The sequence below is a fragment of the Triturus cristatus genome, chromosome 2_2, assembly GCF_964204655.1.
Source record: "Triturus cristatus chromosome 2_2, aTriCri1.1, whole genome shotgun sequence".
Lineage (NCBI taxonomy): Eukaryota > Metazoa > Chordata > Amphibia > Caudata > Salamandridae > Triturus > Triturus cristatus.
Genome location: NC_140582.1, coordinates 824,540,333 through 824,612,421, shown reverse-complemented (window position 1 = coordinate 824,612,421; position 72,089 = coordinate 824,540,333).

Genomic DNA, 72,089 nt, shown 5'->3' with positions numbered 1-72,089 from the left:
ACAGATGGTTGTTATTACCCCCATCTGCCCCCGGGGGGGCAGAAAGTCCTCTAGACACCAGGAATCTTTTTAATTATAAAAGCGGGATGGGGGATGCCCACAGAGTGCAAAACCATGCCCCTACCCACAATTATAAAACAGAGGTCTTTCTGCCCCCCCGGGGGCAGATGGTGGTACTAGCCCCCGATCTGCCCTGCCCAAAAGGGCATAAAACTCACTAGGCATCAGAGATTTTTTGTTTTGAATGTGTACCGGTGAGGGCTGCTCAAAATGGAAATGCCAATGCCCCATTACAGAAAAAAGGACAGTCTTTCTGCCCTCCCTAGAGGGCAGATGGGGATTATTACCCGCATCTGAGCACGGGGGGGGAGCAGAAAGCTGGTGGTGTGTGTGGATGGCGTTTGGCTGGTGGGGTGGCTTGTGTGGATCCGCCAGCATTTTTAATTACCCAGAATCCCTTATAAACCTCAAATTTAGCTAACACTTTCCTCACATTTCGGTGTGGAAAATGTGTTGGATCACTGCGCTGGCGCAAACTTCCCACCACCCAGTGTTTGCCTCGGTCTCCAGAAAAAAATGATACCTCACTTGTGTGGGTGTCCAAAGCAGAGAACCTAAAAACGTATAAAATTAAAAACTGAGGGGGATCCAAAGTGGGTTCAGAAGGGCAGTTTTTTCCCCATATGTTTTTAGACTGACACTGCTTTGGGCACCCAAACAAGTGAGGTATAATTTTTATCGGGAGACTGAGGGGAATGCTGGGTTGTGGAAAATTTGTGTTGGTGCATGATCTACCAACCTCCCCACACAAAAATGTGAGGCTAACATTTTCTTACTCAGAATTCCCTCCAAACCTCAAATTTAGCTAAAAAATGACATTTTCCTCACATTTCTGTGTGGGAAAGTTGTGGGATCACCAGGCTGACACAAATTTCCTACCACCCAGTATTCCCCCAGGTATCCCGATAAAAATGGTGCCTCACTTGTGTGGGAGGGCGAAGTACCCGTGACAAGGAAGGGCGGAAAAATGTGTTGTGGAGACATCAAAATTATGTATCACAAAATGACCTAGTTTTGCAAGAGGGGCACCTGCGTCTTTGGTCCCGGGCTAGGCGGCCGTCTAGGGAAATCTACCAAACCTAGATATTTCTCAAAACTAGACACACAGGAGAGTTCAGGGAGGTGTGGCTTGTGTGGATCCCCCAGCACTGTCTTATCCAGAATCCCCTGTAAACCTCAAATTCTTCTAAAAAAAATCTAATTTTCCTCACATTTCTGTCTGTATTACCAGTGCCTGCACATATTTTCTACCACCCAGCGTTCCCCTTGGTCTCCTGAGTAAAATTATACCTCACTTGTGTGGGTGGGCCAAGGGCCTGCAACTGGGAAAGGCCAAAAACGTTGAGATTGAAGGGATAGCACAGTGAGCTCTAAACGCTATATTTGTTATATATATGTTTTAGGCGATTCTGCATTGGACACCAATACAAGTGAGGTATCATTTTTATTGGGAGACCATGAGGAATGCTGGGTGGTAGAAAAATAGTGCTGGTACATTGATCCCATGCAGAAATGCAAATAAAATGAGATTTTAAGCCAAATTTGAGGTTTGCAGAGGATCCTGGGTAAGAAAACGTAAGCCACACTCCCTGAACTCCCTCAGGTGTCTAGTTTCTGAAATGTCTCAGATTGGTAGGTTTCCCTAGATGGCCACCTAGCCCGGAACCAAAAACGCAGGTGCCCCCCCTTGCAAAACCAGGTCAATTTGTGATACATAATTCTGATGTCTTCACAATATGTTTAGGGCCCTTCCTTGTCGGAGGAATTTCATCCACCCACACAAGTGGGGTACCATTTTTATTAGCATACTTGGGGGAATACTGGGTGGTAAGAAATTTGTGTCGGCCTGGCGATCCCACAACTTTACTACACAGAAATGCGAGAAAAATTTGATTTTGTAAGCTAAATTTGAGGTTAGCACAAGATTCTGGGTAAAAAAACATTGGGGGATCCACAAAAACCGCACCTCCCTAGATTCCTCCAGATGTCTAGTTTTCAGAAATGTCTCGGTTTGGTAGTTTACCCTAGGTGACCTCCTAGAATGGGTCCAAACACTCAGGTGACCCCCCTTGCAAAACCAGGTAGTTTTGTGATAGATAATTCTGTTGCCTCCACAATATGTTTTGGGCCCTTCCGTGTTGCAGGTAGTTGGCCCACCCACACAACTGGGGTTCCATTTTTATTGGCAGATGTGAGGGAATGCTGGGTGGGTGGAAGTTTGTGGCTCCCTGCAGATTCCAGAACTTGCATCACAAAATTGTGAGGAAAATGTTTTTTTTTTTTTACAAAGTTTGAGGTTTGCAAGGGATTCTGGGTAACAAAACCCCGGTGAGACCTTCCTGCACATAAACAATCATAGGCAATGTGCTGTTCAAATGTGTGCTGCACAAGACCGCACACATGGAAACAGCAAAAATGGGGAGAAATAAAGCATTTCTCCTGTTTAAGACCAGGTTTTCCCTGGTCCTAATTTTGGCGTTGCCTTCTATTTACGCTTCCCTTGTAAATAGGATGCAGCGTCCAAATCAATGGGTGTCACGGTGGAATGCCCACAGAACACCCATTGCCCTCCTCTTTCATGCTAAATACAGCGTGAAAGGTTGCCTTGTTTATAAGGCAGCTTTAAGCCACGTTAAGTGGCTTAATGCTGCCTTGTAAATAAGGCGAAGCCCCTATCGCCATCACAACGTTGTGGTGGTGATAGGGGCATGTAAATATGCCCCTATGTTTCATTAAATATTTTAAAAATTAATCACTCTGATTCTAATGATTGGATTTAATTAATTTTGGTGTAATTTCATTTATTAAAATGTACTCTATTTTTCTAAATTACTGTGGAATTTTTCTTGCGTTTTCACTTTATTACTGTTTGTGTGCTGCATAAATTCTTCACACATTGGCTCTAGGTTAAGCCTGACATATGTTGTGCGAAGCTACTAGAGTTAAGAACAAATTAATTTAGTGACTTTTGTAGTTCACCCTGACAAGGATTGTGATTCTTGCTTGAGCAGTGCTTCCACTAATCAACTCCCATAAATCAGTTTCTTACAATATCTAACAGTAGTCTATGTACACTCCAAACTATTATGACACATTGCATGTACCAAATAAAAACACACACACACACACACACAAACACACGCGTACACACACACACACACAAAATACAGTACACAACTGTAGCTGATGACCAGCAGGACAATGTCTCGCAGCAAACAAAGAAGAGGGAGAAGCCGAGGCTCTGTGCACACATTTCCAGTAGTAATGTTTTCAGCATGTGTATTATTTTCCTCAGGCGATGCCTATTTACCCAATCTTTTCAATTTGTAGTTGTAAATTGCTCTCCTGCACTCATGCACCGCTGCGCCACATATATTATCTCACGCCCCCTGAGTCTTCTCTCCAGGCGGGGAGCCCATGCACCCAACCATAACCGTTGTCCAAAACAAAGGAACAAGGTTATCTGGCTTCACCTGCTTTTACCTGCCTTCTCGCATTACTTGTCTTACCTGCTTCATTTGAGTCCCGCTGACCAGGACCCACTCTATAAGCCTCCCTGCAACTCTTCTCAACAGCAGCATGAAGAATGTGAATGCTGGCACGGGGGAAGGCCGCATCAAAGTACCAGTTTCTGCTCATCATTTGCAGTTGTAACCGGTCGAACCCTACAAGCCTGGAACTTCGTTGTGTCTTGGCCTGGATTGGCGAGGATGTTCCAGTGAGACAAGTTCCAGCGATACCAGTGACATCACTTATATCTATCAGGTGGAGAGATAAGGATCGGGCACTGAGCGCAGCGGTGGTAGGTACCGCATGCAGAGTGTGATCCTGGGCTCCCGCGGCCCATCTAGGGGTGCAGCTTATGGGTGGCCTGGTGTGTTCCTGCTCGGTCGACCATTCCACTAGTCCTTTCGTTTTTTTTTTTCCTCATCCCACTGCCCTAGAAGTGTTTTGGAACTGTCCCAGAATTGGCTCGGAACTGCCCTAGAACTGCCACAGAATCCTAGTGACTTGGTACTCGCAGTTCACAGTTGACAGCTTCAGTCATAGCCATAGCTAAGAGTTCTCTGTTGCTGCAGCGACCACTGCTTTAATGTAGAATAATTGGCCACATTGTGGCAAAAGAGACAAAAGAAAAGCTGAGGCCAAATGTTCTTCTCTCCTGGACTGGATTGTGAGTGTGATTAAGAAGAGCCCGAATTGATGGAAGATGCCATCTAGATGCTTGCATTCTGGCCGGTTAATTGCATCTACAGGGCCAGGTGCAGAGACTTCTTCTGGACCAATTGGAAGCGTATCCGCTTGCCCTAGTTCTCTTAAATTACATAAAACTATCAAGAGTAGGAAGCCACAAGATCAATCAATCAATCAATCAATCAGACATTTGTAAAGTGCACTACATACCTGTGAGGGTCTCAAGGCGCTGTGGAGGAGGGGGGCTGCTACTGACCGAACAGCCAGGTCTTGAGCTTCCTCCTGAAGGTCAGCAGGTCTTGGGTCTGTCGAAGGCTTTGTGGGAGGGTGTTCCATGTCTTGGCGGCGAGGTGGGAGAAGGATCTCCCGCCGGTGTTTGTTCTTCGGATGTGTGGGACAGTGGCGAGTGAGAGGTCGGCAGAGCGTAGCTGGCGGTTGGGGATGTAGAAGGAGAGCCATCTGTTGAGGTAGGCTGGGCCGGTCTTGTGGAGTGCCTAGTGTGTGTGGATGAGGAGCTTGAAGGATATTCTCTTGCTGACGGGGAGCCAGTGCAGGTCCCTCAGGTGGAGGGTGATGTGGGCGTGGCATGGAACATCGAGGATCAGTCGTGCCGAGGCATTTTGGATGCGCTGTAGTCGCTTGATGAGCTTGGTCGGGGCTCCCGCGTAGAGGGCATTTCTGTAGTCGAGTCTGCTGCTGACGAGGGCCTGGGAGACAGTATTTCTTGTATCTGTAAGGATCCATCTGTAGATCTTGCGGAACATGTGGAGGGTGTTGAAGCAGGAGGAGGAGACGGCGTTGACCTGCTTGATCATTGAGACCATTGAGTCGAGGATGATTCCCAGGCTGCATGCGTGGTCGGTGGGTGTCGGGGCTGCTCCCAGTGCCGTCGGCCACCAGGAGTCGTCCCAGGCTGAAGGGTTGGAGCCGAGGATGAGGACCTCCGTATGGTCCGAGTTCAGCTTCAGACGGCTGGACTTCATCCAGTCGGCGACTGCCTTCATTTCTTCGTGGAGGTTGGCTTTGGCGGTGATGGGGTCCTTGGTGAAGGAGAGGATCAGTTGAGTGTCCTCGGCACTGCAGAATATGATGAGGTCGTGCTGTCGGGCGACGTGTGCTAGCGGGGCCATGTAAATGTTGAACAGTTGTGGGCTGAGGGAGGAACCCTGGTGTACGCCGCAGATGATCTTGGAGGCTTCGGACCGGAATGGGGGGAGGTGGACGCTCTGGGTTCTGCCGTAGAGGAAGGAGGTGGTCCACTCCAGAGCCTTGTCTCGGACCCCTGCGGCGTGGAGGTGTGCGCGTAGTGTGCGGTGGCAGACGGTGTTGAAGGTGGCGGAGAGGTCTAGGAGGACGAGTGCTGCGGTCTCGCCGTTGTCCAGCAGGGTCCTGATGTCGTCGGTGGTGGCGATGAGGGTGGTCTCGGTGCTGTGGTTGCTGCGGAATCCTGACTGGGAAGGGTCCAGGATTCTGTTTTCATCAAGGTATCGGGTTAGCTGTCTGTTGACGATTTTCTCGATGACCTTGGCCGGGAAGGGGAGCAGAGAGATGGGCCGGAAGTTCTTGAGGTCTCTTGGTTCAGCCTTGGGTTTTTTCAGTAGGGCGTTGATCTCTGCATGTTTCCAGCTCTCTGGGAAGGTCGCGGTCTCGAGGGAGAGAGTGATGATGTTGCGCAGGTGGGGTGTGATGGAGCGGCTTGCTTTGTTGAAGACGTGCGGAAAAGGGATCTGACAGAGAGCCGGAGTGGATTGTGATCATGGTCTTGATGGTGTCATCGATGTTCACGCTGGCCCAGGCTTGCAGGGGATCGTGGTCGATGGTATGCGGAGGGTCTGTTGTGTTGCTGTCTATCGGGTCAGTCCGGGTGTTGAAGCTGTCGAGGATGTCTGCTAGCTTGCGATGGAAGAAGGTGGCGAGGGAGTCGCACAGGGCTTGTGATGGTAGGATGTCGTTGGTGTTGGAGCTGGGGTTGGAGAGTTCCTTCACAATGTTGAAGAGCTCCTTGCTATTGTGTGCATTGTTGTCGAGGCGGTCTTTGAATGAGGTTCTCTTGGTGGCCTTGATGAGGTGGTGGTAGTTGCAGATGGCGTCCTGCGCGGTTGTCTGGAGCTGTGCCATTTCATCTCTAGTTTCCGGCAGGCTTGTTTGGAGGCTAGGAGTTCTGGGGTGAACCAGCTGGCCCTCTTGCTGGTGTCTCTGTGGGGGGGTTTCTTCAGTGGGGCGAGGGTGTTGGTGCAGACTTTGATCCAGCGTCTGAGGCTGTGGGCAGCGTCGTCGGTGTTGGAGGGTTCGGTGGGTGGGCTGAGAGCGAGGTTCGCATGTAGTTGGTCTTTGGTGATTTTGCTCCAGCAGCGGCGGGGAATCTGTTGGGTGTGGTGGTGTGCGGTGGGTTTCTGGAAGGTGAAGTGTATGCAGCGGTGGTCGGTCTATAGGAGTTCGGTGCTGTGGCTGATGGAGATGTGCGGGCTTGAGGAGAAGATGGGGTCGAGCGTGTGGCCGTGCGGAGTGGATGGACGTTGTGACGAGTTGTTTTAGTCCGAGGTTGGCGAGGTTATCGATCAGGGTTTTAGAGTTGTTGTCGTTGTTCTCAAGGTGAAAGTTCAGGTCTCCGAGTAGGATGTAGTGGGTGGAGGTCAGGGCGTGCGTGCTGATGAAGTCGGCGATGGAGTCGCTGAACTGGGGGAAGGGTCCGTGGGGGTCAGTAGACGAGGGTCCCTCTGAGGGTGGAGTTGGAGTCTGTGTGGATCTGGAAGTGCATGTGTTCGGCGGTGCTGAGCGCAACGTCTGAGTTAGTTGAAACCCTGATGGAGTTCTTGTGGACGATGGCGATTCCTCCTCCGACTCCGTTGGTGCGGTCTCTGCGGGTGATCTTGTAGCCGTCTGGGATGGCTATGGCGATGTCGGTTGCAGAGGAGTCGTTCAACCAGGTCTCTGTCAGGAAGGCGATGTCCGGGGATGTTGTGTCGAGCAGGTCCCAGAGCTCTACGGCGTGTTTGCAAGCGGAGCAGGTGTTCAGTAGGTGGGTGCGGTCTTTCTTGGTGGGTGGTTTGTCAGTTCTGAGGCTGGTGTAGCTGCAGTTCCGGCAGTTGAAAGGACCATGTGTGCATTTCGGGGCGGCCTTGAAGCAGGTTTGGGTCCGTCCGGGGTTGAGGGCGTGGAGTGTGCTGGCATTGTAGCGGTGGCGGTCGTCATGGCAGGAGCTGGGGCCAGGGGTTCTGGCACTGGGCGTGGTCCAGGCACGGACGGGCGCAGATAGTCTTGCCAAGGCGCACCCGCAGCGCACGGCCTTACGGCCGCGCAGCGGCCGGCATATAAGGGGAGGTGGGAGGTGGGAGGTAGGAGCAGCTGGGAGGCAGGAGGCGTGGCAGGAAATAAGCAGTCGGTGAGCAGGGCCGCAAGAGACGCAGTGGCAGGGGCGGAAGGGATGGAGAAGGGAACAGAAGGCAAAAGGGCACCAAATCAAGGGGGAAACGAGTGGCACAGAAGGCAAGAGGGCATAAAAGGGCACAAAATCAAGGGGGAAACGAGTGGCACAGAAGGCAAAAGGGCGAAAAAGGGCACAAAATCAAGGGGGAAATGAGTGGCACAGAAGGCAAGAGGGCATAAAAGGGCACAAAATCAAGGGGTAAATGAGTGGCACAGAAGGCAAAAGGGTGCAAAAGGGCACAAAATCAAGGGGGAAACGAGTGGCACAGAAGGCAAAAGGGCGCAAAAGGGCACAAAATCAAGGGGGAAACGAGTGGCACAGAAGGCAGAGAGGGCACAGAAATACAGGGGTGGTTAGGACACAGAAGGCAAAACGGGCGAAGAGACACGGGGGCAGCGGGGGGAGTCAGACAACAGCAGTCACAGACGCAGCAAGGAAAGTACAGTCAATACAGAAAATACAGTCAATACAGTGAAATACAGGCAATACGCTGAAGTAGCGAAGGAAACAGGCAATGCAAGCAATGAGCGGAGCTGTACGAACCTACGGCCGACCACAGGCCACCTCAAGCTTCATCAGTAGCGGCAGCTAGGGCAGGGATGCACAGGTGGTGCTGTGCGGAGGGGAAGCGACCTACCTGGAAGGGTCAAGGGTCGCTCTCCTCACCGTGCAGTGGCCGGCATTTAAGGGGAGGTGGGAGGGAGGAGCAGCTGGGAGGCGGAAGGCGGGGGCAGTGAATGGGCAGTTGAGGGCGGGGCCGCAGGGGATGCAGCGGCGGGTGCCGGAGTGACAGAGAAGGGAACAGAAGGCAAAAGGGCACCAAATCAAGGGGGAAGCGAGTGGCACAAAAGGCAAAAGGGTGCAAAGGGGCACACAATCAAGGGGGAAACGAGTGGCACAGAAGGCAAAAGGGTGCAAAAGAGCACAAAATCAAGGGGGAAACAAGTGGCACAGAAGGAAAAGAGGGCACAGATATACAGGGGTGGTTAGGACACAGAAGGCAAAATGGGCGGAGAGACATGGGGGCAGCGGGGGGAGTCAGACAGCAGTCACAGACGCAGCAAGGAAAATACAGTCGATACAGAAAATGCAGTCAATACAGTGAAATACAGGCAATATGCTGAAGAAGCAAAGGAAACAGGCAATGCAAGCAATGAGCGGAGCTGAACGAACCTACGGCCGACCACAGGCCACCTCGAGCTTCATCAGTAGCAGCAGCTGGGGCAGGGACGCACAGGCGATGCGTGCGGGGGGGAGCGACCTACCTGGAAGGGTCAAGATCATCTGTCCTTTTTGAAAACTCATCCTACTGTGTTAGCTATGTTCACTAAGGGTTTGAGGAATAAGACATCACGGATTAACGAAGAGGGGATGTCCCCTAGCGTGGCTAATGTGGATGAGTCGAGCACTGATATGGTCATCTGACAGTTATTAGGTCAGCACCAGAGTAAGTTTATTGAGTAGAAATTGGTGGAATCCCTGATTTTAACTCAACCTATCCAACTTATTGAACAACTTCCATTGAATATACTGATTGAAGATATGGAAATGGATATGTCTGTAATAAAAGAAACTGGTAAAAACTGTTGCGTGAATCTGCTGTTTCGCTGAAGCCAATGAGTGTGGTGGCTATATCTGCCACTGCAAATGTGTCAGAGCTAAATTCAGGTTTTTCTTCATCTAGGGGGTTGTCTCAGATGCCCCAGGACAATCACCGTGGTGTTGAATGTAGTTTGGACCCTGGGGATTTAGAGGACATCACTTTGCTGGATATAGCTTTACCCATGGTGAAAAATCAAGAGATGGAGGCTAAGTTAAAATCACCGACCGCTCAAGTGTTAGCATTGGCAATGTCAACAGACTGTCCTGCTGGTTGCCCACGAATGCCAGCTTTGTATAGCAGCACTCCTTCAAGTGTTGGTCTCTCTGGTATATCGGAGACATTGAATTCTGAGGGGACCCTAAGCAAGGTGGCACACAATATATGGCAACTAATGAACGAGGGTGCCAACTGGAATGAGGATGAAAATGAGAATAGGGGAGGGAAGGATAATTTTGAAATTTTAAATGCCTTAGAGAGGATTTTGTCTTCAATTTTAACTTTGTTAAAAAGATGTAGTATTAACTCTGACCATGTGTTGGATGTATTGTCTCAGATTTTGGTAGGTGCGCTGCTCCTCACTTCTACTGGTTGCCACCTAGAAAAGGTGAAAAGTAACAATGATCTGAATACTCAGGCTTCCCAGACTAATATAGTGGTATGGGAAATGGGAATCCAAGTGGGAGCTTGTGGTGGTACAGGAGTTTCCTCGGACGGACAGGGGGACCTTAGCACTGCGCAATATGTGTTGTACTGCCCCTCTAAACCAGTTGTCTGAGCATAAACTCCCATGTGTTGTTGTTGCAAGAGAAAACACAAAGGGCCAAGTTCCTAAAAACTCCTCTTCTATTTATTCAATCTTTAAATAAGGAAACTTAAGCACATTTGGCGGCCCAGCTATTACATCTGTTCCCTCTCTTATTAAACAGTCTAAGGCTGAAACTGTGCTTGATCCCCTCAGGGAGGGTGCCTCCCAACTTGAATATAATGGGTCAAAAACACATAAGGGAAAGAAGAAAAAGTACCGGCGTATAACAAAATGTAAACCCAAAAACTGAGGTTTTTTGAGGCTCTAGTAGAACCTGATAACACTGTTGTGCCCAAAACTGGGAAAGAGTATAAGTCTGCTGCCCTTCATGGTGGTCAGGAAATGGAATGTCCAGATAATAATCCTTCCCATCCCTCCTTAAGTATGATAGAAGTGTCTTCATTGGAAGGGTTTGGACAAAAGGATGGAAATTCGGATTTGAGAATAGCGAGCTATAATGAAGGATTGGGATCTGAACAGCAGAACCAAATGCCAGGGTTAGACTTGGATATTAAAGAGAACATAGCAGTAAAAATAAAAGCTAATAATACCACGTCAGAGGTAGGGCAATTGGTGGATAGAGCTCCTCTAAATTTTTCCCATACTGACTCTCGCCATGGATGGATAGTCCCTATTTTTGGAGGGGAGAATGAAGGTGGGGTGGGTAGTTCTTTTGCATCCTCCTTTACATCCTCTCTTTCACCAGTAGCAAAGATAGTGGAACACGGGGCAGACCAAATGTATAGTGATAAGGCATTAAGAAGGTGTAAGTCAGGACAGGCATCTAAAACCCTGATCTTTGCTTACCTGGTTGACGGAGAACCAGGCCCACTGAATAGAAGCTGTCTTTTGCAGCTTCTGTCTGAAATTGTGGATTTGAGATTGATTGATTACAAGTGAAGATTTTGATCGGGTTTTATTGGGCTATTGGAATCGGCTCCCGAATTCCAAATTTATTTTTAACGCTGGGATAATTGTAATGTTAGTCTTGGTGAATGTTGATCAGCTTAGGAAAAATGGGATTGATGTATCCTTGTATGAGGAGCCAGTAACTCCACAGACCTAATCTGTTGGAAGAGTTCACCAGGCCTTATGTAGAACGACATCGAATAGTAGAGGTCCCATAAACTCGAAAGATATCATCACAATCTCGCTTGGTAGCAAGACAGGGGAAGGGTGATTCATATTGCAGGGCCTGGGGAGCAAAGGGCCACTAAACTTAGTGAGGAAGGTGAATTGGCACAATGGAGATGGGTAGTGGGTACACTGATGCTCTTAAATGAAATAAAAAAAACTCCCTATGCTGCAGAGGTAGCCCCCCTGGGGAAGATCCTGTCCTGGAATGTGGCAGGTGTAGGAAACTCAAGTTTTAAGTTAAGTTCTCTAATGATTTATGATCCAAAAGTAATCTGTCTTCGGGAAACATGGAGTTGCACAGGTTTTAGTTTTGAGAAATATTTTGTCTTTTGCTGTCCAGGAAAACCTTCAGTAAAGGGTCACACAAGTGGGGGTTTAGCTATCCTACTTAGTAATAGTATAAATTAGAACCCTCTGGTCTTTATTCATTCTTCCATACACGGTATGTGTTTAAAATTGACCTTGGACAATGTAACACAAGGTCAGGGTTCATTTCTCTTATTGGCAAATGTATACATTCCTCCTGGTAGGGTAACCGATTCTCTTGTTGACTCAATTTTTTTCTCTAGTGCATAGAATCAGAATTTCTGAAGATTGCACACGTATAATTTTCGTGGGTGATTTTAATGCCAAAATCTCATACTGATTTGAAAGACGCATTGTCCATCCCTGAAATTTTGTTGCCTTCTTATATCCGATCGGATAAGAGAAGATTGAGTCTACTGAACTGTTTGAGAACTAATGATTTAGTTATATTAAATGGGAGATTTCCAGGGGACTCCAATCCATCCCATACTTTCCACGCTGCCCGGGGCAGTCATTAATAGATTATATGGTGGTATCATATCAACTCTTTGCAGCATGTACTCAATTTATAATACTGGGTACTGATCTGAGCGACCACAGTATTTTATCAGTAGATGTTAATTTGGAGTTTAAGTTACTTCATCAATGGAATTCGAGAAATTATACTATTAAGTGTAATAGAACAAATGGGCGAACCTTTTGGGCTAATAAAAATCTGACAAGCCTAGGGAAGTATGTTAAAAATGCAAGCTCTGGCCCTGGTCTGGAAAATCCAATCATTTGGTTTGAGAAGCATCTGGCTCTATTTAGATTATGAGGAGGTGAAAAAATAGGCAATGGTATTGTTAACTCAGCGGTTACTCCATGGAGGGTAATAAAGTTAAATAGGGAATTGAATGCTTTAGTAAGGGACCAATTTGAGCAGGCCTCAATGTCTTGGCAAAGGGAAATTAATATATTAAAAAGTGTAAGAACTAGATTTAAGGCTGCCGAACGCAGCGGGGTGGAGGACTCCAAATGGATTAAACTGAGAGAGGCTGCACGCTCTGGGGATTCAAGTAAATACTGGCCCATAATTGCTGAATTCTGTGAAACTAGAACTAAGGCAGAAGCCATTTTAATATCTGACACAGAATAGACCCAATATATTTCACAGCTATATGCTCTAAACCCTGGGAGGAGATTTGATTTGAGTCAATTCCAGAGCCCTTTCTGTTGAATACTTATGGCCCTCTTTCCTGCAGGGAAATAGAGAGTTTTATTAAAGGGGCACAATACTCTGGTATTAAACGAGTCATGGGCTCATTTCCTTTTCCCAGCGTTTTCTTACTGCTATTCTTACGGAGTTATTCCACCCTCCTGGAGAGGAAGTATTGTGGCCCCACTATATAAAAAGGGCCCTAGGATTTCCCCTGCCTGCTTTAAGCAGATTTCTTTATTGGATGCAACTGGAAAACTGTTTGCCAAGAGCATACTTCTTCACCTTCAGGATTGGGCATTTGGTAATGATCTTGTACCTGCAGAACAAGCGGGATTCTGTAAGCATAGTGGCACTTTAGATAATATCTCTGTTTTACAAACTCTAATTGAAAAATATCCAGTAGTTAAAGGGATGACCCTATATGCAGCCCTTATAGATTTCTCCACGGCCTTGGACTGGGTTGACCGGGGGACATTGTGGAGAAAACTAGCTGAAATGGGTATTCCGGGCCAACTACTAAGATTGATCATCACATTACATTCCTCTACATGGATGCAGGTGTTAATGGGAGGTAACCAGGGCCTGCCAAGTAAAGTGGTAATTCACAATGGGCTGAAGCAATGGTGCCTATTGGCACCTCTCCTTTTTTCTTTGTACATCAATGACCTTCCGAGCCGGGTAGGGCAGTGTAAAGGAGATTCGCCTAAATTAGGCCCTTTGGAATTGTGTTGTCTTCTTTATACAGTTGACGCTATCCTATTGGATTTAACTCCAATAGGCTTGCAAAGGCGACTTAGGGCCAGATGTAGGTGGCCAAATAGCGATCAGTAACGCTGAAATTAGCAGAATTTCAGCGTTAGCGATCGCTAAAAAAGCATGTGAAATGTAGGAGCAGAAACACCGAATCGCTAACTAAGGAATCGGTAAAAATAACGGAAATCAACTACCGAATCCTTATTTAGCGAATATGCCACACCGACTCACTATTTAGCTACTCGCAAAATAAGGAATCGGTAAAAAAAATCGCAAACCTATGTACATAAAATCGCCATTACCGAATCCTTAAGAAATCGCTAATTAAGAGTAGCGAATTACCATGGACTCAAATCAGGTGGTAACCAGGTGCACAGCATATATACAGCCCCAGAATGCATCATCATGAACACAATGGCGGCCCTCTACATCATTGCAAGGCGGTTAAGGATACGAGCTGCAGCACAAAAGATATGGAGGTGACAGGAACGCGTCTACAGATTGCGCATCACCTTATTCTAACTCACAGAGGCTGAAGTCCATGAGAGGTACAGGCTACACCCAAACACCATCCTGGACCTTATACAGGACCTGCACCCATTCCTGGAGCACCAGACACCAAGGGCGCATACAATACCTACTCATGTACAGGTACTCTGTTGCCTACACCTCCTGGTATCTGTCAGTTACCAAGGGGTAATAGCTGCGGCAGGTGGAGTCTCACAGTGTTGCCTGTCACGTTTTCTCAATACATTCCTGGACACCATGTTGCAAAGGATGCCACACTACATCCAATTCCCCAGCACACAGGCAGAACTGCAGAAGACCAAGATGGACTTTTACCAGAAGGCCCAGTTGCCTCACGTCATAAGTTGCATTGACGAGACACATATACCAACCTGCCCCCCTGCTGCGACAGAGTACATCAGCCGCAATCGCAAATGCACACATTCTATAAATGTACAGGTGATATGTGATGCCTCTTCCATCATCACCGACATAGTTGCAAAATTCCCAGGAAGCACGCATGATTCATACATATTCAGGAACAGTGGGATCTATATCCGTCTCGTTGCGGGTGAATTTGGAGAAGGTAAATACATGTGACACCCCTGAAGTATACACCTGTTGCTATGATTGTTGACTGTGAATAACTTACTTTCTTCTCACACTTAGGTGACAACGCCTATGCTGTGCGATCTTTCATCCTGACTCCGTACCTGCACCCATTCACCCCAAGTGAAAGGCGATATAATGTTGCACATAGATCTACGCACAATGTGGTTGAGCGAACATTTGGACTCCTCAAAAGCAGGTTCCGCTGCCTCCACAAAAGTCAAGGTGCACGGCAGTACCGGCCCCTGGTCTGCTGCAAAATCATAGCTGCATGTGCCATGCTGCATAACCTTGCCACTAAGAGGGGGACACCCATGGAAATCAGTGAATCTGAGGAGGAGGATGAGGAGGAGGAAGGTACACAGCCACAGCACAGCGCTGCAGGCAGCGCAGCTGCAGCAGATGGGAGACAGAGACGGTCAGAGATCACACAAAATTATTTCTGAGTAAGCAATGAGACAAAGCCAGTTAATGCAATTGTGTCAGGGTGTTTAATTGACCTTACATCAGGCAATTGTACAGCACACCGTAACACCAATCATGGCCTCACAGTGCCTGATCAACCACAACATGGAATAGTCACTCCCCCATGCAAAATCAATAGTCCCATCATTGTGTCCAATGGGTTACGTCACCCACCACACAATGGAATGTGATGGCAGTGCTTATCTCCTGCGCCCACGCGCACCACTGCTGCGTTCAGCAGGCACACTGTCCTCACCAGTGCTGTGTCCTGCGGCAGAACCATGCCTGACACTGCGCCTCCTGTTCTCTGGCAAGGGGGGTGTTATGCTGCTGAGACTGGTTGCCTCCTCACTCTCAGCCCCATCCCCTGTACCGGCGGCAGCAATTTGTTTTGTCTGAAGCGCCTCTAAAGCACTGGTGACTGTTACCAGGCCCTGAGTGACTTTACGGCTGCACTTTGCCATTTCCAGTTGCATGGCCACTGAGTGACGACTGAGCACATGGGTTGCATTGCACAGCCTGTTGACAGACTTGGTGTACCCTTCAAGTTTCTGCCTGTATCTGCGTCTTGCAGCACGGTCACTATCAATTCTGCTGCATAACAGCCTCACTGCATCCAACATCTCCTTCATGCCCTCTTCCACAGTATTGTTGAGGCAGTATATGGCCTCCTTAATGTTGTCAATCTTCCTGTTGTTTGCCACCATTGTGTTTCCCTGCAGGCACTGCACTTTGAGCATCTGCCCCTCCAGACCAGAGAAGATACTGGACTCATCAGCGTCAGGACTCTGTGTCCTTTGTCGCCTTCTACGAGCACCAGTGTTGCCATCCTCCACAGGGGACTGTGTCAAAGACGCCTGTGTGTCATCGTCCGGCGTGGTCTGTTGTGCTCCCTGGCTGGCATCCTCTGTGCCATCTATCTCCTGGAGGCTAGCCACTGTATACCTCCTTGATCGTGCTGGTGGTGGTGGTGGTGGGGATGGTGGTGTGGTGTCAGCAGGTGATATGATTTCCTCCTCAATTGTGTTTTACTCCCTGGAAGCCTCACAAGTCTCCTCTTCTGCAGCCTGGGGCGATGTTCCGCCTGTGGATACAGAATGTACTATTACTCACTTGTCTGCCAGCATTTTTCCTCCAAATAAATTTCATGACTGACAATCTAGCTGTCTGTCCTCCGTTAGCTCATCTATTGATGTGTGTGACATGCCTATGCTTTTTGGGGACTGACTGATTTGCTAATAGTTGATAGGAACCACATCTCCCATGATGCATTGCTGATTTTAGACAAAACATGTTCTGGAGTGGGAGTCTTGCAGGGGGATTGGGGTTAGGGAGGGGAGACAGCATGCTGTGCATGCATCTTACCTTATCTGTTGGATGCTGTTGCTGAGCTGTCCACATCCCCGATGCCACTGACGCTCTCCGGCTGGAGGGTGGACTCAACCATTTGCTCTAGGGCAGTCGGAGCAGGCGCAGCTGAGGTTCCTCCGCCTGTCTTCCTGGCTTGTTTCAGCTGGTCAGCCACCCTCTCCTTTGCACGTTTCCTCAGATCGTACCATCGCTTCTTTAGGTCATCTGTTGAGCGATGTGTGACACCAATCGCATTGATCTTCTGCTGGATCCCCAGCCCAATCCTCCTTTTTTGTGCCTCAGGGACGTGAAGAGATTTCTTGCCAAAGAGCTGGTCATGATCTTTGACAACCTCCTGTATGAGGATCTTCAACTCCCTCTCACTAAACTTGTGCTTGCGCTTTTTTTCGCCAGCATCCTTTCCCTTCTCCTGTGAGGCCATGGTGCAGTTCCTCTGTGTTAGCTAGGTGGTAGCTGTGCAGCTCCTGGCTCTTGCTCCTGCTCCCTGTCTCTCCAACAGCTTCAGGATCAGTGCAGCTGCATGGGTGTGGCCACATCCTGGTTGTGATGTTATCAGGAGGCATAAGATTGGCTGAATCTGGATTTTGCGATTTTTCAAACTCCCAGAATCGCTAATTACCGAATCAGTATTACCGATTCGGTAATAACGATTCGGTAATGTGGATTCGGTATTTGTAATAGCGATTTTTACCGATTCGGTGATTTTTAACTAATTTTTTCCCACATCGGAAATAGCGAGTTCTTAATAGCGATTCTGTAAAAATCGCTAGTAAGGACTCGGTATTTTGGTTTTACCTACATAGGGCCCTTAATGAGTAGTTCATTTTTCTGATGATCACTTTCTAAAAATAAATATTGTGGAAAGTAAAATTATGGTTTTCAGGTCTCGGAGATGTAAGGTTGGAAAAAATCTAAAATGGTTTCTGGGGAAAATTAAACTTGACGCTGTGAAGCAGTACCCATATTTGGGAAGAATCTTCTTGAGCAAGTGCTCCAGCAGTAACCACATTTTCCAGGGCAGATGTAAAGCAATATCCCAGGCCTCTGCACTTGGTAGGCTATACAAATGTTGTGGGCAAAGGCACTGTGCACATGATTTATCCATTTATAAAATCAAAACCCCGACATCTTTCAGCTGATCATGCGAATCGGTGGATGCACAACAGTGGGACTTATTTGAGAAGGTAGAAGGGCGCTTTTGACGCCAAATCTGTAATTTCAATTGTGCAGCCAGTAAGGCAGCTCTTCGGCTGGCATTTGGGCTTCTCTCAACTCATGTGTTCACCAGGCAGCATGTTTAAGATGGTGTAATGCTTTATTGGAAAATGACGCAAACTCAATTCAGGTTGCGCTAAGGCATGACATTTTTGTCAAGTTAAAGGGGAAAAGCGTTGTTTTCAGAAATTATGAGAAAGCCTTAAATTTATTTGAAATTGGTCGAAGTGGTACTGTATTGAAAACTTTAATTAAAAAAACAAATATATGAAGTCACTCGCAAGAGAGATATATGGCTGTGTGCAGGGCAATCTAGAAACGATATTATAGTGGGGAGTTGCATGTATAAAAATCCCCAACCATATGTTTTATGGAGTACGTAGAGCCATCTTGCTGTTAAGGATGAATCTTCTCCCATTAAGAATCATAACAGGGGCATGGGAGGGATTACCTGGGGAGAATAGACTTTGTGATCTATGCGGAAGTTGGGTGCAAGACCTAAATCATGTTTTATTTGTTTGCCCCCCACTACAACAATTACACCGTCATTTATTTAGACCTGTATTTCTAAAGTTGAACATTACTACTGAAGAGGAGGCCCATTATTGTCTTTTAGCCTCCTCTGAATTAGTATGCTTTAAAGCTTTCAGCTTTTATAAACAATTTCGAAAATGTTTTTAAATAAATGCATAACATAGTCTTCAGCTCCGTTAAACTAAATATACCTGTTCACAAATATGGGCAGCATATTTTGCACATTATAAAACGGAGCATAGGCCAAGATGTACATTGAGCAATACTTGTTCGCCCCCCACTATATGTTTAGTTCTGATTGGTCATATTTGTAGTGTAGTAAACTCTTTTAGATTATAAAAGGATATAAAGGAAGATGTTAGAACATTATTTGGGATATGGTATACTGCAGTGTTCTACTATTTTATAAGTGATTGAGTAATGTTTTTATTTATGTGTACTTGCACTTTATACCTTAGGTGATGTGATTGAATGGACTCATTTTTGTCTTTTCTTAACTAATGTCTTTTAATTCTAATTGTATAATGGAATTAAAATTGTTCTGTTCTCACATGTATTTGATTCTGGTATTAAAATCAGGGTGATTTGATATATTGAAATTTTCTTTTATTTGTACATCTTTTATGTGGAACTCATTGGAGTTCTGAATCATAAATAAAAAAATTACTTGAATAGTTGTAAATTGCATAGTCGGACATCTCATTGTTGGGCACATACATCCTGAAAGTTCTAATATTTATTTTGTGGTCATAGTTTGAGTTGTTCCCTCCTGTTCTGGTAAGAGATTCCCAGTACTAGGCATAGATCTCCCCACGGAGTTGATGAATTGCATGTAGGCAGATATTTACACCCAAGCATCAGTGTAGATCTATGTGCGGGTAATTTCCACTGCTAGAGTTCACTTTCGGAATTTGGTTCCAAGTTGTTACTTTTCTAGAACCCTAAATTTGTTTTCTGTTCTAATCAGTTTTTGGCTGCCGGGCATTGCTTTCCGTTAACATAAGGAGATGCTTTGGTGTTTGTAGAACCCTCTATTGTTCCTATGCACTTTTGTGTCATCATGTGGCACTGTGACAGCTGGGGCAATGAGCTGTATGTTAGTTGGAGATGTTTCCATTTCTCCTCCACAATTTGGCCCAGGCTCATCACAGATGTGTTCTTTGTGTGACCAGATGCAAGTGAAAATGTTAAAAGTGTGGTGTAAACTGGGGGAATTTGTCGTGTGCAATAGGTAAGTTTCTATTAGACTTTCACTACATGTTGTTGACATAACTACCGTATTTGCAATTCTATATTCCCTTTAATATTTATGCATATTTACTCTTTTATTCTTTAAATCTATTGCTCGATCTTTCTGGTCACATACATGAAAGTAAATTACAGAAAGGAGAAAGGAGAAAGGAGAAACGCTGAGGTTGTCCACCCTAAGGCGGTTGCAGGGTGTGAAACCGAGAAAGGATGGAGGACTACAAAAAATGACATGAGACAATATATCAGTAGCTGTTCTCGTTCCCACTAATGGATTGAATGGATATGTTCAGCATCATAAATACTACGCTGCCGTTAAGTGCTATGCATCCCTAAATATTTAAAAACAGCATGTTTATTTTACCAATGCTGCATATCCACATAGGAAGAGTAAACAAGTAAATTGCAGCACAAAACAGAATTTCATAGCTAGAGAAGACTGGGTATATCAATTTTGTAAACATAGTGCTTTTCTCACACGATTATCTTCCTGAAGTCGCGCTCGTTTTCTTTTTCCCCTGTCAGCTGTGCTAACAAGATGGTGTATTTGTATTTTTAGCCATGGCGCCTGCCTGCTCTTCCACAGCTAATTGTAGTGGGCATACCAATTTCAATACAAATAAGAAAAGTATATTGTATATGCTTAAGTCATATTTATGCACTCTGGTTTAAAAATGGAATATTTATCTGCGTTATGGGGACACACTATCAAAATGATTTAGCACTAATGTGAAAGGTGGTCGTAGCTAACCTTTTTAAAAAAAGAACAATTCGTGTTGAAAATGAAGAAGATTTTTAGGATTTTACTGTTATCATGCATTTGTGAGAAGATGGCCGTATGGGGCTGATTCGTGGGTTGGGAGACGGGACCTCGTGGAACTGTTAGTGAGATTGCTTCAAACATGTTACGTCCAGGAACTGCCATAGCGGTGCATTCTTTAGAGGTGCACAACTGAGGGGGGACTGAGGAGACCGGAGGCCCTCCGCGAGGGCTGGGACTGACGGATTGCAGCTCCTTGGACAGTGATTGCTGATGTTCGATGTAAATCCCCTCTGACTGTGACTAGTGTATCCACTGCAGACATGCCAACCCTCCCGATTCAGGCGGGAGACTACCGATTTGAAGGCTAGTCTCCCGCCTCCCGATTACTGCAAGCAAAAACCCGATTCCTCGGAGGTTTCAGCAGACAGGGCTTGGTATTGTGTAACGTGCTAATTCTTCCAGCAATAGTCTGAGTGTCGATGCAGGGGCTCTGGAAGGTGTGATAAACCAACAAAGCCTCATTAACAAGCGAATGGTCTTTTAAAGACCTGTGAAGTGCTCGGGGGCGGCTGTGTGCAAGCTGTCTCAGCCCCAGCTGCCACACAGGGGGATGGGGTGTATGCAGTGCCAGCAACCTGTCAGGCCAGTGCACAACACTTGCATCACCCTCTCTCTGCCTGCCATTGCGCTCCATGCTTCTGAAAGGTAAGAAAAAAACGTGCATTTGCGTTTCAAATGTCCGACCCTGCAGCAGCACACTTCCAAAGCCCATACATGACAGTAACCCGATTCAAGGCCCCATTCGCCCGATTTTTTTTTTTTAATCTCCCACTTTGCTCTTCTGAAATGTTGGCATGTATGCCACTGTGACTGGTCACTGTGACTGTGCCTCGAAGAAGCATGAGGCTAAATGGTGTGTCTACAGGGTGCTATGTGGGACAGATGCAAGGCCTTTCAGTGTTTTGTTCTGACAGAGCTGCCAGGTGCACAAGCAATGCCCAGATACCCAGAGAGAATCCGTTTCCTCTCCGCAAGGGCACCCGTTAGTTCTAGGGGTGGGCGGAATTTGCAAAAGCGACTTTCGCAAATTATCGCGAAAATGTTAAAAATCTCCGCAAACACGCGGAAATATCGCGAAGATGCAGAAGTTTTTTTCCCGCCCGTTCGCGGTATTTTCTGCGTGGTCGCGGCTCGCCAACGTACCCATGCGGTTGCTCGCGGGCGCGGCCACCTTGTTTTCACTTGTCTCGCGGTGCATGATCGCGAGAAGAAAGATGTGATCGCGCGACGCATGAGGTTACTGCGGGCGCGAACTGTCGCGAGACAGTGCAAATTGCTACCAACAATCCAACATCTCGTGGAGAACGCGACCGGATCGGGAAAACTTGTCGGCGAACGCGGGGATTCAGGTAAGGCATTTGCGCGCGCGCGAGAATGTATTATTTTACAGCGCGAGCAAGAACCAAATTATCGCTAAGCTGCGGAATGCGGACATTTTGACATTTTCGCGCTCTCCGTGGAACGCGAAAAAGTCAAATTATCGCAATTTCCGTGAGCGGAACGGAAATTTAGCCCAGGCCTAGTTAGTTCTCATGGCTGGCAGCTATCTAGGATTGGCATTGGCATTTGATAGCTGTAGGGTGCAGGTTATAAAATGCAAATAGGGGTACAAAGATAGTCATTGCCTAGCCACACCCCTTTTCCCCACCCCCAAGTAAAACCGTGGTCTGCTCTACCACTGACACACAATATCCTACCATATTCATTTATATATATATATGTTTTAAATGTGTGCCACCCCTCGATGCATAGGTGCAATACACTTTACAGTGAAGCGAACCGAAAAGGCGGAGTCCTTAGCTACAATGAAAGAAATTGTTGGATTGGGGGCATTTGTGTTGCTGAACAGCAGGCATTGAATGTCTTTGTCATAATAGAGACTTGGTAGATAAAGAATGCATAGTAGATCATGGTGAACAGGGTAGAATTTAGGATACTAGATGACGGAGGAATGGAAGAAGAGATGGGGAACTAGGGTGAATAGGATAGGGTTTTCAGGGGTGGAGGATGGAGGAGAGCGGAGGGGAGTGATGAGAAAGAGGCGAGAGTAAGCAGCAAATGTCTATTTAAGGACATAGTTGGTCATTCAGCAAGTAATGCATTCCCATTATAGACAGATTTTCAATAGAAACATTTTCAGTTCTTTTGCGAAATGATGGTCTTCTTCATATCCTATTTGAGCTGGGATGAGGCTCCATATTGATGGGGTAGCCCAGAGGGGGAATGGAAGATGGCTACATGTTTTCCCTTTGTTACTTCAGGCTGATTACAGCTTTGCACCTTAGATGTTCATTCTCCACTAAAATCTTTGAGGTGGAGCATAGATAATTGGGCTGGGCAGAGTGAAAGGCTTTGAATGTAATACAGTCCAGTTAAAATTTCATTTTTCCCTAAAGGACGGCCAATGCAGTTCTTTGAGTAGAGTAAAGGAGTAATGTATATAATCAAACACAGGACCTTACCCTTATGCCCGATACCAGAACCAGGGTACAGAATTTAAGCAAACAAAAAGGTTCAGTGGGACTCTTTTCTTATACAATAAATGCAACTCTCCCTTTATAACTAAAAAACACTTTATTCTCCACAGTAGGTGTAGTAAAACATATACGCACAATCAAATTAAGTGCAGACAGGTAGGTGCTCAAAAAGTGCAGTGGTGTGCAACATTTACAATGATACATATGTACAAGTCCCATGTCTCCACGATTTCAGGAACACAAAACTGTCCACAGTACATTCAACCGTTCCTGTTTCCAATTAGATTGAGTGACAGACCACCCCTTCTAAAATTGTTGATGTTACGACCCTATAAGCAATTTTCAAGGGTGTTATCAGGACAAAAACATCCAGTATGGCAAAATGACTCCAAGCAGTATACATTGTTCACAGCAACTCGCCTACTAAACATTCCACGCTGTGCCAGAGTTGTTGTGATCATGATACACATATCCTCTTCCTTCAGAACTCAGCGGCTCCATGTACAGATTGCACTCCAAAAACAAGTATTGAACTCTGAAGGACACTTTAAAGTGAAAGAGGTGGCTGTTTGTGGAGGTTTACTGTTGTTTAGGAATGGGGAATGAACTTTACATGTCCAAATAACAACCCCGCTAGGCTTCGGGGGATGGAGGGAAGGAGAAGTAGATTGGCTGTTGTGAAATGCACCCTCTCAGACAGTCATGTAATCACAAGAACATAAGCCATGCAAATTATATGTTTCCAATCAGAATTACCTTAATTGTTGAAAGCACCTACCACCAGTGTATATTTGTACAGTCAGGACCTAGGAATAACAAATGATTGCATGGCAAGCCTCACACACCAACCTAGGTGTCATGCTTGATCATGGGGCCACCACATTCATCAGAAATATTTATAGTGTTGTATGGGTTCCCTGATTGCAAAATTTACTTTCTGGGGTGCAGGATCTAGTTTGTGTGCTACAAATCTCAGGATCCTTCCATAAAATATTTCTTTATTGCTGGAGGGCCAAACAGATAATTAACACAAAGTGATTATGCATAGGAGCTACTATTTCTCCAGCATCAAGTTGGTCAACATGTTTCAGACATAGGGTGCCCCAACACAGGGCCCCTGGCTTTCATCACGACAAGGATCCCTAGTACTACATCGATTTCTCATTCATACAGCATCATGCAGTTGCACTGTCATAAATCATGCAGTAGGTGATCAGTATACTTGTAGTTTTCACATCTTTATTTGGATGTTTCTGGTCCTACAAGATATGAAATAGAAGAAACACAAAAACGAACCAAAAAGATAAGAAGCACGATCGCCTCTTTCTACATTATTTAGTTTTTGGCCACTGCAAAAACACAGATGAAGAATACACAGCAAACAACACAGTAGGTAGTTGTCAGTTGACTAATGTCTCAAATTGTTGAGCCTAAGCACCATATTCACTCTTACCTTGTGATGAAGCTCTGGGATAAACTTTCAAGTTTCTTTAAGTCAATTGACCTTTGTTGTAGCCTGAGAAGAGAAGGGGTTACTGTCATGTTTAGAGCCATAAACTATGTGATCAAATGTGACCACACATTAAGAGTCCGAGTCTCTATCTTAAACTTGAAAAAGGGAAAATGAATTTATTATAAACTCAAAGCCAAGGTGTTAGACCTGGCACATTTGGTGTGGGTCTCCCTTCCATTTTTTGCAGTTGCTTCCTGTGGTTTTCCTATATTTTTGCTGGTCTAGATGCTTTGGGCACTTTACCACTGCTATTCACAGCCAAAGTGCAAGTGCTCCCTATTGTAAAGTGTTGTATTGGATTAGTGACTCCATGATTGGCTTATTTGATTTACTTGTCAGACCCTAGTACAATGCACCATGTGTGCCCAGGGTCTGTAAATCAAATGCTGCTGGTGGGCTTGCAGCATTGATTGTGCCACCCACAGAAGCAGCTTGTAAAATATGGCTCAGGCCTGCCATTGCAGAGCCTGTGGGCAGTCTGGGATTGCCATGTTGACTTGGCAAGTGCACACACTTGCCAGTACCTAAACCTTCCCTTTTCTACATGTTAGTCGCCCCTAAGGTAGGCCCAAGGGCAGGGTGCATTGTATGTAAAAGGTAGGACATGCCCCGATGTGTGTGGCATGTCCTGATAGTGAATCACAGCCAATTTCGTTTTTCACTATTGCAAGGCTATCTGTTTCCATAGGTCAGAATGGCCAGTTTGATTATAACATCTTATAATCCTAACTGACCCTAGGAACAAGATGGGAAGGTAACGTTTAGTATGCCTGAACTCAAAATGTTAAAATACATCTTTTAGTGTGGGTGATTTTTACATTCTGTGTTTGAAAATACCACTTTTAGAATGTAGGTATTTTCTTGCCTCATCATCCAGCATGCCTCTGCTAGGTTTGAGTATTCCGTGTCTGGTTTGTGAGTGACAGGGGGCTGGAGAGGGCCTTGGCTCCAGCAGTCTGATGGGTCAGGGCTGGGCTGAATAGGGCCTGCATTGAATAGAGAGTAGGGAGAGGAGATTTCCTTTCACTGACCTGAGCCTTCATAGAATAGAGAGTAGGGGGAGGAGTTTTCATTTCAGCTACCTGGGCCAGGCCTGCTTTCAACAATGGTGTCTCCACCTCCTGCCAGGATGCTGCACCAGGGAGGACAGAAATGGTTTTGGCTGGGCACAGACACCCTCTGCCTTCAGAGGACAAAGGATTTTGCAGTATAAATATTGGGGCCCAGACCCCAGATATTTAGATCACTTCTGGGAATCAAGGCAAACCTTTGCCAAGGAGAAGAATCGGAGAAACTGAAGGAAGATTACTGCCCCTGTGTGGTTGCTGTTGGGGTTGGCCTGCAGTGGTTACTTTATTGCCAAGGAAAGGAGAAAAGGACTTTGTTGTGTTGACTTTATCATCTTGAGGAAGATCTCCAAGGGTTTGTGACTGAGCTTGCCTCCTGTTCTGAAGTCTCAGTGACCCAAAGACTTCACCACCAGCTTCCCCTGAATTCCATTGCTGAGAATTCATCCTGCAGAGACGTGCCTGGTGCAGTTTGGGCCCTCTGAGAAGACTGCGTGTCGCTTGGAGCTGGAAGCACGACGCAACGAGGAAGAAGCTTGTCGCTGCCACAGCAGTTGCCGTTGTATTGCCAAAGAAGTGTGTCGCCGCCGCAGCTGTTCGCTGTCGCATCGCAGAGGAAGTGTGTCACATCACCAGAGAAGCGTGCCATCGCCACAGAGGTTGCCGTCGACCTCACCAGAGGAGCGTGTTGCAGGGCCTGTAGCGGCTCCAACGTTCATCCATTTCGCCGCACGGCCGTTGGGTGTGTACGCATCGCATCCACGTTGTCCCATCGCATCAAAGACGCCATTTTGTCGCATCGCACCAGATCATTGCATCGCATTGAGGCGCCATCTTGTTGCATCGTAACCGGAGCACAGTAAGAAACCGACGCATCACCTCCCCATGTGGTAAAGAACCCCACACATCACCTCCTCTCCGGTAAGGAACCGACGCATCACCTCCCCTGTGCTGCAGTACGGAACCGACGCATCACCTCCCCCGAAGCAAGGAACCGAGCATCACCGTTCTTGCGTGTAAGGAACCGACTCATCACCTTCCCTGTGACCCTTTTGTTTGTATTGCGTGATGCATCCAAGTTACTTTGAGAGTAAAGTGGTGTATTTACCATCTACATTCAACTAAGCTAATTCTACCTTCCTAAAGTCATATTTTTATCACAGTATTGTGGATTTTTGTCGTTTGGTCTTGTGTTAAGTCTAGATAAAGATTACTTATTTTTCTAAACTGGTGTGGTGTCCATCTGTAATGTTTTCACTGTATTACTGTGTGTGTTTACAAATGCTTTACACGCTGCCTCTGAGATAAGCCTGTCTGCTTGTGCCAAGTTACCAACGGGGTGAGCAGGGGTTATTCAGTAGTGTATCCCCCTTTCCCTAACTAGAAGCAAGGGTCCCCCTCTTTGGACAAAGGTGCCTACCATTGCCAACTAGAGACCCTCATGTCTAAAATTGGTGGGCAGCGGTGAGAATTTGGACTTGCATTTGTGACTCATATACAGTGATTGGTGTACACTACTAGTGAGTGCAGACCATAACGCAACCACATACATTTTGGTAGAATATTTTCCTTGGAACTTCTATTCTTGCTAATAACTGCCAATTCTTGCAACCATGACCAAAGCAGCATCCAACGCATCTATGGATCTACAATTTGAAGAAGATTGGGTGGATACCTACTTGGTGCCACAGCTTAAAGCCTTCTGTAAAAGACTTAAAATCCCTGTGTAAGGCATCACCAGGAAGGGAGAGTTCCAAAAGGCGCTGAGGGCCTGGTTGGAATCTAGAAATGCTACTGCGCATCCCAAAGAGCCTAGGGATGAGGCAGAGAATACAGATGGGCCACTGGATGGGCCATTGGGCCTGGCCGGGGAGAAAGTACCTTCCAGGCTAGGCAGCAGTGTTTCTTCAAAGGGCTGGTCCCCAGAAGAGCTGGAGGACAGGGAGAGGGATAGAATGCATAAGTTGGAGCTAGCCAAGCTCAAGTTGGGCGGTCAGATGGAATTAGAAAATAAGAAGTTTGCCTTGGAAGAGAAGAGGATGCATTTAGAGCATGAGAGGATTTTGAGGAAGTTGGAGTTGAAAGCCAAGAGTTTGGAAATTACTCCCTCTGGTGGCAGCACACCAGCCGTGCCTGTGGAAACAAGAGTATTCATCCCCAAGAATGTCATTAAGGCACTCCAAAAGAATTAATATGTTGGGCAATGGTTTAAGGCCTATGAGGTAGCTATGGCCTCCCACCGGGTCCCTGAGAAGGATTGGGGAGCGGGGTTGTGGGGGCGGTTCCTCAGTGATGAGCGGGACACCTTGTTAGACTTGCTCTCTGGGGATCAGAATTCCTATGTCCACATGGAGGAAGCCTTAATGACCTGGTATGTGTTGACCACAGAGCTTTATAGACAAATGTTTAGAAATTGTAAGAAACTGGAGTCAAGTACTTGGGTGGAATATGTGTCTTTTTTTTGTAGAGCATTTAATGGTTGGGTGAAGGGTAGCAAATGGAATGATTTTGAAGCATTCTATGACTTGATTGTATGGGAACACTTGTCTGGTAATTGTTTTCCAGAGCTACGCCAGCACCTGATTGATAACAAGCTAACTAACCATAGGAAGCTTGCTGGGATGTGGACCGCTGGGTTAGTACCCGGGTCCACAAGAGTCATGTGGGAGACTCAGTCAAAGGTGGACAGGGTCCCCAGCAGAAGATTGGGGGGGACAAGGGTAAACAGAGGGAGTTCCTGAAAGGGCCCCAAAGTAATCCCCCAGGGAACCAAGGGAAGGGTTCCCGGCCTCCCCCAGAGAAAAAGTCATGGGCCCGACAGATAAGCCTGTTCAGAGGGGTCCCAAGAGATGTTTTGGTTGTGGTCAGGTGGGCCACTTCTTCTGGGATCCTCAGTGTCCCAACAAAGGTAAAACAGCACCCACTGGTGCACCGCCCCGGCAGATGGCTAGTGTAGCTCTGGGTGAGGAGATGGGTGCCCAAGGTGGATGGGGTCCCGCAGAAATGTCCATAGTCTCTTTAGAAGACTGTGAGGTGGTTCCCAGGACCCAGCTGCCTGATAACACTAAGAAATAGAGGCAGTGGGTGACCATCAATGGCCATAGGGTGGAGGCTCTGAGAGACACCGGAGCCAGTGTGACAGCTGTCAGTTGTTGGCTGGTGTCTGTAGAGCAGGTAATCCCCAATGCATTTTACCCTGTTGTTGCCGCTGACAACACAGCACAGGGAACCACTGCAAGGTGGCTCAGGTTCCCTTTGAGTGGGGGAGTCTCTGGTACCCCTCCAGTAGCTATGAGGCCAGCCATGCCTGTTGACTGTCTGTTAGGCAATGATTTGGAGAGCTCCCCTTGGGCTAAGGTGGAACGAAGTGCTCATTTGGAGATGTTGGGTTTGCCAGAGTGTCCGTGTGTGACCACTCGGTCTATGGCAGCCGGTAAGGGTATTCAAGAGGACCTGGAGCCTGAAAGAGTGGCCCAGGTGCCTGCCTTAAAGAGAAGAGGCAGGGGGCACTGGAAATCAGCCCCACAGTTCCCAAGCTCCAGGAGGAGGCAGACCTTGAGAGGGATGCCCTGGAACCTGCAGGGGAGCAAGTAGCTGAACTGGGGGACCTGTTTGAGCTGACCCATTGGCAGCAGGAAGGGGGGCCCTCCAGGGAAGAGTTCTGCGAGGAGCAGAGGAAGTGCCCTTCTCTTGTGGGTTTGCGGCAATAGGCCACAAACCAGGCAGCAGGTGAACAGTCTGGATCAAATTGGATATACTGGGAGAATGTTCTCCTGTATAGCAAGCCTAAGGTTGCTGAGCCTGGGTCAGCCCGTGTGCTGATGGTACCCCAGCACATCAGAGACTTCCTACTGCAGCTGGCTGATTATGTGCTTTTAGCAGGACATTTGGGGCAGGACAAGACCTTTGAAAGGCTTGTCACCCACTTTTATTGGCCCCAGATGCGCAAGAGTTCAGATACTCATTGTAGGACCTGTCAGACTTGCCAGGCAAGTGGTAAGAGTGGGAGAAAGCAAAAGGCTCCTCTCCAGCTGTTCCCTGTAGTCAGCATCCCCTTTGAAAGGGTGGGCATTGACATTGTGGGGCCTCTGGATCCCAAGACAGCCATGGGAAACAGGTTCATCTTGGTCTTGGTGGACCATGCCACCCGGTACCCGGAAGCCATCCCTCTGTGGTCAGTGACGGCCCCCGTGGTGGGTCGTGCGTTAATGGGGATTTTCTCCCATGTGGGGTTCCCCAGAGAGGTGGTGTCAGACCGTGACACCAACTTCATATCCAAGTATATGAAGTCCCTGTGGCAGGAGTGTGGTGTAACCTACAAGATCACCATTCCTTACCAGCCCCAAGGTAATGGGCTGGTTGAGAGATTCAACCGGACTCTAAAAGGCATGATTATGGGTCTTGAGGAACCTATGAGCCATAAGTGGGACGTCCTCCCGCCGTGCCTTCTGTTTGCTTACAGAGAGGTCCCACAGAAGTCCTTAGGGTTCAGCCCCTTTGAACTGCTGTATGGTCACCCTGTAAGAGGACCTCTGAGTTTGGTAAAAGAAGGCTGGGAGAAAGCTCCCAGTAAACCTCCCCAGGATGTATATAGCTACATGCTGGCCTTCAGAAACCAGACTAGGCGTTTCAAGCAACGCGCTCAGGTGAATCTGGAAGCCAGCCAAGAGGAGATGAAACAGTGGTACGATCAGAATGCCACTCTGATCGAGTTTCAGCCTGGCCAGAAAGTGTGGGTCATGGCCCCCGTGGAGCCTTGTGCGCTCCAGGATAAGTGGACCGGACCCTTTGAGGTGATGGAGCGCAAGAGTGATGTCATCTACTTGGTGGACTTGTGGTCTCCTAGGAACCCTTTGCGGGTCCTGCAGGCAACCTCCTGAAGCCCCACTTGGAGGGGTCTGAAGTGGGCATGCTCCTCCCGACAGATGATGGAATGGAGGAGGAGACTGAGCCTCTTCCTGACCTCCTGTCTGCGAAAGAGCAAGATGGGTCAGTGGATGATGTAAACCTCTCTTCCACCCTGATCCCTGAGCAGCAGGATGACTGTCGCCAACTGTTTGGACAGTTTTCTGATCTGTTCTCCCTGACTCCCAGTATCACTGATTGATGTGTCCATGATGTGGACACTGGGGACAGTCCTCCTGTTCAGCACAAAATTTACAGAGTGACTGACAGAGTGAGAGCTTGCATCAAGGAGAAGGTCTCCAAGATGCTTGCGTTAGGGGTGATTGAGTCCTCCAACAGTCCTTGGGCCAGCCCAGTGGTTTTGGTCCCAAAGGCTGCCGCACCAGGTGCCACGCCAGAACTCCGGTCCTGTGTGGATTACCGAGGGCTCAATTCAGTCACCAGGACTGACGCGCACCCCATCCCCAGAGCTGATGAGCTCATCGATCGGTTGGGGACTGCACGGTACCTCAGTACGTTTGATTTAATGTCTGGGTTCTGGCAGATCGCATTAACTGATGGGGCCAAAGAGAGATCAGCATTCTCCACACCAGATGGGCAATACCAATTCCGGGTTATGCACTTTGGGATGAAGAATGCCCCTGCCACCTTTCAGAGGTTGGTCAACCAGGTGTTGGCGGGACTGGAGGATTTCAGTGCCGCCTACCTGGATGACATCGCAGTGTTCATTGCCAGTTGGGAAGAACATTTGCGCAAACTCTGGGAAGTGTTGATGGTGCTGCGGAGGGCAGGCCTCACGATCAAGGTGAGTAAGAACCAGATTGGGCAGGGTTCCATGGTGTACTTGGGACATCAGGTTGGGAGCAGCCAGGTGGCGCCCCTACAGCCCAAGATTGATACCATCCTGGCTTGGGAACCCCCCAAGACCCAGACAGAGGTGAGAGCCTTTTTAGGACTCACAGAGTACTGCAGGAGGTTTGTCAAGGGGTATGGCAGCATTGTTGCACCCTTGACAGAGCTGACTTCCAGCAGCCCAAGAAAGTGAACTGGGCGGACACCTGTCAGAAAGTTTTTGATGGCCTCAAGACTGCCATGTGCACAGCACCCGTGCTTCAGGCGCCCAACTTCTCTAAAGAATTCATTGTGCAGACAGAGGCTTCAGAGCATGGTGTAGGGGCTGTACTTTCACAGATAAATGAGAAGGGCCTAGACCAACCTGTAGCCTTCATCAGTAGGTGGAGTGCAATTGAGCGTGAGGCATTTTCTGTGGTCTGGGCACTTAAGAAGTTGAGACCATACTTGTTTGGGACTCACTTCCAGGTTCAGACAGACCACAGGCCACTCAGATGGTTGATGAAGATGAGGGGTGAGAATCCAAAGCTGTTGAGGTGGTCCATTTCCATACAGGGGATGGACTTCACGGTGGAACACCACCCTGGTACAGAACATTCTAATGCTGATGGTCTGTCCAGATTTTTCCACCTTAGTGAAGAGAACTCCCAAGAGGTAGGGTAGTTCCCCCCACATTTCAGCTGGAGGGGACATGTGTTAGGCCTGCCACCATTGGCGTGGGTCTCCCTTCCATTTGTTTGGTGCTGCTTCCTGTGTTTTTCCTATGTTTTTGCTGGTTTAGATGCTTTGGCCAGTTTGCCACTGCTATTCAGTGCCAAAGTGCAAGTGGTCCCTATTGTAAAATGTTGAATTGGATTAGTGACCCCATGATTGGCTTATTTGATTTACTTGTCAAACCCTAGTACAATGCACCATGTGTGCCCAGGGCCTGTAAATCAAATGCTGCTGGTGGGCTTGCAGCACTGATTGTGCTACCCACTGAAGCAGCTTGTAAAATATGGCTCAGGCCTGCCATTGCAGAGCCTGTGGGCAGTCTGGGACTGCCATGTCGACTTGGCAAGTGCACACACTTGCCAGTAACTAAACCTTCCCTTTTCTACATGTTAGTTGCCCCTAAGGTAGGCCCAAGGGCAGGGTGCATTGAATGTAAAAGGTAGAACATGCCCTGATGTGTGTGGCATGTCCTGATAGTGAATCACAGCCAATTTCGTTTTTTACTATTGCAAGGTTAACTGTTCCCATAGGCCAGAATGGGCAGTTTGATTATAACATCTTATACTTCTAACTGACCCTAGGAATAAGATAGGAAAATAAAGTTTAGATTGTCTGAACTCAGAATGTTAAAATACATCTTTTAGTGTGGGTGATTTTTTCATTCTGTAGTTGAAAATACCACTTTTAGAAAGTAGGTATTTTCTTGCCTAACCATCCAGCATGCCTCTGCTAGGTTTGTGTATTCCATGTCTGGTTTGTGAGTTGCAGGGGGCTGGAGAGGGCCTTGGCTCCAGCAGTCTGATGGGTCAGGGCTGGGCTGAATACGACCTGCATTGAATATAGAGTGTAGGGGAGGAGATTTCCTTTCACTGACCTGAGCCTTCATAGAATAGAGAGTAGGGGTAGGAGTTTTCCTTTCAGCAACCTGGGCCAGGTCTGCTTTCAACAATGCTGTCTCCACCTCCTGCCAGGAAGCTGCACCGGGTTTTGGCTGGGCACAGACACCCTCTGCCTTCAGAGGACAAAGGATTTTGAAGTCTAAATATTGGGGCCCAGACCCCAGAACTTTAGATCACTTATGGGAATCAAGACGAACCTTTGCCAAGGAGAAGAACTGGAGAAACTGAAGGAAGAATAGTGCCCCTGTGCTGTTGCTGTTGGGGTTGACCTGCAGTGGTTACTTTATTGCCAAGGAAAGGAGAAAAGGACTTTGTTGTGTTGACTTTATCATCTTGAGGAAGATCTCCAAGGACTTGTGACTGAGCTTGCCTCCTGTTCTGAAGTCTCAGTGACACAAAGACTTCACCACCAGCTCCCCCTGAATTCCCTTGCTGGGAATTCAACCTGCAGAGAGGTGCCTGATGTTTTTTGCACCCTCTGAGAAGACTGTGTGTCGCTGGGAGCTGGAAGCGCGACGCTACAAGGAAGAAGCGTGTTGCTGCTGCAGCAGTTGCCGTAGCATCGTCGAAGAGGTGTGTCGCCGCGGCAGAGGTTGCCGTCGCCTCACTGGAGAAGCGTGTCGCAGGGCCTGTCACGGCTCCAAAGTTCATCCATTTCGCCACACGCCCGACGGCAGTGCACGCATCGCATCCACGTTGTACCATCTCATCAAAGACGCCATTTTGTCGCTTTGCACCGGATCGTCGGATCGAGGCGCCATATTGATGAACTGTAACTGGAGCGCAGTAAGAAACCGACACATCACCTCCCCACGTGGTAAAGAACCCGATGCATCACCTCCTCTCCGGTAAGGAACTGACGCATCACCTCCCCTGCGCTACAGTAAGGAACCGATGCATCACCTCCCCCGAAGCAAGGAACCGATGCATCACCGTTCTTGCGTGTAAGGAACCGATGCATCACCTCTCGTGCGACCCTTTTGTTTGTATTGTGTGACGCATCCAAGGTACTTTGAGAGTAAAGTGTTGCATTTACCATCTACATTGAACTAAGCTAATTCTACCTTCCTAAAGTCATATTTCTATGACAGTATTGTAGATTTTTGTTGTTTGGTCTTGTGTTAAGTCTAGATAAAGATTACTTATTTTTCTAAACTGGTGTGCTGTCCATCTGTAGTGTTTTCACTGTATTACTATGTGTGTTTACAAATGCTTTACAACCTGACTCTGGGATAAGCCTGTCTGCTCGTGCCAAGCTACCAAGGGGGTTAGCAGGGGTTATTCAGGAGTGTATCCCCCTTTCTCTGACTAAAAGCAAAGGTCCCTATTTGGACAAAGGTGCATACCATTGCGAACTAGAGACCCCCATTTCTAACACAAGGTAATATAAATCAGAAGCAATAACCTACTGTAAATATACAGAATTATTAATGGAAGTCCAAATCGACATACAGTATTGGTTGTCAACAGCAAAGAACAATCCAATATTTTGGTAATTGCAGTGCAAATGATTGAGAACAAATTGTGATGAGTGGACAAATGGTTTCGATCCTTCTCCACATACATGGGAAAGAATTGCAGTATTCCAGTCATTCCAGAAGCAAGAAAACATGTCAGCATCAGATCATTTATAGCATAAAGCCAAACAATCAGAAGTCAGGAGAGATCAGTACCTCTCAAAGTCTAAAAGACATCCCTCTAACTACAAGGAAAGTTCACTAATAAGAAACATCCAGAAAGTTCGAGACACATGACTTCACATTATTCAACCTCATTATTTCCATCTCCAATGATGAGTTCCAGTGTCTGGTAGAATACTCCCGTTTTCAAGTCTTTGCTTCTGAGGCATCCATGAATTCCTCCCTTCGACAGATATCACCAACTGGTAGAACTCCCTTGTTCTTCTCATTAAATTTAATTGACATTGCCAGTTCTTCCTCGACTCACTATCTTAAAAAGCAATGTTCTTTCAGTAACTAAGAATGCTTTGGTCTGCACCTGCAAAAGGGAAACATATATTACAAACTACTTTCACGTCCAATAGTGAATGTCCCAACTATAAGCTTAAGGCCCACAGTCACGCTAACTTAACCGGTTACTTTCAAAACCATATAATTGTGCAACACACATACCGCCCTGTAAATACATTAATACATATGAGGTTATTAATCTACATTGCACTTTCGCACATGAATACACTTTTATTTATTAGAATAACAACTAACTATGTTATAGGGACATCACAAACACTCTCATGATTCATTCTTTCATAATGTTTGGAGAATGCACTGTATCAAACCCCTGTATAATCTTAGCCAATAGATGAATTTTGTCAACTGTCCAGCAGGTCCTGAAACAAAAATAGTTAATGCACATACTCATTTAGAACACTCCATTACTGCAGTCGTTATACTTGTGCACTACATATATTGATTATAATTGTATTATGCGAATGTATGAGGCCAAAAGTACACACATATATGTGGCCTTATCAAGATAAAACACTGGAGCAAAATTATGCTACTCCCCCTGTATTAAGAGAAAATGTGCCCGCCCCATAGAGGAGCACATGAGGGAAACCTTATAGTCATACTCTGTAAGAATAATAAAATAATAAATGGGTTTATCATAGAAACCATGTCTGGGAGGTTAAATGTGCCCACGTGCGGAGCCCGACTATACAGTAAGAGGTGTCCAGAGTGTGCCTCATTTTATAATCTCTTTTAATGTGCCAGCATTTTTAGTATTCTTATATCGACGATTGTTGTAATAGTACTGTATTTTAGTGTTGCTAACTATTTTAGTATTGCTTACCGTGTGTGGGAGGGGGAGTGCTGCGTCTCCAGCAGGCAGGGAGGCAAGCAGGTACCATAGAGCGCTGTGGAGAGGTAGAGCTACCCCTCTCCACTATAGAGAATACGTAACATCAGAGGTCAGTGCTCTAGTCTCCTGACCTCTGACACCCTAAAATGGCAGTTGGAAAGGGGGCACGCAGCGAAGCCCAACTGTTGGACTTGGCCCTTTTTGCAGGGTCATACCAGAACTTTTTACCTTCCTCCTGTATTTCTTCTGCCCTGTTGTTGGTGGCTTTTTGACTCTGGGCACTTTATCACTAGTGTTCTCGACTCACCAGTGAGGGTGGAGTCCAGTGGTGGCAGCAATGTAGAGTCCAGTGTAGGAAGTTCCACTCCCAGATGCCAGAGCATGGTACCCACTTCCCAGGAAGAGGGTGTCACACCTGAAGGGTATAGGTTGAAGTTCAGGGGCAGCAGGAAACAATCTTGGGGGGAGTTTGTGGATGAATGTTGTGATGCACTGCAAGGCTGGGTGACGGGTAGCACAGCAAACAATTTTGAAGGGATGTTCAATCTGGTTGTCTCAGAGCACATGTTCCGTTGTTGTTCACCAGGGCTACGCCAACACCTGTTGGAGTGTGAGTTCTCTGATCCCAAGGAACATGCACGGGAGGCAGCCCTCTGGGTGAGTGCCAGAGTGTCTGGAAAGGCATTTGGGAGTGACCCTAAAGGGAGTGGCTCAGGCATTTCTCAACCGAGGGTGATGGGAAAGGTTTGTAGTAGCCAATATAGGTCCCGGTGTAGTGAGAGGGACTGTCTCTACAGAGAAGGAGAGAGAATGGAATGTGTCCCAAGGTGCCCGAAATCCAGTCCCAGGGCCTGGAGGGTTTCCAAAGGTAACACCAGGTGGGGAGCCTAGGCTGTACTGGAAGGCCATCCATTGAGTAGGATTTCCTAGTGTCAGAAGAACTTGGAGCGTCTGTAATCAGCGCTCCACCAGTTCTGGTGTCTGGTGGTGCCATTTCTGAGTGGAGAGTGCCGAAGTCCAGATGGAGGGGTGAGAGGCAGATGCGTTCCCCAGTGGTAGAACCAGTGGGACAGGGACCAGCCCTAAGGGCTGAGCCCTCTAGTAGTGAACATGGTGACACCGCTTCTGTTTTGGGGGGTCTTCGCACACTGTCAGATGGGTAGGGGTCGGGAGGTCAGCGCCCGGCAGACTGTCACGCAACACATGAGTTATCTGTTACCCTTGGGGGGGCATGCATGCTCCCCATGAAGTCCTGGTTTGCTGGGCAAATGCTCAGCCGCAGGGTGTAGTCCCTGGGTTGGGAGGCCAGGTTCAGGAGGAAATGCCTGACCTGAATGGAAGGACATCTGTAAGCAGTGTCCCTACCATTTTGTCTTCCCGGCGTACCACTCCAGGTGGGAGGGTGCAGAACTCTGGAAGAGGGTGCAGGGGGAGGGAGTCCTCGCCTCTGACCCCGGTTCAACCTGAGGGCTTTGTCCCTGGGTCGGGATACCAGTTGCAAGGTCAAGGTCCTGAACTGATGGGAGGATTGTATGGGAGGGCTGATTCCAGTGCCCTGACAGTTTTATGTTCTGAGGGTGCCTCTCCTAGGAGGAAAGTGCGGAAACCCAGAAGGAGGGGTAGGGGGAAGAGCCTCACCTGTGACCCCTGGTCAGCCTGAGGGTGCCGACCCTGGGTTGAGGGATCAGTGGCAGTGTAGAACTGCACTGATGAGAGTTAGATTGGAGAAGGGATACTATGTACCTGAGGCTACCACCCCCCACTCTGTGAGATGGCAAGGACCAGAGACATCTGGATTGCCTAGGGCCTGGTCCTGGCTGTGGATATCTAAGGAGTCCCAGTAGGGTAGCTTAGTAGGTACTGGGAGCTTAGACAGAGGGATCCACATGGTTTCAGATTGGCATAGAACTGGAGTGTGCCCCTGCAGTTTTGAGTCCACGTCTATGTTCAATCGCCCCAAGTAGGGAAGCCCATCAAGGTATTGATTGGTCTACCCTGGCTTTAGGCTGGATGGGGGTTGTTTTGTACTTGGCCCTTTTTGCAGGGTCATCCCAGAACATTTTGCCTTCCTCCTGTATTTTTTCTGACCTGTTGTTGGTGGTTTTCTGACTCTAGGCACTTTATCACTGCTGTTCAGTGCTAAATTATAAAGTGCATGTGCTCTCTATTGTAAACTTGGTAAGATTGGTCCACACCTGTTTGGTATATTTAATTTACCTATCAGTCCCTTGTACAGTGGTATCTCATATACCCAGGGCCAGTAAATTAAATACTACAGGTGGGCTTGCAGTGCTACTTGCACAACCCACCAAAGTAGCCTTTCAAACTTGTCTCAGGCCTCTGCCACTACAGGGCCTCCATGCGCAGTTTACTGCCGCTGTGACGTGGCAGATAAAATGGTTGCCACATCTGTGACTCCCCTTTTACTATATATCAGCCACCCCTAAATTAGGGCCCTAGCTAGACCTATGGGCCGGGTGCGGTGTAGGTAGAAGGTAGGACATGTGCCTTAACTGTGTGGAATGTCCTGGTAGTGGCAAACAGCCTATTTGGTTACTCACTGCTGTGCCCTCTCATAGGGATGCATTGGGGATTCCCTGATATAGGCTTCAGTGGTTATTCCTGACATGAGAGGATTAGCGTGATCAAGTTTGGTATGTTTTGAATAGTGATGATAAATGGTGCGTATTGGTGTTTGCGGATTTATTATTACTATTTTAGAAATGCCACTTTTAGAAGTATGCATTTCTGTGTGCTATGTGTCTTTGTGTCTGCATGTTGTGTATTGACTGTCTGGCCTTGGAGTGACAGAGGCTGGGGAGGTGCAGTGGCTCAAGAGAGTCTGAATGAGTTAGCACTAGGCTGAATAGACCTGGTCTGCATTTGGAGTGGTGGGAGGAGGAGCAAAGTGCACCTTATTAGGGCTGTGTCTGCCTTCCACAATAATGGCTCTGCCCCCCTGTTGTATGTCTGGTGCTAGGGCTTACACTTGCAATGGGGAGAGTTGTGCACTGTGAGGATAATTTTAAGTGCCCCCCAGAACTGGTTGGGACTGGGCTCAGAGCCCTGTTCGAGCAGAGCACAAAGACTTTGTGGACTATAAATATTGGGGCTGTGACCCCATTTCGGTTGAGCCTGCTTGAACTGAAGAAGACACTGGGTGGGACTGCCAGGAGGAACCGCCTGGGATTGAACTATTCTGGGGGACTGCCCCTCTGTTCTGAGGCCCCTTGTGCTGGCCTGCCTGGCTGCGCCCTGCCTACATGTCCACCAGCACTCTTCCAGGAGTGCTCTGTGCCCCTGGTCTGGGCAGACCTGGGTGCTTTCTTCTATTGAGGCTATTGGCCCTGAACCTGGGCTGGGTGCGAAATGGAGTTTATTTGCCTGACCCCAGGAGTGGGGTCATACTGCAGTCAAGCATGTGGAGCGCTGTGCCTTCACACCAGGAACGCATGAAGAGCGCTTTTTGATTGCCTTCCAGCACGAGGAGTGCTTTGTTTCTCATGGTGAAAGGGAAAGTGAGTGTTGAGCGCTCTTATATCAGGAGATCCCTGGTGCTCTGTGTGTGGGGAAACCTAACAGAGCGCTGTCTGCAACTGCCCGGCACCTTGCTGGGCCAATCCCCCTGTCACAGCTGGGGGCAGTGCATGAGATGCCGTTGCTCTGGTCTGCATCGTGAGGCCCCAGGTGGATAGGAGGCCTTCCGCAGCCTCGCTCAGCCGCCGCCAGCTGAAGTAAGTATTCTCTGAAGCTCCAGGTGTTGCCTGGCAATGGAAGCCACTAAAGCCCCGGGACAGCCCACCGCGGCATGCACGAAGGAATCTGAGCCTCACAGACTCCCACCGGCTGCACTCAGAGCGGGAGTGCAGAGCTGCATACTGTGGCTTTGGGCAGGTGAGAGCTAAGAGCCAGCGAGACGAGGGTCTGTCCCAGTGTGTAGATTCAAGACCCGAGCAGTCTTGAAGGATTCGCTGCGCTCTGCGCAGCTAGCTGCCCATGGTTATGTGAAGGGGTGTCCCCCACCCTGCAGTAGCCTACCATGGGGGGTGCACTTAAACCGTCTGGTGAGGCGGACTGCCACGGAGGCCACAACCTGAGGGGCCACACTAAAAAGTTACAAGGACCCTTCTTAACAGAGGGGAAATTATCATAATCTTCCTGAGAGGTCAGCAGGGATTTCAGTGTCTCTGGGTTCATGGGGGATTGCCCGAGAGAGTGTTATTGGAGCGCAGGGGAGCTGCACCTTATATTGTCATGTGGAGGGTAGGGTAATGCATGTAATCACATGGTTTTCCCCAAACTGTGGCAATTTAAGGCCCTGCTGTTACATATTGCCTTATGGTGCACTGCTAATCACATTTGGCATAAGATGTTGAGCTAAGTGCCATAATACCAGTAGTTACTGGTCAGCCTAAATGTAAGGTTTATGACAGTGGTCTGATTGACCTAGTGATTCATGTAAATGTCTTATGTCCTGATGTGCTACAGGAAGTCTGCGGGCTAATGTGCAAGTAATGGGTACCTGGTGTACTGTTGGCATGAAGTGTTTATGGAATGTACACTACTGCAAGTGCTGACTTTGGTGCACTGTTGCTAAGTTTCATGCCTAATATGGTGTGCTAAGTGCACTCTTACCATTAGTTACTGGTTGTCCTCACTAACTGTGATTTATGTGCTAATTATGGTTATTATAATGTGTTATGCTAAGTCCAGATCATACCAGTAGTTACTGGTCACCCTGATGATATTATAACAGTGGCCCGATTGGCCTGGTGATTTATGTAATCCCTGTCAAGTCATGAAGAGTGCCAGTGGCACAGTGTAATATATGTGATTGTGTTCTAATGTGTTTTTATGGATGATACAAAGGCTATTTTTATATAACCTTCTGTGGAGTTTCTTTTGAGGTGTTCTTAGTGTGTTGCTGCTGTGTGAGTGTGTTGCGCAAACGCTTTACACATTGCCTGGATATGCCTGACTGCTCTGCCAAGCTACCTATGGGGTGAGCAGGGGTTATCTTCAGTGTGTAACTCCCTTGTCCTGACTATAGTGGTGATTTCTGCATAGCTTAGGCACGTGCCCTAGCCAACCAGAAATCCCATTTCTAACACTGACTATGAAGTAAGAAGTGTCCGGATTGTGCCTCAGTTTATAAGCTTTTAGTGTGCCAGTATTTTTAGTATTCTTATATCGATGATTGTTGTAATAGTACTGCATTTTAGTGTTGCTAGCCATTTTAGTATTGCTTACTGTGTGTTGGAGATAGAGTGCCATGTCTCCAGCAGGCAGGAAAGCAGGCAGGTACCATAGAGCACGGTGGAGAGGTAGAGTTACCCCTCTCCACCATAGAGAGCATGCAGCATCTGAGGTCAGTGCTCTAGTCTCCTGACCTCTGACACCTTAAAATGAGAATGGATAGCGGACGCACAACGGGGCGCCACTGTCTCACCGAAGGCGCACCGAAGGCAAGCCCGATTATGTCCATCTGCGCCCGAACAGGTGCAGGGGCCCTGCCCAATTGAAGATAGCACGGACCCGCTATACCTTGAATCAGCTACACAGACTCAGGGCCCCCCTTGAACCACGCTCCGACACAAGGTGGTGATTTGATAGTGGGCCAGCGGGAGCCCAGATATGTAATCATTGCAAATTTGAGGTAAACTATGCAATGGATGGACCTGCACCCCAGGAACACATTTTACAGAACCCAATATGGCGTGACAACGCCATGATCTTGTTACGCTACATTGACGACTTTCTAATAATCTGGAAAGGCTCCAGAGTATCTTTGGAAACATGCATACAAGAATTGAACGTGTGCAACCCTAGGATACAATTCACATACGACATTCAGTCTGAAAAGATAAACTTCTTGGACATTGAAATAAAATAAAAAAAACACTGGCCTACAAACAGCAGTGTTTAGAAAACCCGCGGACGTGAATAATGTGTTAGATTACACCAGCGCACATCCTCAAGAAACATCTTCCTATATCTCAATTCATTAGGATTAAATGAATAACATCGGATCACCTTTTAAGTGACACTCTCATTGAAGAACAAAGAACAGATATAAGGAATGAGGTTATCCTGAGAATCTGTTGACACAAGCCATAACTACAGTATCCCAAAAAAAACGTGATGACCTTTTACTTCAATCGCAGAAAGCTTCCAGCAAACGCAAGTATTTGTTTTAAAACATTCTATACAATCATAATGCATCAAAACTATCATCAAAAAACGCTGGGAGATGATTGAACAAGAAGTAGATTTTAAAGATCTGGTTCAGGAACCTCCACCGTTTGCACACAACAGGTCTAAAAATGTAAAGGAACTCCTTAAATTTAAATTTAAACCCCGCTCCACAACATTAAGCTTTAAAGGAATGAGAAAGTGCTATAATTGCGCTCAATGTGGCAATGTCATCCTTGGCAACACCTTTGCCCATCCACAGACTGGTTAAAAGATTACACTTAGACACACCTCTGACTGTAACACTGAGTGGGTGATCTATGCCATACAATGCCAATGCGGGCTGGTTTATGTAGGTAAAACATCCAGAAAAATTGAAACACGAATTGTAGAACACAAAAGCACAATCCGCAATAAGAATTTGAAATCATGTTTAGCAGCACATTTGGTTCAGTTTTCACACACAATTCCTCAGATCCAGTTTACCATATTAGAAAAAATAGATCCAACACCAGGTGTAGATCCTCACATAACTTTAGACCAGGAAGAAACTTTTTGGATCAAATATTTGGGTACAGTGATTCCCGGGGGTCTCAATGATCATTATGAACTTTTATGTTTTTTATAACCACATACATATGCATTTTCCTGTAATGTTCACTACATTAAAATGTAATTTCATTCCTGTACCTGAAAAGGATTTGCACTTCTCACCGTTTCTTTTCACCTCACTGTATTTTCCAGAACCTGTGCAATGGTATTTTTAAATTTATTTTTAACTGTTTTTCTCAGAGGGGCAGACACATTGATTTGCCTTCACACTAACACTTTCAATTCATTACCATATTCAACCTTTTTTTACATTGCAGACCGTTCACACTTCGGGTCGGTCACCTTCACAATTATGGTAACTAGCAATTTCTTTGACTGTCTCTACGATGGAAAGCGGTCTGATAAAGTTTTTTCAACGCTTAGTCTCCCTTTTTTTACGTCCGTTGGGTATTAAATACGCAATGCGCACGTATACGTCAACACGGATTCAACTTGCGGCGGCATAGAACACGACTTTTTGCTCTATGAAGGTGAGCTTGTTCATAGAATTGTTTACCATTAATTTTGTCATGTTTCTATGACGAACTGAAGATTTATAATTGCTGTCTGTTCCAGCTTGGCCAGTAACCACTACAAGCATGCGACCTGTTTAATTAAGCGGACTACTGTCCTTGGTTAATACGCAATGCGCACGTACATGTTAACGCGGATTCAACTTGCGGCGGCATAGAACACGACAACTTTGTTCTATGAAGGTGAGCCTATTCATAGAATTGCTTACTATTGAATTTGCCATTTTTTTACGAACGGAAGATTTATAACTGCTGTTTGTTTCAGCGTGGCCAGCAATCATTACAAGCAGGGGACTTGCTTAATTTGGTGGACTGCTGTCCCTGGTCAATTCCGTGGTCAGGTAAATACACACGTCTTTTCCAACAGGTCTAGCAGCATGTTAATATCTGGGCACAGCACTTAACCTGTTAAACCACACACGCCCTCAATAAACCGGCACTCACAGTTTTTCTAAACTTATCCTTATGACTCTCGTGGCACAATACCACCACACGGTACTCAATGTTCCTTATCTTGTTTCACCCTCTAGTCCTGGGCTTACTCACAAGAACCATGAATATCGGGCACGACTGAATCGTACCAAACTTTCTCCTCACTTCTATCTTTTCTCACTTTCTTTTGACGCCGTGAGTGCAAATCCTAATACAATAAATGAATATGTACCAAACAGTAACTTACATGTATTATTTTGACTTCTGTTGTAGTTCGATATGGTGGATTTTGTACAAATCAACATTCCTTTGATGATAACTTACCGCCTGAAGAAGGGTTTTTGATTAACCCGAAATGCATTGGGACTTTTGTTGAATTTGGGAATTCAACTAGGATGCAGATTGTAACAGCATATTACGATCAAGAGTACATATTTTGCATGACGACAATACAAAAATCAATATGAGCTAAAGAATGTTTTGGTTTCTATGTTTCATACAAGTCTTTTTTCATTAACACTGTGGAAAAATTGCCAAAAATACTGTTGCTAATTATTGTTTGCATTTGTTTTTAAACATTTGTTTGAGACCTTATGGTCTGTGGCAGTGCATTACGCAGGCTTGGCTTTCTCCAATCCTCTTGCTTATAAATTTGAGGTAAAGCCATTAGATACCCTTTCATCTGGCGTCCATTGTTCTAAGGACAAAATGTGACCTGGAAACTGGGCCTAATTAACAGCAGTTCCCTCCCTAAACATAAAACTGAAACTTGCCTGCTGTTTGAGGAGGCAGATCTCGATGTATTATTTATTACTGAGAGCTGGATTAAGGACAGCTCCACCCCTGATATTGTCCTGGTCCTATCCCCTGGGTTTCAAATTCTTAAACAAGGAAAGGTGGGGGGGGGGCGGACTGACCGTCCTGCTGAAAGAGGAATGTAAATGTGTCATCAACCCCTTCCCGGATTGTGAAAGCTGCCAATTCTCCATCACCCTCTCACCAACATATACATTCTCAGGGCTACTAATGTATCGGCCCCCAGGACCTTATGGGGAGTTTTTAGATAATCTAATAGGCACCCTGGCCAGTCTCCTGGTGAAGAAAGCACATATTACGATCATAGAAGACCTACATTTTCATCTTGAGGACCAGAATCTCCTGAATGTTAAGAGGATGAGGCATGATCTTGAGAGGCTACAACTAACCCAGTTGATATCATTCACCACACATATTCAGGGACACATACGTGATACATTAATTTCTAACAACCCCAAAATTGCAGCATCCTTCACAGTACCTATGCCATGGTCACACCAATTCTTCATTCCTTTCGCAGTTAGCATGAGAGGAGTTGGGATAAAAAATCCTCAACCCTCAGTGACTACCCAGGTAAGGAATTGGTTGAAGCTCAACCCAGAGATATGAGGGGAATGCTTAATCTCCTCTGCTCCCAGAATACAGGGAAAGGTCGAAGAAGCATACTCCTGCTGGGAAAGCTGGGTTACCCGATCATTGGATAAGATGGCCTCAAAAACAACTCCCAAACCAAAAAACTTGGCTAAAGCACAATGGTTTAACGCACATCTGGCATCACTAAAGAAAAATTGTAAAAAACTGGAAAGGAAAAGGAGGAAGAACTATGACACCAAACTCAAAGCTTCCTAAAAGACAGTCATTAGGCTTTACCATAATAATATTAAAGATGCCCAGGCAAAATGTTTTGAGATAAAGATTAACCAAGCACAGAATTCATCTAAGGAACTCTTTAAGGTTGTCAAATCTCTAACCGCCCTAAAACACAACAACCATTCCCCTCAGGCCTCAGAAGAGAAATGAAGTGACTTAGCCTCTTTCTTCTCACAAAAAAGTTATGGATATTTACAGCTCCTTTCAGAATGGAAATGGAACTACCACATGCAAGGATGAGAATGGAACTACCACTCTCCAGGAAAGGGTTCAGGGGTGAAGTTCCACCCTGCCGGCCCTCGCCTGCTTCCCATCTACCAACTTAAATGGTGTGAGAGCTCTGATGGGAAAGATCAAATCAGACTCACCACTAGACCCTGTCCCACCACACATGCTTGGGAAGGTTATGGAGGACTTGCTCCCATCATTGGTCGAAATCATTATTCTCTCATTAGAGGCAGTTCCTAAAGCCTGGAAACCCACAATAATCAGAACCCTAGTAAAAAAAGACAATCTTAACCCAGTTCAGCTAGTGAACTACTGGTCTATGTCACTTTTACCATTAATTGGCAAATTAACAGAGAAACATGTTAACTGAGCATTAACAGAGTTCCTGGAAACTAATCATTGCTTCCACCCCACTCAGATGGGCGTTTGTGAGCAGCACAGAAAGGAATCAGCTTAGATGGTTGTGGCAGAAGAATTAAATGACGCTGGACCAAGGGAGATCAGCCGCTATATTGCTCCTCGATCTCAGCGTGGCTTATGACACCAAGGACTATTCGATCCTACGAAAGAGGCTGTGGGAAAGTGGCATCCAAGACAAAGCTCTGGAGTGGCTGTCCTTCTTTTTGGAAGGCAGAGCTTTTCAAGTCATGGAAGCTAACCTTTTCTCTAACCCTATGCAATTGAGTAGCCCCACATTGTTTAATGTCAGCTTGGGGCCGCTGGCATTGATTGCCCAGGAGGTCGGTATCTCTATGATATCAAACGCCGATGACACACAATTGGTGGTCTCTCTCGACCCCAACACCAAGGGAATTGCAGACTGCATAGCGTCATGCCTGGAAAGAGTGGTGGAATGGATAGAAAGCAGCTGCCTGAAGCTGAACGGGGATAAAACCGAGCTTATGATGCTTGGAAATAATGCAGTCCCCAGGCCTATGATTAGCTGGCCTATTTGTCCAGGCAGCCCACCAATCCCCAATATGACTATCAAAGATCTCAGCTTCTGGCTCGACAGGGAGCTAACTATGGACACCCAAGCGAAAAAGCTTGCATTAACTTGTTTTCGGCTGCTTAGAATACTTCGTATAATTCTTGAGTGCATTCCCCGAAGCTCAGAAAGACAATAATTCATGCGTCGGTATCATCACGCCTGGACTACGGAAATTCCCTCTATTTGGAGGCACCAAAATATGTCATCCAAAACTTCAGGTTGTACAGAACGCCGCAGTTAGGCTGCTATGTAAAGCCCCATACAGAAAGCCATGGGAAGCACTTAAAAGCACTAAACTGGCTGCCGATTAAGGCGCGAGTCAAATTTAAGACCCTCTGCCTAACACACAAGGCCATACACGGCAAGGGCCCCCAGCAAAATCAGACATCTGGTAAGCTTATATGTCCCGAACAGAAATCTTCGCTCTGGCACTAAAGGGCTACTAAAAACAACTAGAATCAAAAGAGCCAGATGGGGCGGTGGAACTTTTACATTTTGGCAACCAAGCTATGGAACTCTCTGTGACATAAGTGCAGATTCTTGGAAGCAGAATCAATTTTCTGAAAAAAGGTTAAGACCTGGCTCTTCACTCAATACCATTAATGGGCCTTAGCTTCAGTTTTGGATTTGTCCGTCAGTGCCTGAAGCCCAGGCCCCTGGGCAGCCATGAGCTCTATAAATCCCCTAAACATAAACATAAACATGATAAAGAATTGGCAAGGTACTTACTTCTTCAAAGCAACTTACTTTGTGTAATGCTTCCATTAGGTAAAGAAAGTCATAGAGGCAAGAGTCACCCTAGGCATAGGAGGTTGGTAATTGATCTGCAGATTAAGAGGTTTTCAGAGTCTCACACAGTTTTTCGTTAGCTAAATACATTTTTTTATTTTTTATTGTTTTTGGCAAAATACTTTCCTTTAGGGTGTGATTATTAGCATAATTTCATGTTGGACAGATGAAATTTATTTTTGATATATGTGGCTAGAATTGTTTTTTTATGGCAGTTGGTTAGTTTGTTGTTTTTGCAAAGCTGTTTATATGAGAGGTTGTTTTTTGTTATTGTTTTTGATATTCTGATGTTGTTAGGTTAGAATTTACAGATTTCTCTGTCTTTATAGTTGGACTGTGTAGAGTAGAATAAGATGTATTTGAGAGTTTTGGGTTCTTTGGGCTTCGTCATTAAATTTTAATTGAATTTTGTATATCATTTTGAAGATAGCAGGTTTTGAGCTTATCCATTTTTCTTCCAGATTCGAAGATCCTTTCTGTTTATGAATAACTAATTAGTAAACCATATACTGAACTTTTTGGGTGATATCTCAGTTTGCACATTGCTGTTATGATGATTTCTTGTGCATTTGCCTTTTGAGGCCGTCGTGTATTGCTGCCTAGCTGAAGTTTAGTTATTGGTATAGATTAATTATTGTTCGTGTAAGAGGAGTCATCAGGCATTTGTTTAAAACAGCATTTTCGGATCCTTTTGTTATTGGTGTGTGAGGGTATGAAAATCTTTAGACACAAATGATCGTAGTAATAATGACATGCTGAGACCATTCTACTTGGGTGTCTTGAGATAGTCAACTTTGATAGTGCCCATTAATGTAAGATTTAAAATCGTGCCTTTTGTATGTGTGGGTAGCTTAGACAGCTCTTTCAGAGTGTGGGTTTCTAGCAGATTTATCAAGTACACTGGTGGATTCAGTGATGAATATGAAGACCACATGGAGTTTTTAAGAATGCATTTATTACTAATCTATTCTTATCTTATAAATAATGTTTGTATATTTACTTCATACCCAACTGTAGCTTATTATTCCCCGAAATAGTTGTATCTATATGGCGTTTACCACACTATATTGAGCGATCTGTTGGTGATTTCCCAGAGTAAATTCCAGGGTAGCTGTGAATTGTTTTGTGAATGGAAGAAAGAGTGCTTACCTAAGAATTACACCTCCCAGTCCAGTATTTCCCTGAGTACTGCGGTCCGCTCCCAGCCTTTTGAGATCCCTGTTAGAGGTAGGTTCCCTCCTCCCAATGCCCATCCCAACTGGTGATTGGCTCATAATCCCCTGACGACACCCTTGCTCCGCCTCTCACTGCCTTTGGTTTGTCACCTTCTGAGTTATTCCCAAAGCCTCAAGGCACATGCATCAAGCTTTTTACCAGTCACAAATGGGGCGATACGCAGAATCGGCCCATTTGCGACCAGTTAAAATACTTTTGGGATGCATCAACCCAAAATGCATTCGCAAAAGTGGTCATCGCAATTTTTGCGATTACCTATTTTGCGAATGCAGTTAGGGAATCGCAATTTGCATTTTCAGAATGTGACTTTGCATTAAGGAATCGTAAAAAAAACTTCAAGTTGATGGTAATTTGCAATTCCTTAGAAAAATGAACAAAATTGCATTTTTTTCTAAGTGCCATGTGGCGCATACACATGTCCTTAGGGCATGTGTGTGCACCACATGTGTACACATACCATTTTTAGGGGTGCATTCGGGGGACCTTATGGCCCCCTAGCACCCATGAAATTGCATTCGCAATTTGCTATTACCTATATGGCAATCGCAAATTGCAAATGCTTTCCCATTCATTCCTATGGGCCTCTAGGCCCATAGGAATGAATGGGAAAGCCTTTCCTAATAGTGAATTGCAATATGGGATTCACTATTAGGGAATGTGTAGGAATCGCTAATATTTTAGCAAAACCTACATGCATAGGAATTGTGATTCCTTAATAGCGATTCCTTAAAAATCGCTTTTAAGGAATCGCAATTCCTTAGCTTGAGGCATGTACCCCTTAGTTACTTAACAAGTGGAATGGTGCACCTTTTTGGGTCCTCCAGTTTGGCTTGAAATCTCTTAGGTATGTATTTTTGTCAGATAGATTATATGTTCAGATGCATATTCTATCAATTCATTAAGGAAGCCTTTTTTTCGTTGGAGTTTGTAAATCATATTAAAGACAATGGTTTTATAAGGGGATGTGTGCACTCCAACATTTTTGCATTAGAGAGGGTTACTGTGAATTATTGGACATATAGACAATTATCTCAATCTGTTATTATTATGGGACATTCAGGCGGAGTTTTCATGCCTAAGATGACTTTGTTGGTAAGGAATAGAAGATACAGTTTAAGTTTTGAAATGTTCTTCTTAAGGAACAGGTGATGTGCATTATGCATTGTGCATTAGCAGATCAGCAGTTCTGTAGACTAAAGTAAATAGAACTACCAGAGTTTGACTTGTGTTTCTTTAATAGGTTTCTCTGGGTGAGTGGTATCTTGTGGTATTTTGCGTTTATCGCTATTAGGGTGTTACTTATTTTATTCATACAGTACTTCTATTGATTTGGTTGCAGTTTGACCTTAGTGAATTGTTGTGAAGGTCAAATGTTTCTGCTCTGCTAAGGGGTTCCCTCAAAGACTCTAGCATCTGAAAAGCGCATTTAGTCATTCAAGAGGAATGTGTTTGGCTCCCACCCCTTGCTCCTTTTGCTCATACTGCGGACTCAGAAGTTGGTGCAAGAAAATATATAATCTAATTTTGAAGGCACTAATGGGATCTGATTTTCACCATTACTTCAGCTTCTCTGCAAAGTTCTATGTGCAGCATAAGGATAGTTGTTAAAAGGTTACCTTACCTCAGATAACCTAAACTGACACTAGACAACATTATTTCTAAATTGCTATGCCTAAGTAACTGATTTGTGAAATCTGCGTAGCTTGCATTTGAGTAAATATGTGAAATTTTGGGAAAATGACACAAAATACATGAAATGCAAAACGTTCATTTAATGCTGTATTTTAACAAAAAATATCTACTCACATCAAATGTTTATACAAAAACACATTTTCAGTTAAAATATTGTGCAAAAAACACAAATGGTGCAAGCAAAAGGTGCCCAAGTTATTCCCACACATGAGTGGTACAATTTTTCTATGAATGGTGCGCAATTACTTAGCTTGGCAAAATTGTGTAATTTAGGGGAGTTCGCATATCAAGTGTAACACAAAAACTCACAAATTACACCTCAGTAATTTAAATTTCTCCCATGACTGAATTTGGTCTTCTGTGGATTCCTGATAATGGTCCCCAATGGGCACCCCCAACACTTATTCCAAGTGCCTTGACTCTTTCCCACTTCCTGCACTGTGCCAGTCCCCATCTGAGCAGCAGGAGACAGCGGATAAGTCCTTCCTTTATTTGCAACTACCTTTATGAAAGAGGTCATCATGGCTTCGGGCAATTTCAGTGAAATGCAGACATCAAAGCCAATGGCATTAGCTCTATTTATATTTCCATCACCACTCAAGTTAATGACCCTGTGTAAATAAACAATAAGTCCCAGGCATACCACAGGGGCTACTATGCATAGCTTTATAAGTATATAAGCCCCAATTTCGAACCTGGCTAATTTCTTCAGCCTGCTTACAGTTTTAAGAAAGAACAAAACACAACGAGTCTTTGTAAGAACATGAATTATTAATCAGGGTAGATTGAAGTCCCCATGAGTAATAAAATCACTAACTTGTTAGGCTCAGTCAAACGTTTCAGTAATTTAAACCTTAGCTCAGCTCCTGGTATCCATGATATAGAGCAGACACCCTTAAATTTTGCCTGAAGCACTTAGAAGTACCGAAACAGTTAAAAAGTCAAAAATACAACACAATAAAAATCGCATTCTATAATTCCAATCTAATGAAAAATAATTACAGTAACCCCTAAACCCTAAGCTACAAAAACCTAATGAAGGGAACCAGAGATATGAATGTCTCCAAATTGAAGGAATATATTTTCAAAAAGCACTAAGCACCAATGATAACTTATGGTCATGGTAAGCCAGGAGCTAGGCACAATTTGAGGCAGATCCTTGAGGTGCTCAGGTTGGAAACACCATCCAATTTCGTTCCAGTCAGAGATTTTACCTTGGGACCTAAGGGCTGATTTATGTTTCCGCAGATGGCTCACTTTTCCACCATGGGGACGTAGTAATTTACTCTGTCTACATGGTGGCGAGGCCACCCGCCCGATATGTAAATGACCACCAAGCTGGCTCGGCAGTTCCTGCACATGCACTTTACTCTGTGCTATGGGGCTGTATCAGCAGAATACAGTCCCGTAGCACAGAGTAAATGTTTTTTTACAAACATAAAACCCTGAAACAGGATATTCTTTTTCTAAAGAAAAAAAACTATAATGCTCATCTTGGGAGTCTTCTCCGATGGTGGGGGGAGCATTATAATGTTTTTTCTGTTCCATACCACAAGATTTTACCTTGCGGTAAGGAATAGTAAAAAAAGACTACATGGCCACCCATCTAAATTGGACAGGGGAACATGTGGCTATGTCTCCAATGCCATTGGAGAAGTTTGGCTAGGACAGAGATAGAGTAGCCTTTGCCGTGAATAGGAACCCAAGAGTTTGTTTGCCCAAATCTGGTGACACTCGCTTTCTGTCTTGGGCCCAGTGGGTTGGAAAAATCTCCCACTGGAGCTGTGACAGATGACGAAGCTCAGTTTAAGAAAAGTCTTAGGACAAGGCTCTTTACGCAGTAGCTGTTTGAAACCTCTTTCCTTCTAGCAGAGCTCTTTATGCAGTAGTGCTTCTCCACCTTTCTTCTTTTTGACTATACAGTTTAGCGCCAGGACACTCTGCTGAGTAGAAGTACATTCTAGAAATATTTCACTTTAACATTAACACTTAAGGTCCGCCCGCAATAAAATTTGTGACAGAGTACCCTCCTTGCCAATATTTAAATCATGCCCTTAGTCTCTGAATTAGAAGTAGAAATCCTCCATCCAAGTTGCAATTTGTATCAAAAGGAAGATCTCTCAAAGTTGGATAGCCATTAGAGGGTCTAACAGAAGCTGTTTATTTTGGCAGGAAAATATCAGAGCAGAAAAATTCAAGGGAAGTCCTTGCATCAGCCGGATACCTTTGGCATCTTGGTTCAGTCAAAATTTGAAAGGGCCGCCTTAGGGTCTGATTTATATATTATTGGAGAGGGTACTTTGTCGCAATAGTGACGGAGTTCACTCCCCACTGATAGAGTGGTCCACCTGCCGCATTTACATGTGGACAGATCTAATCACGGTGTGGAATACTCTGTCTCAGCTGTGTGTAATCACCTTCGATGGCCTTGGGGAGCAAGGGCCGTCAGAGAAATGGCCACATGTCTGCTCATTTATAATCAAAAAGGAGCATTAGAGGGCAATATAGGCAAAAAAGGGTGCCCTCCACTTAACTATACCTTATACAAAAAAGTCCTTGTTGCGCATTACACATCATGTCAATATTTCATGGGCCCCATTGCTTCTATTCCAATGAGACAGAGTCTAATATCTACTTATGAACACTCCCATATGTTTGTGTAAAAACAAATACAGTTCCTATGCTCAAGAGGTGTGTCTCACATGTGTTGATAGGTAAGTAAAAAATATGTGATTAGGAAGTGCCTTATGTGAGCAACCACCAAGGAGCAATTTGCAGGTTCTCGCCAACTTGCTCATTCTCTCCTCATCGGCACTTTCCTACAATGGAACGAAAACCAAGGCCCATGAGTGAAAACAAAATTAAGTGCACATCTAAACATATATGCTCCTTATAGATCCCCGTCTGAAGAAGAGAAGAGTCTTCCTCATCAACATATTAAAGATGAGTTACAAAAAAGTACACTACACTCATCTTTAATTTACAGTGCACGCACTCATAATAAAAGCTCCATACCACATTTAGACCATTTTATACTGAATAGCTGACATGTTTCATTGCCACTGTTACAGGGATTCTGCACAAACACAGAACTATGCGTATGATTATGGGACCTTAGTATGTAGGGACTGAGATATCCTAGCACCTTAGTACCCATGATCCCAGGACCGACTAGCTATAGTGTCTCACTTGCCCTCCTACTCACTCACAGAGGAACAAGTGATTAGATACCCCAGAACATAACACTCCTGACTCTCTCACGAATCGCGGTTACAAGACACACCCTTTCACTCACACTCTTGTACTTGTCCACAATAGGATCTGACAGAGACAAGAAAATATGCATAAAATATTTATTTTAACTAATGTTCTCTAATATTCAGTATAAGTGCCACAACAAGCAGAAAAATGCATAACACAAATACGGTCAGCATAGCAAGTAGTCCGTAAATCACATAAGGAGCTGTCATAGTGCGAGACAGAGTAGCCTAACCTCCCTCCCCTTGCACATACGTAGCATGATTATACATTAGAAGATCTCTGGGTGTTTTCTACAGACCCCATACCTCAGTCTATAGATGGTAGTTCTACATCATAGGCGCTGTCATGCTCTTCTCCCTGGTAAGGTCCCTCTCCAAGCCTGTGTTATCTATCCAATAAGACCAAAGTATGTATTCCCAAACAACAGCTGCATCTGTATGTTTTGTCTAGGTGCTAGGGCCTGACCAGAACAGAATAACAAGGGGCATTGTTTTTCGACCTTGCTCACAATGTTCAGACTAAATCCCACAAACCTGTAAAGCGTACACACAACAGTAGGTTCACATGTGAAAATATCAAAAAAGGCATTTGCAAAATAAACTCATGTAGTAACGTGTGCAAAGCAGCGGTCATTCTGCAGCGTGCTCATGCTTAGGGAAGACGACAATGTCCCATGGGCCACCTGACACCCTCCCCTTGGTCAGGACATAAGCCCTGGACTAATATAGAAGTCACTGGTAAGCAGAACCAAAGCGTCTCTGGCAGGGGACAAGTAGGATCCAAAAAGCCAAAGCAAGACCATGATAGAAAGTCAAATTGAAAAAGGAAATTTAGTACGCAAAAATATATCCAATTACACCGTATCCTCTGGGCTAAAACCTTCGCGTGACAAGTGGAATGCCATGAGCTTCAGTAAGGCATCAGAAGCATCGATATTAAAAAGGGATGCCATTCAATTAAGTAACTCAAAGGAAAAGACATGCTCCTCATATCCTGAAGCCGCAAGGAGCATACCAGGGCAACCTGTGTCAGTCTCGATGAAACTCAGATCCAAGAGGCGCTGTGCACGGGCACAGGTACACCCTTCGACCACCATCCCCACTAAAGAATCATACACAAGCTGCATGCCCACGGAACAACCCTGCCTATGGGACCTCAACTGACCCACCAACAGATCATAATCCAGGGCAGCAGGTGGCGTTGTGGAGAGGCAGACGTCCAGGACCCATTGAAAAGGGCAATCGAACATGGGTTGCACACAGGTGAAGTAGGCAGAACAAAAGGCCAGCCAATAACCGATGTCAAGAGCTCCCAACAGCAATAAACCAAAAATCTGCCGCATCCAATCACAGTACAGCTGTAAAAGAGTAATTGTGGCTGTCAGTCCTGCATGCACAGAAGCTATTCCTTCATGGACAGCCACATTAAGTGAAAGCCTGCGGTCCTCGTTGGGAATCAAGCGATCACCAACAGAGGGTATAGTCACAAATGGAACCTACTCAGTGGTTAGGTGGTAGGAATAACGCAAAGGGAATCCTTGGGGAAACACTGTCTCCTCCTTCACCGCAGCAATAGCTGCCAAAATGTCATCATCAATTTTAGTCATGGATCATGTAACAGCTGCTACAGAGCATGTGGCTACTGCAGTTTTGGCTGTCTCATAAGCCAGAGAATTACCAACAGCGTGTGCTCCCGCAAGTTGATGGCCCAATGTACGGATGACATGTGTGAGTGGCAAACGTTGTTTAAGAGCCGCCACCTGGACCCAAAGCGTTTTATGCTTTAAAGCGCTACCTTTAGAATTATGAAAATCATTCTGTTTCCAAAAGAATAGGTTGTCATTAAAGGACTGTACACAGTAGGAGGAATCGCACACTACAAGAGTAGGCTCTTTAGGATCAGAAAACTCAAGGGCTAATATTGAAGCGCGTAACTTGGCAAATTGCGCTGTACAATCCCCAAGGGATTGTGTGTGAACCAGGGAGGATTTAAAATTGCCATCCACTATTGTGCATGACACAATAGCGCAGGCTGCAGAATATCATGTTTAGACCCAACATCTGACTGTGAAGACCCATCAGTCTAAATGATACATTTAGACTGATCAAGAGATAGTAGTGATAAAGAGGATGGACATGTTCATACTGTAAGAACTCTTGTGTCTGCAAAGAAGGATCAAAGATGAAATTGACATCAGCCGATGTCAATGAACTAGCCCATTGTATCCAACGAGAATGCAGAGGTTTAGAATTGGGCATGCTCGCCTTGTTGACAGCTTCCAAAGTGGACAGTGGCGGCTCGCTGAGCGAGTGATGCGGGGCGGTGAGGCTGGGCAGGATGGGGGTAGTAAACTCTGACATATGGCGGAACGGAGTTAAGTAAATAAATAAATAAATAAAACAATTTACATTGCGCACTGCAACGCACAATGTAATCTTTTATTTTTTTTAGATGTATTTATTTGCTAAACTCCCTTTCCGCCGTATGCCGGAACTGTTACTGATGCAGCCCTGTAACTGAGAGTAATTTGCATTGACAAAATTTGCCAATACTGAAGTTCCTAGCAATGCTTTTATGAATGACCAACTGCAGGTGAAAGAAAACACCTCCTCACACCAAGGCTATTGTCCTGGCTAAATAAACACCTCATTAAGGACACTGACTGGATAGCGGCTGGAGAGTTAATGCAAATCAGGCAGAGAAAAGGTATGTTTCAAAAAGTACATTTTCCTAAATATTAATTAAACATCAAACTCCACCACTGAATAGAGTTTTGAATAAATAAATATGGTCCTAAACACGTCATAGCAGAATTAACATTTAATCTGTATTCGAATGTTCCTTATAGGACAGCCAGAGCCTTCCACAGTGAAAATAGTTCTTCTGCGTTATCGCTGTAGGGGCAATTTAACATAACATTTATATATGTCCCATTTTTAAATACCTTATGTCCTACCTACCTTGTGGGATACAAGCCCTACATAGAGGTGACTTAACAATCAAAACAGAGGTTTTTCCTGTCAAAAAGGGTTATTTCTAACAGGACGGATTGCAAGTGAAACCTGCAGCATTCTGGCTACACTGGTGGGGTGTAGGTTATGTTTTCTCTGTCACGCTAGTGGTCCACAGGTGACATTTTGTTTTCCATACCATGGGTTGAATTCTGCACCATGTACTATTGCCTAACATGAATGCTAAATATACCAATTAGGAGTTAACACATTTTAGGGGGCAAAGCACATGCACTGGGGCCTGATTAGCAGGGTCCCAGTGCACAAGTAAAAAATAAAACCCAGCAGCATCAGTCTAAAATAGATGGGGGGGTGATCATGTCGAAAAGAGCACTTTCTCACACTTGCTTATTAATGATAAGCAAATCATTGTTGCAATCAAAATTCGAGATACATGCAAGATAGTCAGTCTGCATGGTCTCTCTATTTACCTGTAACATTGACTGGCTGATCTACAGCATAGAAAACAGCTAATGTTTGACAATGAGTCAGAAATTATCCTTATACCACCATGACTGATGTGTTCATTCTCTGTTAGTAAATTGGCAAATGTTTAGCTGTTAAGATAGAGTCCATGCTAATGAGTTTGGTGTACAAACATGGACTGGATGTCATGATTGAGGATTACTGAACTCACAAAAGGTTATTCCTCTGTAAACGAGATGCGAGCACACTTAAATGTCATCCTTCACTTAACAATGACAGCCGTTTCTATTACATCATGTTTCATATTCTTCCATGGTGTAAAAATATAAACAACATTGGTCAGAAACTCTGGAGTTACAAAGATCATCATAAAAATAGTCTGACAGCAGAATTGCAAACATTCTAATGTTTAAAGGTCCCTCATCCATGAAATTACTGGTCTAAATGATGTTTCATTTTTACCAGTTGCAAAATAATTAATTTGTTGAAATAAAAAGCTAAATTGTTTTAGAGGAAATGTATTTATTTAGATGTAACCTTAATGAATACGTTCACATGGCAGTGTGGCTTTTTGGTTAGGGTGTGTGGTAGCATACTGCATCTATAATGTTGTTTCCGTGGTCATGAAGATGTTTGGTCATCACTTCAGCAACGATGAGTCAAACCTATATCACACTATCATAAAATCATTCACAAACATAAGTTTTATCAAATAGTTAACAAGGTAGAGCACTGAAGCAAGATGAAAGGTTTAGCAATGTATGATAGTGGAGGTGTTCCTGTGTGATGTACTTAATAATGTTTTTTATTATGTATTGTATTTTGTAGTATGTTATGCAGGGGCTGAGATTAAGGCTGACTTATCATAGTGTGGTTGACACACAAGATGAAGGTAGCACCTTGACTTGGGAATTTCTTAAGGATTTTATAATAGCAAATTCACTATGAACATATTCATCAACCTTAACTCCCTTACCACTTTAATTTTTAGGGATCGTCTTTTTCTCAAAATGAGATATGAAACATCCTATTACCACATGTTATAAGCCCATCATACTTATTCAACATTAGATCCTACCAGTGCTCATACTTGAGAAAGTTTGAAATAAGATGTGTTCGAGAATTTAATTAATTAGGTTTGCAGGTATGCATATGTCTAAGTTGTTGGAGTGACAGTTTACTGCATTGTTAAATAGTCACAGTGTGGATCCATGATTGTTAGCCTTCTGGCATATAATTCTGAGGGTGTGGGTATATGATGGTGGATATGTTCGGGTGCTATAGTGAGTGTTTGGAAGTATGATGGTAGTTGTATTAATGTATGATGGTGGCTGCTTTGGTGTATGATGGTGTTTGCATGGACAGTTTGATGGTGGATGTGTTTGTGTATCAAGGTTAGTGTTTTGATGTATGTGTTTTTTTGTAATAGTGTGCATGTTTGGTATTCTGTTGGTTGCTTTGACATATAATGGTGGCTGTGTTGGTGTATGATGTTGGCTGTGTGTATGTTTGATGTATGATGTGTTGGCATGCAATGCCTCATGGCACCCTCTATGTGGGTTCAATTCTCTTTACTGATACAATGCCACCCTGACCTGCCCATGCAGCTTCTTTGAGTGCCCAATAACTACTTTGTGTGCCCCACATTCTCCTTTATATACCTGCAGCCTCTTTGTGTGGGCATGCTCACCTGCAGCCTTGCATGCCACCCTGTGGACCCTTGCAGCCCTTGGTAAAACCCTACACCTCATATCATCCTTGGATGATCAATCATTTGGGAACAGCTTACAGCATTTCAGTAAAGGGTAGCCTTCAGTCAGATTTTTATGTATCTTCACTCAAGCAGTACTATTACTCCAGAGACTTTCGAAGCGTGCACTCTGCTTAGACCACACTGAAACAAGCTCACGGAGCATAGAATCAGAACTTGCAGGTCGTAGCAGAGTACGAGCTTTCATTCAATCAATCAGGGGCCTATATAGCGCGACTATTCACTAGAAAAAGGACTTGAAAAGAGGAACGTTTGGATGGGGTTATTGAACTGAGTTTTATTTCAGAACTTTTGAATCTCTTGATAGCATGGCCTTCATCCCTCATAACACAGGTTAGTCCTCACCTGATGATGATGATGGACCATCTTATACAAATGCTTCGGTTAACAATTAGCCGGTATTACATCCACATTAAGGATGTCTAATGCACCATCTCAAGCAGATCCTGAAAATCAGGCACGTGTTTTACATTTCTTGGTGCCTACAGGAGGAAAGAAAGTGATTAAAGTAAAAAGCAAAACTAAAGGACTTATTTTTTTGCATGGATTGTATTCTACTGTGTGAAGCAAAACTCAGCATGCCACTCTTCTTTTGACTTGTGGTTCATCACACCAATGCAGCAATGTTTATGTTTTAATCTATTGCACTGTAAAACAAGGGAGGAGGAAGAGTAATAAAGGCTAACAAGCAAAAAATTACATTTTACTGCACTAATTATAATGGAGATCTTCTCCAATCACAGTAATGAAACCAGGCACTTGAAACATAAGTACGCCAAAGATGTCCAGAAGTCAAATTTTCATGATACACATACTTATTAACTAGAAGTGACCTCTACTATTGTTCCGGTCTGCCTTGCTGTATCTTTAGAGCAGAATTTAAAACCTGTTACTATCATTAATCGACATGATATTGAATACCATAACAAATGAGAAGCCTGCTTAACATACTTACCATGATCTAAAACCTATCCTGCGCTGAATTGCTTCTTGATTGCTCTCATATTTACTCTAAATCATAATGGTATTCCAATAAACCTTTCCAATTCTCAGGTAAGAATTGTGTCATCAAAGGACATCACTCAATCAATTCAACTTTATTTTGGTTCTTGAAACCATAAAAGCACATTATATAAACATCAAATATTCATGAACAACAGATTGAAAACGCAGTCCATTATAGTGCAGATCAGGTAAAGTAAATTAAAAACATATTACAATTACCAAAACAAACCGGATAAAATGAATAAGATGAGTAAAGTGCCCCCGTACTAAGTCAGTTTCTGGAGAGACAAAAACCTCAGGCAAGTTCGTCCGCGCCTGGACTGCGCCCAGTGCCAGACCCCCTGGCCCCCGCAAGTGCAACTACACCCAACGCCGCTACAACGCCAAACTCCTCCATGCGCTCAATGCCGGCCGTTCATCTACCTGCTTCCAGGCCACCCTGAAGCGCACCCATGGACCCTTCACCTGCCGGAACTGCAGCTTCACCAGCCAGCGTACATCTGCGTGGCCTGACCCTCCCACCAGAGCAGGCCACAACCACCTCAGATGCTTACTACTCAACACCCGCTCAGTCCACAAACACGCCATCCAACTCTGGGACCTTCTCGACTCATCCTCCGCGGATGTCGCCTTCCTGACGGAAACCTGGCTGAACCCCTCAGCCATAGTCCATACCGGACAGCTACAAGATCACCCACAGGGACCGCACCAACAGACCGGGAGGAGGAATCGCCATTGTCCACAAAAATACCTCAGAATCTCAAGCAGCACCGAAGACACCCTCAGCACCACCGAACACCTGCACTTACAGATCCACATCAATCCCAACACCACCCTCAGAGGAACCCTTGTTTACAGACCCCCCGGATCCCGGCCTCAGTTCAGTGACTCCATCACTGACATCATCAGCTCGCACGTCCTGGCCTCCACAGACTACATCCTCCTCGGAGACTGAACTTCCACCTCGAGACCACCAACGACAGCAACTCCACCACCCTGCTCGACAACCTCGCCAACCTCGAACTCAAACAGCTCATCACGACACCCACCCACTCCGCCGGACACACACTCGACCCCATCTTTTCCACCAGCAACCACGTCACCTTCAGCCACACCACCGAGCTCCACTGAACCGACCACCACTGCATCCATATCTCCTTCAAAAAAGACACTGCACACAGGCACCCGCAACAAATCCCCCATCGCAGCTGAAACAAGGTCACTGAAGACCACCTAATCACCACCCTCACTCGAGACCCACCAACCGACCACACCGACACAGCTGCCCATAACCTCAGGCAATGGATCGACAACTGCGCCAACACTCTCGCCCGATCAAGAAACCCTCAAACAGATGTACCGACAGAAGGGCCATCTGGTTCACCACCGACCTCCAGGCATCCAAACAGACCTGCCGAAGACTCGAGAAGAAGTGGTGCCACAAACAGACACCGGACAATCAAGCGGCCCTCAAAAACGCCAGCCGAAGGCACCACCAACTCATTCAAACCACCAAAAGGACCTCCTTCTAGGAACGTATCGACAACAACGCACACAACAGCAAAGAGCTCTTAAACATCGTGAAGTAACTCGCCAACCCCAGCGCCAGCACTAACGACATCCCGCCATCACAAGATCTATGCGACTATCTTGCCACCTTCTTCCACCGCAAGATCAGAGACATCCACGACAGCTTCAACACTCAGACCCCCCATCAGCCGCCAACACCCCAGACCCACCACACCCCAGCCACACTGACGTCCTACTCTCCTGGAAGCACATCAATGACGAAGACACCATCAAACCCATGAACACCATCCACTCCAGCTCACTGTCAGACCCCTGCCCTCAGCACATTTTAAACAAAGCGAGCTCCATCATCGCACCCCAACTCCGGAAGATCTTCAACAGCTCCTTCAAGACCGCCACCTACCCGGAGAGCTGGAAACATGCTAAGATCAACGCCCTACTCAAGAAACCCAAGGCAGACCCAAAGGACCTCAAGAACTTCCGGCCCATTTACCTGCTCCCGTTCCCGGCGAAGGTCATCGAGAAGATCGTCAACAGGCAACTGACCCGCTTCCTCGAAGAGAACAACATCCTGGACTTGTCCCAATCTGGATTCCGCAGCAACCACAGCACCGAAACCACCCTCATCGCTGCCACGACGACATCAGGACCCTGCTGGACAACGGCGAAACCGCGGCCCTCATCCTCCTTGACCACTCGGCCGCCTTTGACTCTGTCTGCCACCACACCCTACGCACACACCTCCACAACATAGGAATCTACGACAAAGCCCTGGACTGGATCACCTCCTTCCTCACAGACAGAACCCAGAGTCCGCCTCCCTCCATTCCGATCCGAAGCCACCAAGATCACCTGCGGCATACCCCAAGGATCATCCCTCAGCCTGACCCTTTTCATTGTCTGCATGGCACCACTCGCCAACATCGTCTCGATCGCATGACCTCAACATCATCTCATACGCCGATGTCACCCAGTTGATCCTCTCCCTCATCAAGGACCCCGCCACTGCCAAGACCAACTTCCATGAAGGAATGAAGGCCGTCGCCGAATGGATGAAGAACAGTCGCCTGAAACTGAACTCGGACAAGACAGAGGTCCTCATCCTTGGCCCCATCCCCTCTGCATGGGACGACTCCTGGTGGCCGGCCTCGCTGAGAGCCACTCTGACCACTACCGACCACACACGCAACCTGGGGTTTATCCTAGACTCATCACTGTCTTTGACCCAGTAAGTCAATGCCGTCTCCTCATCCTGCTTCAACACCCTCCGCATGCTTCGCAAGATCTACAGATGGATCCCCACCGGACCAGAAGGACGGTCACCCAGGCCCTCGTCACCAGCAGGCTGGACTACAGCAACGCCCTCTACGTGGGAACCACAGCCAAACTCCAGAAAAGACTCCAACGCATACAGAATGCCTCCACACAAATCCCCTTTCATTTCATTTCATTTCATTTCCTCGACATCCTCCACCACAGTCACATCACTGCCCACCTGAGAGTCCTGCACTGGCTCCCCGTCAACAAGAGGATCACCTTCAAGCGCCTCACCCACGCTCACAAATTACTCCACGACGCCGGACCTACATACCTCAACAAAAGACTCACCTTCTACACTCCCATTCGCAAGCTTTGCACCTCTGACCTCGCCCTCACCACAGTTCAACGCATACACCGAACAATCACCGGCACAGGTCCTTCTCCTACCTCGCCGCCAAGACCTGGAACACCCTCCCCATCCACCTTCGACAGACCCAGGACCTGCTGACCTTCAGGAGACTTCACAAGACCTGGCTGTTCGAGCAGTAGTAGCCCCCCCCCCCTTAGCGCCTTGAGACCCTCATGGGTGAGTAGTGCGCTCTACAAATGCTTGATTGATTGAGATAGAGTGCTATCACTTGGCTCGGGAAGGGTACACTATGTGGCAAAAAAAGTATGGAAAATAGATTTGGGGCATCAATTATCTAGTAGAAGTAAGAAAAGAGTCAAAAAACCTGGACGTGCATAATGCGTTAAGGAGGGGGCAGGCTAACATTTTGAAATAATTGAATATTTTCAGGTTAAGGTTATTTCGATCAGTTGCCCATAATGAAATAGTTGTCATATAAAAAGACCCATTTTAAAGGTAAAGTTATATTATGTAGTAAAAAAAGAGAATGGACACTTTGATAAGGCAAGAGTACCTATAAAGTCAATAAAACATTCATCCAGAGTTAGAGCATGGGATGCCTTATCTGTGTTAAAAAGAAATGTTAAAACATAAATATGGCAGCAATTACAATTCCCTAAAAAGACAGTTGTGCAGTTTTCGATCCACATCGACCATTGCGTCCCTAAAAGCACATTAATATTGGCGAACCTAAACCAAAAGCAAGAAACAGTACATGAACATTTAAAATGACACTCCCGCCTTTTTCCTGTATAACCATACTGCATACAGGTGTTGCCTAATTCCGATGACCACAACCTGACTTGTATCAGATCTCACGATGCGGTAGGCTCCCCGATAATGGCTCACCCCTACATAGGTTGCATAACGGTTTAAGCCATTTCCAGCCTGGGCCTGGTGTACTTTGGACAGAAGATTAGCAGGTGTTCGACATCCTCACTAGCATATTTACAAAGTACACAGGCTGCTGGAGTGAGCCGATGGGACTTTCATCTATTTATAAATTAGTTAACTAGGAGTGTTCCCAGTCTGAGTTTTATATGCATTGTGCAGACAATGGGTGGTTGAATCTGGTCAAGGTACCCTTCTTTGGCTAGGGAGGTTTGGCAGACTGGAAATGCTTCTTTTAATCGCCCAGATTTTGCGTTGTGGTGGTGTTCATTAATTTTTTTGTCCCAAAACACAGCTTTAACTTTAACCTTGGTGCCAACCCCAATAGTGGAAGGGTTACTCCAGGACCCACTCAAACCTAAGTCATTAAAATGGAATTTTACAAACTTGACCCAAGGGAGCAGATGTGCTTTGCTGTGGCTCATGATTTCCATCACTGCCAGCCTCCAATGGTGGAGCTCTGGAATAGACCACAGCCTCACCAAGTACAGAAGGTGTTTTACGATTGCTAAATCTCTCACCGTTTTTAGTCCTGAATCAAAGTATAATGGTAGCGTGGGTGTGCTCTGTGGGAGGCTAATTAGAGATCAAAAAAGTTCTTTGGAGATCAGACCTTTATTATTCGTGATTCCCCAAACATCTGTGCGTCAGAGTGCATCAGCCTGTGCTTTTGCCCAATAGACCTTGGCTGAGACTGTAGAATTCCACAAAAAGGTCCAGAAAAACATAATCAATTCTGATTTGAATGGAACTCTGAGCCAATATATGAGCACTGTATATATCAGATGGGAACATCCTGTTACATACATGAATGCCATGGCTCAGAGTTAAAGTAAGGAGCTACGTTGCTACCACTGGCCGCAAAGGTAGAGGTTCGCTATCTAGTAGAGGTTTGCTACGTGTCTCATCTTCAGAACCAAAACAAGCATTGGCATAGCCAATAGGCCTCGCTTTTGGGACCTTATAAGTGTTTAGCCATGCAACAGTTGCATAACTAAATACTTATAAGGTCCCAAAAGCGAGACCTATTGGCTATGCCAATGCTTGTTTCTGTTTATTACTGCTCTGTAGTAATGGCGGCACCCGTGCTTTAGCTTAAACATCTTAAGCTAAAGTCGGGTGCCGAGATTGCTTCAAGAGTAAAGAATTGTCTATTTCTTTGCTTTGAAGCAATCTCAGCACTAGACTTTAGCCAAAGATGTTTAAGCTAAAGCACGGGTGCCACCATTACTACATAGAAGTAATAAACATGGAAAAAAACAAGCATTGGCATAGCCAATAGGTCTCGCTTTTGGGACCTTATAAGTGTTTAGCCATGCAACAGTTGATTTATGAATTCTGTAAACAGTGCACCAAGAATGTTCCAGTAAAAGGAATTTACAAAAAAACATTGAATGGGATATTTTTTTAATTTTAAAATCCTGGGGTTTACTAGCATTAATAGCTAGCATTTGGTGGACAGTGTAATGGAAGGGGTAAGGATGATAAGACACATGCCATTCATCGCTCAGTGATGATTGCTGCAGTTTTATATCTAATAGGATTCCAGCAGATATGAATAATTACTTCGGTGAGGGTATTTGAGCTGGTGCTATACTGTCTCTAGCTATGAGCAGAATTATCTCCTTTTTGTGGGTTAAGAGGTGTTGTTGGGACCTTGGCAAAGTAGCAGATCTTTTTATGGAGTATATGATTTTAAGAGTAAGAAGGTTCTGAAGGTGGAGGAAGTATATTCTTATTGGGGCGCGGGGAAGTTACTTTGAGAAGAAAGATAGAAAAATTAGAAGAATCAGTGATGAGAGAATGGAATGAAGAGAAGAGTGCCATCAGCCATAAAAAGCGGTATAAAAAGCACATGAGTGTTTGTGAATGATAAAAAGTGACAACAGCCCCCACAACCCCCTCCCACACTGTACATAGGCAGCAGCCCACTGGCCTGAGAGCTTCTGACTGGGTCCAGAGCATGGGGAGCCCCCTCCATGTACTTTGCAGGGGGGCCCTTCAAGTTTCATTACACCACTGGTTTGTAGTGATACAAATAAAGAAGAACAGGGACAGAGCCTTGGGAAGCCCCACTTGACGTGGAGTGGGTATTGAGCAGGAGCAGGATTTGCCATTGTAGTAAACTCTATTCTCTACTATCATGATGACCATATACCTGCAGCTATAGTTTCGCTTTTCCTCAAGCGGAAATCAGCCAAAATGTCTACTATTTCCTTTTGGATGTGCAATTGCTAGTACAACATCATCATCAGAGGAGTGGCAGAAGCAGTACAATCCAAAGCACATGATTGTGATGTGCAGCCTCATACCAATAAATGAAGTGCCAGCAATTGATGTCCGAGGTCATCGAAATCATTTCCTTTTCTTACTATTCATGGAGATATGATTTTAAGACTCACGCGATTGGTGTTTGACTAATTCTTTTGTTGGCGGTGGTCTAAATTTGATGTAATAGGATATTGTCTCCTTAGTATTTTTGCTTTTATATTTGTGGTATAAAATGTATTACTGTCTTATTGTTTATATATAGTCCTGTCAATAATTTCATGCTTATGTTCTCTTGTAAAAACTGGTTTTACATGAATTTGTACAGAGCAAACTGTCAATGAATGTTTTTTATTGATGTTTGTATTACATATGAAGCACAAAAGGCTGATTGTTATATATGATCTTTGCAGCCTTGAGGAAGCCCATTGGGCGAAACGCGCGTCGGCTGGCTGTGAATTGAAAATAACTATATTTTTATGAACATGGAATAAAAGCCAATGGTTACCAATTCAACGTGATTCTAATGAAGTTGGTTACACTAGACCTACAATCTAGTGTGGTGTGCTACAGTGTTTTGGATTTTGATATTTTACATTCATGACCAAATCTACTTTTGTGAAGAGGGCCCACATTTTCCAAACTATAGACCCAATTTACAAAACCATTTCTGAGTATGTAAAGTAGTACTAATGGAGAACTTCTTCACATTCTCATACATGCCTTTGTCCAAATGCCTTTGTATATTGGGCCCGTATTCTTCAACTTCAAGGATTGTTTGGCTTTCCTCAATTTCCCTATTCATCAGAGCACTAATCACAAAGCTTTTGCTAAGACTAGGCTCAACTTACTCTTGTAGTACTACTGGCTTACTGTTAACGTTTCTGAGTAAACTTGCGCTGGAATTAAAGAGTAAACCACCAATAGCACATAAGTAAAGTGAAAGCTGTATCTTTTTGAATCTGACTCACAGATTTATTATTTTACACATTTGCACTACTAATACACAGGATTTTCTGCTGGAGTCCAGAAATGTAGAAGTACGCCAGGAGTGCGGGAAGAGTACACCATACTGTAAGTAACTGTGTATTGGTTGGGGGTGTGGAAGACCGACTCAAGCAGGGGTGGGCGGAATTTGCGTAATCGCGGTACGCAAATCTCCGCGAAACGGTAAAAAATCTCCGCGAACACGCAGAAATTTCGCGAACACGCGGAATTGCTTGTTCGCGATGCTTTTTTCCTGTTCACAATCGCTGTTTGCGTGCTCGGGGAGAAATATCTCGCGAACACGCATTTTGAGAACGTGAACAAGCAAAAAATTTTGCAAAGTCGCGGAAAGCAGAATTTTGGGCAATTTTGCGTTCTCCGCGGAACGCGAAATTCCGCAAATTCCGCGAGCGGAACGGAATTTACCGCCCAGGCCTAGGCAACAACCACAATCCTTGTCAGGGTGAACCACAAAAAGTCACTAATGTACCTTGTACAAAACCCTCTTAACCCTGAACATAGAGGCAAAGTGTAAAGTATTTATTCAGCATACAAGCAGCAATAACGTGAAACACAAGAAAAATCCCAAACAATATAGAAAAAAAGGGTAATTTTAAATAAATAACATGATACCAGAACAACAAAAATCCAATAAGTAGATCTGTATATATTGACTTTTAAACCTTTAAGTAAAAATAGCACCTAACAGCACAAAGTGCCAACTGAGTGTACCTGGTCGTGCTGGACCAGAACAAAGACACCAGCTCAGGCCATCCGTGTAAACCACAGGCCAGTCATGGAACCGAGTTTGGTCCACTGCTATTTACTCCTTATGTCTTTGATGTGAGTTCTGCTTGGCTTTGCTATGTGAGACTTTGCGTTCCTCTGCATTGGCTCCAACTAGCATTTGTTTGTATGCCAAGGTTTTGCAAAGCTTTGCATCACTCTGGGGCCGATTCCGATACCGGATCGGACAGCTCTCCGAGACCTGTCAGTAGCCTTACCAGGCGACTCACACGTACCCGTAGCCGGTCCATCCTGCAGAGGAAGTACGATGCGCATAACTGCCAAAAACACGACCGACACGTAGGCCGTGATTCAATCTGCATTCTCCGTCCGAGCCGTAACTCCTAATGCTGAACCGAGTCGCCCGGAAGCAGTATCCATAGCAGTTTCCGGCCTGACAAGTACGATGCGTACTTCCTACATGCCGGACGTGTTGCCACATACGGCACGTCACAGCATCCGGAAAACAAGCATATCAGCTACGATTCGCGCCACAACTCAATCCACGGCTATGAGACAGACCAGCCTGCAGCGCGTAAGAGACGGAGCAACAAGCAGCGTGTACGAGACAAGCACATCATGAATCCCATCGCGCAGGTCATACCAGTATTCTACATCTATGACAGGGAACCGATGCCGACGGCGCAGGCGGTAAGTCAGACACAAACCATAGAAACAAACGACACGTACACGCAAAATGGCACACACACAGGGAATCCACATCCTGGCCACCAACAACAGCCCACCATAAGGGTTGCATGGCCAGCACCACTAACACCCCGAGCCATAGGGCTTATGTTGCCCATCACCCCTGCCACCCCCACCCACAGGGGACCTGTTGCCCATCACTACTGTCACCCCCACTCATAGGGGACCTGTTGCCGATCACCCCTGCCACCCCCACCCATAGGGGACCTGTTACCCATCACTACTGTCACCCCCACTCATAGGGGACCTGTTGCCCATCACTACTGCCACCCCCACTTATAGGGCATATTTTGCCCATCACCCCTGCCACCCCCACTCATAGGGCATATGTTGGCCATCACTACTGCCACCCTCATCCATAGGGGACCTGTTGCCCATCACCCTGCCACCCCCACCCATAGGGGACCTGTTGCCCATCACTACTGTCACCCCCACTCATAGGGGACCTGTTGCCCATCACTACTGCCACCCCCACTCATAGGGCATATGTTGCCCATCACCCCTGCCATCCCCACTCATAGGGCATATGTTGCCCATCACTACTGCCACCCCCACCCATAGGGGACCTGTTGCCCATCACTCCTGCCACCCCCACTCATAGGGGACCTGTTGCCCATCACTACTGCCACCCCCACTCATAGGGCATATGTTGCCCATCACCCCTGCCACCCCCACCCATAGGGGACCTGTTGCCCATCACTACTGCCACCCCCACTCATAGGGGACCTGTTTCCCATCACCATGCCACCCCCACTCATAGGGGACCTGTTGCCCATCACCCCTGCCGCCCTCACCCATAGGAGACCTGTTGTCCATCACTACTGCCACCCCCACTCATAGGGCATATGTTGCCCATCACCCCTGCCACACCCACCCATAGGGGACCTGTTGTCCATCACTCCTGCCACCCCCACTCATAGGGGACCTGTTGCCCATCACTACTGCTACCCCCACTCATAGGGCATATGTTGCCCATCACCCCTGCCACCCCCACTCATAGGGGACCTGTTGCCCATCACCCATGCCACCCCCACTCATAGGGGACCTGTTACCCATCACCCCTGCCGCCCTCGCCCATAAGAGACCTGTTGTCCATCACTAATGCCACCCCCACTCATAGTGGACCTGTTGCCCATCACTACTGCCACCCCCCACTCATAGGGCATATGTTGCCCATCACTACTGCCACCCCCACTCATAGGGAATATGTTGCCCATCACTACTGCCACCCCCACCCATAGGGGACCTGTTGCCCATCACTACTGCCACCCCCACTCATAGAGGACCTGTTGCCCATCACTACTGCCACCCCCACTTATAGGGGACCTGTTGCCCATCACTACTGCCAACCCCACTCATAGGGCATATGTTGCCCATCATCCCTGCCACCCCCACTCATAGGGCATATGTTACCCATCACTACTGCCACCCCCACTCATAGGATGGGCGATGCGCCACACATCCATCATACTCCAACATTAGGTATATCATCAAAATACATCCCCCTAACATCATGACAACAGTGTGTAGTCTGTGACAAATGCCCACAACAGTGATTATGACTTCAAACATACAATGTAACTAACAGCACATGTGTGACCAACAAATGAGTGTGCCCTACAAAAGGCAAGCATCACTATAGCACTGGGGCAATGTAAAAAGAACACCCCCTCACTGTGTAGAACAGATGTTAAGTGTGGGCTTCCAAACCGCAGCAGATGTTGAGCATTGTGGTGATGGGGTCTAAACCCCCCCTCATCACAGTGACCAAAAGGTAAGTGTCATCATGGTCAAAGCTGCAAATAACAAACAGCATGTATGATCCCTGCTCCCAACACATTAAACACTTCTGGGGCAAACTAGTGGTTGTGTCCCATTCCCACAGAGATGTGGTGAGGCTAACAGTGCTGTGAAAACGTAACACACTCTCGGCCATGTGCAGATAAGCACCACACATGGGGGCTGACAATGCATACAGTGTACAATGACACAAGAGCAGAAGTGACCATCATCAAGCATACACACATCTTGAAAATAGACACACTAATCAAAACAACCTGTGTAGACTGTAGGTGTCAGCTCACAAAGTCACATTCCATGCCAGCAATGGCACCTAACAACCAGGATGAATGTGCACAATGACGTGATATGACTCACAGGGACAACAGGGAAAATCACAGAAACCGCATCCAGACAAAAGCCCACAACAGCAATTCCAATGCAATGTTGCAGATGCACAAACACAAACAGGCAACCTCACACTGCACATCTGACACAGCATGTGTGTTTTTGTGTCACAGTATCCCAGGCAACTACACAACACATGAGGGGGGCTGAACCACAGTGACACAGATGTGCACACAGTGCCATACAAAAGTAAACCATCATTGGGACACCCTTAGTGGGCAATCAGGCATTGTGAGATGAGAGGGAGCACAAAAGACACATGTGACACAAGCTTGAATGAACACCAACTAACACAGCAAGAGACTGACACACAACAGCACTACCCCCAGGGACAAGACATTGGGGTGAAACAAGCATGAATCACACCTCCACTGTGATGACAAAGGCAGATGTCATACAAACTGGGAAACCCAGACATGTGTCCTGTTCCACAAACGTACATCACACATACACAAACACAAGTCACTCACCATGGCCCCTCATCCATGGACAAATGGGAGCTAGGGGACCATCCATGCAAAAATTTACATCAGTCCACCCTCAACACCACACACCCTGAACTGCAGCAATGTGCATCTGTGAAGCCCACATGGACAGGTGACATTGCACATGCACCCATGACAAACACAGGAATGTTGGGAGGAACTAAGGTGCACAGACACATCACACAAGGACTGTTTGCAACCCTGGGGAATGACAGACATACTGCACAGTATGTGGTACATGGCCATGACTTCAAAGCTCAGGTAACCTTCAGAATCCCTGCCACAGTCCCAGGACAATGCAGAAGCCAGGGAGAACCACAAGGCACACATGCTGACACCTGCCAACATTGCAGCCATGAACCCGACAAGTGGGAGCAGTCACACACACATAGAAATGTCTCAATCACTAAAAGGTACCACCTAGGGACAACTACATGATTTTGCAAATAAAAAAGTGCTTTGGGGAACCCTGACTGTGTCCCATCTGTGTCTGACAACATCATCACCACTCAGAACTGACAAATCCCAATGATGATACACCAACTAACAGTAGTGTGTCATGCACCCACACATCTGGTAGCCCATGGCAAAGTAGTGGGATGAACACAGTACCGCTCAGCAAGCATCAACAACATGAACATACCAAGGGAACACTGCCTGTGAATGAACAGGGATGTGGACACACACACATGCTCATACAACACACACCATGGGCCCAGGCTATTTCACGGGACAACACACTTACTTGAGGGGACCCAACTCCTGTGGAAGCCCAGATGTGCCAAACATATTCACAGCACGTCTCACGCATGTCTGCAGAACACTTGGTCAGTCAGCCATCAGTTACCACACAATGAAGGCTCTGGTCACAACAGCCTGGGTACGTGAGTCTCCCCTAAGTCATCTGCACATACTCAAAACATATGTCTATCAAGTTGCACAGAGGAGCTAGTTGCACCTATACCAATGATGCCCACACCTGTAGGTCCAGTGGTGATGCGCACCAAGTCTGTTGAATTGACAAATTGGACAATGGGAAGCACATCATAGGTGCATGGGTGCAAGCCAGAGATGTGACCATGCACATGAAATGTTCACAGAGATGTCCACAAATAGTTGATCATGACACACCCAGGTAGTTGCAAAGGATGATATGGATACCCACCAGAAGAGGATACATATATCATGGACCACATGGAGTACCTCACAGCAACACATCAGTATTC